At 41.1% G+C, this 72,089-nt stretch overlaps 1 protein-coding gene across 1 annotated transcript; it reads right to left on the minus strand.

Annotated features, from left to right (window-relative positions):
* Positions 1–23,973: 23,973 nt before the first annotated feature.
* On the minus strand, positions 23,974–32,759 carry atad1a (ATPase family AAA domain containing 1a; the record flags this gene model as incomplete). Its single annotated transcript, XM_080500064.1, has 9 exons — positions 23,974–27,116; positions 29,010–29,185; positions 29,412–29,462; positions 29,674–29,763; positions 29,851–29,957; positions 31,405–31,605; positions 32,167–32,287; positions 32,388–32,486; positions 32,586–32,759. 9 exons carry the CDS (start codon positions 32,757–32,759, stop codon positions 26,987–26,989), a joined length of 1,149 nt encoding a protein of 382 aa, XP_080356190.1. The 3' UTR covers positions 23,974–26,986.
* Between the last annotated feature and the right edge of the window lie 39,330 nt (positions 32,760–72,089).

The raw sequence follows: 72,089 nt of genomic DNA on the forward strand, positions 1-72,089 counted from the left end.
ATACTTCATTGTTGTGTGTCTAATGAAACAGGAATGTCAAAGTTTGTGTGGTTTGACAAACCAGATAAAGTACCTCAAATTGTCCACTTCCTAGCTTGAGCACACTGCTTTAGCATGTCCATGAAAGTGGACGTATCTGCCAGCATATAGCTGCAGAGGCTATACTGTATAGAGCAGGGGTGGCCAACCCTGGTCCTCGAGAGCCGCAGTCCTGCATGTTTTAGATGTTTCCCTGCTCAAACACACCTGTTGTCATGATGAGGCTCTGCAGAAAGCTTGACAAGGAGCCACTAATTGCTGTCAGCTGTATTGATGTGAGGAGACATCTAAAACGTGCAGGACTGCGGCTCTCGAGGACCAGGGTTGGCCACCCCTGGTATAGAGGAAGAACAAAAAAAGTTGGGAACCAGAGATCTGACGGTTCACATGGTGAAATCATTCACTTGAACAAGATAACAAATGTTATTGAAGTGATGGAGAATAAATGTCAGGTTCAGGCTCAGTGTGTGCAGGTTCCCCACTTGAAAGGGATTAGAACCATCAACCCAAAATGCATGGTCATGCAGTCATTAAATGGTATTTTAAACCAATACTACTTTTAATAGTATTAAATTGAATGTCTTCCACTGTAAATCACATCACATTCAAGCCGTTATGCTTAAATGAATAACCACTTTTTCTTTTTGTTGTTTTGAACAGTGACTAAACATCACCCTTAACTGATATGTTAATCAACAAGTTCAGAGGAGGACACTGAACACATCACAGTCGATCAGTGGCAGCTGGTGGTAAACGTCTAAGGTGGGGCTCTTCATCATTCTATTTCAGTCCATGTTAACTTAATTTAAATACAGTGAATTTATTAACTGCGTTACAATATATTTTTAGATTGAGAGAGGCCCCCGGCTATGAAAATTATTGTACTTTTAAACAGCAAGTGAATAGAGAGCACTTATTAATATGAATCCTTTTATTAACACATGTTTAATTAGTCCCTTTTTAGAAAATGAATGTGTTTTGGGCCTGGTTTACGTGAAATGACAGTCTGAGACAAAAGGTATATTTTCAAACAACACATCAATCCATCTTTCAAAGATCATCTATTAATGACTGAAATCATAATCAGCAACCTTGGGAAGATGCAGCTCACATCAGTGTTGATCACTGATGTGATGAAACAATTTAGTCATGTATGATTATTTACAATTTCCAGCTTTTTTGTGCAACTGTGCTTTGTTTTTTGTTTTGTATGTGCATAGGGCCCATAAGAAAATACGAGCATTGGTTAAGCGGGTTATCGGACAGCAGAAATGGAGATTCCATGTGTTGTACGGGTAAGTGAGGCTGTCGCCAAGTAAGGTCTGCCAAATAACATAATAATAATCACAACAATAATCGCCTGTGCAATATTTCATAACATCTGCAAGGCCAGGCAACTCTCAGAACCTCCCGAGGTTGGCGACAGTGACGATGATGAGAATGTTCAGCCACAGCGGGGGGGGGGGGGGGGGGGGGGGTGTCGTCACAGTGTCCAATTTACACAGTTGCACTCGAGCTCATTTCCAATCAGTGATTACATTGAACTAACATGTACATAAATAGTCAAATGTATTAAGATAAATGACAAGTTGCATAATGTATATGTTAGCCAATTTATTTTTCAAATGCTCAATTTTGAGCCTGTAATACCCCTCATGTAGAAGGACTTTGTATGCTGTTTGAAGATATCCATCTCTGCCTCCAATTTCTCCTGCGGGGAGGATGTTGGCGAGGAAGCGGCAGCAACAGTGGGAGGAGGAGGAGGAGGAGGAGGCGGCGGAGTCTCAGGCTGAACGTGGTCCTGTGACGTGGAAGACCCCGGTTCCTCTGACTGCTCAGAGCTGCAGAGAAGAGACTATATTCAGCCTTGGTTATCATTATTGCTGATTTGTGTTTATTTTGCTGCATTCCACATGGTTACACGATACATTAAATAAGACTTAATTTCAATTACATTAAAATGGCACCAAAATAATAAGTCATGTCACAGCGCGCATCACAAAATATTTAATTGTCCAAGGGAACCCAACAAAGCCACCTGAACATCGGCAATGCTGTGCATCCTACTGTAAATACATATTTTTCTCTTGATTTCTTCTCTGGTGAAAATCAATTTGTCCAACCTTTGACGCAGTTCTGCCGGCTGAATTAATGAGCTATCAATGTCCTCCTCCAGGCGGCTGATGCTGGTGTCAGACCTTTCCAACACACTAAATGTAGTGTCTGCCAGCTGGGACAGCTGTTTAGCTCGTGATCCACCCCCTGAAAAGTTCAGTAAATGAGCATATTAAATTCAAAAGCATCCACATATTAATATGAAAGAAAGTAATGTCAGCAGTCATAGCTTTAATGGTAAACTACTACTTTCACCTGTTCGAGAAGAACTTTGTTTGAGTGCTGCAATCTCCGCTCTCTCTTTCGACTGCAGCACTTCTCACACATCACTTGTGCTCAGGGGCTTTTCTAGAGCCCCTGGGGGCCCGGGTCAAGAAGGACTATGGGTTCTCCCGGCCCCAGAATAATGATGAATGAAGTCCAGGATGACAGATCAGTAAAGAAATACTTTATTAAATAATGAACATATAAGATAAATATATTAAACTTTACACACAATATGTAAATGCCAGAAAAAGATTTTTTTTACCACAATCAAATTGCTTTTGACCAATATAAACATTAAACCGTGCTACTAAATTTGTCTTTGTGCTTCTGAAATATTCAGCTTACTGGTAAGAGTAGAGGCCTGTGATGACAGAATCATTATGCTTTGTTTAAGACTCAAGTCATTTCGTTGTGGAGAAAGAAGGAGAAGTGTTTTTTCTGAGTCATTTGTGATGTCGTTCATTTTTGACATTTCTGGTTAAACTATTTGGGCTTTTCTCTTCAGTTCGACTCAGCTTCGTTCAGCGGTAGATGTCACTAGTTTCACTCTGATTCCAGTTTTATTCTCCGTTCATCACCTGCCAGCGGTTGTGAGATACGTACGAGCGATTCATCTTGAGACTTGATCCACTACGAGATTTTTTGCAAGGAATTACTTCGAGGCCACAACATTTATTTCCATCAATACTGTGAGTTGAATGAAAAAAGTGCCTTTGGTGAACTTAAATGACTCATGAAAGGCAACTTTTTGAGAAATAAAATAGATAATATCAATGTGTAATTACTATGAGTGCATTGCCGATTGTCTGTGAAAAATTGACAATATATTATTACAAATATTTGCTGCAGATTATAGTGACTGGAAAATGAAAAACCTGACGGTGCCACCACAGCTTCCAGAAATGGAGCCCGAAGAGGGGAAAGTCCTTAACGAAGTGGTCCAGTTTTGAATGTAAGTTGTTGTTAAATAAATCTTATGAGTCATCAGTATTTCCAGTAGAAACATGTCATTTTGGATGTAAATGAAATAAGAGAGAGATTGATGACCACAATAACATTTACTAATGTACTGTAAAAGTAAAATTGAGCAGGTCTAACGATTGACTTTACTTGTGTTTTACAGTATATTTGTGGCGCTCCCACAATTGACAGACAAACACTAGCGGCTGATGTGATGGGAGTTGCAGCGACCTATTTGAAAAACCTCAATGAACACAAAGAGAAAATCAGCTCTCTTGAAAAAGAGCAGAATGATTTGCGTGAAGAGGTGAAAAGTCATAATGCAGCCAATTTAACAGGTATGTGATTGTTGACATAACAAGTTTACAGAAGGATATCTTCTAACACACATTGATAGATAAGCAACTTTCTCTCTTTCTTTACAGATACCCAAAAGTCCTGCAAGTTTGCATTATGTGAGTTAGTAGTTTATTACAAATTGCTTCCATAATAAATGACACCATTAAATTCCAATTACATTTATGTTAAAATCTACATTGAAAAGTCAAATTATTTTGTGATACCTCAGGATGGTCAACCAGGGAAGTTGCCCTCAGTGCAAGATGACTTCATTACAGAAGTAAAGCCTTCAGCGAATGAAAAGCACTTGGAGGATTTGGATCTTGCAGAGTCTGTCAACAGGTATTTGTCTAAACTTGATCTCTCTGATGATATTGTGTCTTATAAACAAACAGACCAATACAATGGTTGCAAAGTGTGTACAAATATTCAACATCATTGTGCTTTTGCAAGCTGTTGAGTGTGATGATTGTTAACCTCCCAATGTGAAATCTTCCAGCAAACACATGGAGGAGTGCAACAGTTGCAGCTCTTATGAATATGAATATATTCAGCCACTATTTGCCAGCATCACCTGGTCCAACAGCAACCATGTGGCCAATAAAAAATGTTCATCTGACCTGAGCAAAAAGGAGCAGGCCATGCCACAAGATGTCCTACCACAACCTCCAGGCTCTGTCAACAGGTATTTGTCCAAACTTTAGTGCTCTGAGGAGTTTTTGTATTTTAAGCAAAAATACTAACTAAACTGAAACTAAGTCTTTCTTGCTTATTAAAGATCACCAAAACAAAATGAAGAGGAGAAGAAGTGCACAACTTCTGACCGCTCCTCCTCCCCAACAGAAAGAACCAATCCAACAGTAACCCAAGGAGGTACATCAACGACAAGACAAGCTGTTATTCATAATTGAAAAATGACTGGATCAGTTCTACATATAGTTAATTAGATAGCGGCACTAACCTTAGTTGAAATGCTGTTTAACCAGCATTGTTTTACACAACAAACATCATTTTGTTTTTCAGATTTGGGACAAGGAAAAAAATATGTGAGCAGAAGACAAGAGAAAAAAGCAAAAAAGCAGAAAAAGAGAAAAGCTTCTCAATGGTGAACCTGAGACAAGACCCCCCACTCCTCCCCCACCAAAGCAAAGCAAAGGAGAATATCTACAGTGGGGATCAGAAGATTGGGCACCCCGGGTCACAATGTGAATAATGAAAAAAAAAAAAAAATGTCACAAACATTCAAATACTGCTGCATGACAATGAGTCTTGTTAGAGTCCAATATGTAATAATGACCCAAAATGTGACAATGACCTGAATTGTTATAAAATATACAGTAATAAAACTGATGATACTGGTGATTGGAGGAATAGATTACAGATGATAGAGGATAGAAGACTATAAATGACTTGGGCACCAGCAATCATACAGTACATACATACCATGAACTTTATACAGATCAGTGATCTGCGGTCAGGGTTGGCAGGGCCAACTCAAGGCTGAATTGAAATAAATAAAAAATTCATTTTGATTATTTGTTTTAATTATAATATAATTAGAATTTATTTTTCAATTTCCAGTAGCTCACAGTACCTATAGGTTTGAAAGTATCAGCATTTTGTGCTTTTCATAGCACAAATGACTCAACACTGCTAATTACTGGTATGGCAGAGAGTCACTCACTCCTGCACTGTCTTACTGTGAAGGCCACACCCTCTCCTGAAGGAGGAGTGGATGTGTGAGTGAGTAAATCTAGGTTACCACGGCTTAGGTGCCTGTGAGTATATTTTAGTATTATTAGCGTGGAACAAACTATGTTTCCTTAATCAACTTAATTTATCTATATTGTTTAGTTTACTTTTCTTTTTCCATTTATTGGCTCCTTTTCACTTTGAAAAAAATTATATTTGGTTAAAATAATGTGTTACTAATTGAATCCGGGGCCCGCCCCAGTGTACTACTATACCCCCTCTAATTATTAGCTACCTGGAGCTGGGGTTACAAACGTGAAAACCATATCATCTCAAAATGTCCTTTATTTTGAAAACCGAGAGTTTGACTCTGCTCCTAGACGTTGCCGTAAAATGCACAATACGAGCAACCATAAAAATTTCGGAGTGGCACACTTCACCAAACAGAAACGAGGGACGGCTGGCTTTGACCGCAGTTTCTAGACCCCCTGGGGGCCCGAGGCAAGAAGGACTATGGGGCTTCCCGGCCCCAGAATAATGATGAATTAACGACAGATCGATAAAGAAATACTTTATTAAATAATTAACATATAAGATACATATTTCAGACTTCACACACAATATCTAAATGCCAGAAAAACAAACAACTGAAATGTGTAAAATTTTAAGTGTGATAAAAATACAACCAAGCAAAAAACAACAACAAAAAAACAAGGAATTGAAGTGGAAAGTAAGAACTGTGACACCTTGGTCTTATATCTATAGTCCAGTTGTAGTGCAATGTTTTTTCTTAAGACTGCTGCTTGCAGGCCTTGGCTTCTGCAAATGCAGCCACAATATCGTCCATAACTAAGGACCTCTGAACATCTGTCTCTATGGAAACCAGTGCTGGTCCTGTGAGCCTCTCCTGGAACAACAACAAGACTTATGGCATACTGTGCAAGCAAAGCTGGACTACTTCTTGAAATAAAGCTGTTAGAATTGGTGTAACGTGAGAATAAATATGTGCTAATATGTTCTGATGATGTCTTTGTAGTGCAAAGTAACAAAGACAGGCAGCAACGTGGTTCCACTTCCCATCCTTTCCGGCAATGCATTCACACTGTGGTCGGAGGACACCTGTGGCACCGAGCGCAATTATTGTGATGTGCACCTGCATGGGACAAATATGAGTTGCAAATAGAAGTACATGTATGTACAAGGATGTAACAAAGTTACCTTGCCTTCATGCTTGCTAGCACTTTGGCCCATATGTGATCAAATCCATCAGTGTTGTTGGATGTCACCTATTGGATGCAGTCGTGTGTGGTGGTTCCAGTCAGGGCCAGCAGAAACAAAATACAACCCCCCCCCCCCCCCCCAAAAAAAAGCATTGTTGCCAATACCGATACAGCCAATGCAGCAGCTGCACATCATGTCCTACAGTAAATATACAATCCGAATCCAACGTACCAAAGCACCTGAACTAAAAATGTTTGACACCCTTAGTTTTGGCAAAAGTATAAAAGAAATTTGTTGTTCTTCCATTAAAATCAACGTTCCTTTGTTTGTTGCTACCATCAGGCCAAAATGTAATTTTTTTTTGTTCTGTTTCAGTGGATCAATGAAGCAGCTCCAGTGTCTGGTAGTTAATTTACAGTAGATTTCACTTCATATTCAGTCGTTACCACAGGTTTCATGAGGGAGATCCAACAAACTAGAGAAAAAAGGTAAGCTGTATTGACGAGTATTTTAATTCATGTAAATCATTATTACCACTGAGAGAACAACAGTCTGTTCCATTTAGATTCATAAAGTAAAGCTAATGAAGCACAGTGCCAGATGTTGCCATTTTATCTGCAATGGCCCCAAAGCCCAACAACCCACAAAGCTAATTTGTATTTGCCTTCTGCAAATGATATACAATTACAAACAAGACTGACTCCAACGTATTTAAAGACCCATCAAAGATCCTCTTCAACTGCCAACTTGTCTCAGTGTTTACATCACACAGCTTGTCATCAGCAAACATTTGCTAATGATGAAGAATACATATTCAACCACCAGTGCCGTAAACAAGCGGAGCCACTTTTACAGCCCCGTCTTTTAAAAACGGCTTTCAAGAGCCTGTTTGAATATTCATGAGTGAGGCTTTGTAGTTGAAGTCATTTGAGAAAATCCCCCTTTTGAGTATGTAAAATATGAGATGTTGTGTGATGCGAGTTAAAAAACAATGTAGGTTATTAAAACAATCAGGAGGGTGAGCACACTGTTAAACTCAAAGCCGTACGATTCATTTAAATGTGAAATGGGATTTATTTTTAAGGCTTTGAATTTATTTTAAAACATATCTTTCCTTCCTCGACAGTGTCAACCATGTATGTATTTACTCTCAACAGAAATTGTAATGCTAATGATTGATGGGCTTAACTATAAGATGTATATTAGATGAATGTGATCCAGAACATATTGATGATAGAAGGCATGACCAGAAGGATGACAAAAGGTATGTGGACTGGTTAATTGATTTAATATCCACCAGGGATCTTCAGTAAGACAGCTGTTTTAGTAGGACATTTCTGATCAGCTACTTTTATTGTTTGGTGAGCTCCAAGGAGATGAATAGTAATAGAAAGGCTGTATTGGAGGGCAGGGAGCCTCAAAGTAATAGTGAAAGATAACAACAATTGTACCACATTTATGTGCAACAAACGGCGCACAGCTATGGAGCACAAAGACGCAACTCTCTGTGAATGTGTTCCCGCTAGGAAGAGAGTGGCTACTGCACTGTGGAACTGGCAGAAGTGACCGATTCATACAAAACCACTGTAATCTTTGGTGGGCAGAAAGCGACACGTGTATGTGTGCTTAACATGTGGTGGAAAAGTGTCAATAGCGAGTAGAGTCAGTAGCGAGTGGTACTTAAGCGGCGTGAGACTGGATTTCCTTGACTCTGGTCGGCTCCCTGCACCACGCTGGTGTCGTCACGGCCCGGTGTCCCTCTTCTCCTCTCTGCATGTTGCTCCTCCTGGTCTCCCGTTGTCTTCTGGTTCCATGTCCCCACGCTCCGTCCACCAGGCCCACAACTGAGCTGAGCCCTCTGTTCCATCACCCACCGTCCTCTCATGACTCCAGGGCCCTCGGCGAGGCATGGTTGGCCCGGGGCCTCTGTCTGACTCCTTTCTGTGACAGTGTGGCGCCTTTTAATCCACACTTTCCACTTGGTCTTCATTGCTTTTGCTCCTATTCAGGAGGAAAAGCAGTCGCGTACAAAAGAAGGTACAGTAGTTTATAAGACTAAAGGTCATCGCTTCATAACATGAAATGAAACATACAGGTAAATACAAATAAAATCATGTGTGGAGAGGAGGAGGGTTACGAGGATAAATATCACTAAAAGGTGAAACCGGAAATGAGCTTGACGACACCCCCATGGGAATTTCACCCAGGGAATTACCTTTCCTACAAAAGGCACACAGACTCGTCTACTCGAAAAGACACAAGACATTATTCCAAATTTTCAAAAGTACAATCTTTATTAAATCATTTCTAAAAACAGCAAACACACCCACACTGTGAAATCAACTCACTCCCAGGAACACTGCAGACAAGACAGGAGGATGCCGCCACAAGGTCACCGCCACCACCAGCCTTCAGCACCTGCATGAGGGAAATAAAACAGATTAGTCAGGTTGCAACAAAGACAACGTCAAAGAATCAAAACCTAACCAATTAGATTAGAAACAGATCAGACAAAAAGGCTAATGGGAGGAAACAAATACAATCACACTCAAACAATTAGTTGATTAGATACATGGGATCTGAAACCAAGCTAATGATGAATTACATGAACGGACAAAACTGACAGATTCCAACCAGACACGTACGGTCAACCCAAGAATGACAAAACAGCTCCGACCCACACACTCACAAGGAGCGTAAAAGGAGTCCAGACCCCTGGTTCGGATCGTACCTCAGTCCGCATCTTTAAGCCGAGCTGCAGTCATGCATGGAATCTTCGGACAGGGAAATACAGCATCCTTGTGGTGCCATGGAAACAAAAAGCAGCAGTCACCCCAGAAGCCAACTGCAGCAGGCACATTTTAGGACACGCACGCACGCACGCACGCACGCACGCACGCACGCACGCACGCACACACACACACACACACACACACACACACACACACACACACACACACACGCAGTTAAAAGACTTCACACAAGTGGCATCAACTTGCTGTAGATTGGAGATGCAATAAAACTGATTTGGTATCAGTGCTTGAAGCTTATTCTTATGGGCTGGACACGAGGCTTTGTTTACTAAAAGCTGCAGCTTAGCACATTGTGACTGCACTAAGCTTTTGCTCCAATTCATCACCCAGTGCACTGCCACTGAGTCAAAGACTTTCTGATATTCAAAGTCAGCCAATATTGTCATGTTTATTTTGGTTCTGTCCATTCTTGCTGTTTTACTGTTGAAGGTGTACAGAGCCTGTCAAACTGTCAGTTGCCAGGATACCAGTTTGGAAGCAAGTAAAAAACAAAAGAAAAAAAATGAAAAAGGTAATTACAGTACTGAACAATACAAAAATAAAGGGAAAGCTTTATACTCGGGGTAAGGGACATAACTCTATGTGTTATTCCCATTTCATTGCAGCGAAATGTGCAGATATTTTCTCCACACATTATGGTTTTAGCAATAAAAAGAATGGAGTCCTAAAATTACGAGTAAAGAGAAAGTACTGATGTAAAACCCATGAAAAAGTTATGAGTCTGAAAATACAAATTTGTAATATGTTAATGAAAGTTACAGTTTACCGTCTCTAAAACATACTTTATGCCAACCCCGTACAGTGATGCAGATTAATTTATGACATTATTTTATGTTTAGTATTCATAGTACCGGTATGTTTAAAAAAAAAAAAGTCAAGCACTCTATTATGTATGTTGAATAGGAATGTGTATGATCGTCTTTCTCTCTGTTTGTCCCATATTGACCTTGTGACCTGACCAGGGTGGGTCAACCCTTCATTGCTTCAGTGTTCCCCGGCTCTGATTTGCGAAATTAAAACAAAACCAAAAAAAAAAGACCATTAGGAAGATCTATAATTATACATGTCTTTCAAAACGTTTCAATGCGGTGTAGAAGGAACATGAAATATTATAGTTTCTAGCTCTCAACCTTTATTCCTTGAAGCCCCCCACCCACCCACTCAACACTGAATATAAGACAGAGAAACCAAAAACATCCATCCCTCTCTTATACAGCTTTATTCTGTTCAGGGTCACAGGAGTTGGAGCCCATCCCAGCTCACGATGGAGGCTATACAACAGCCATACACACTCACATCCACACCTACAGGGAATTTAGGGTAATTTTTAATCTCACGCGCATGTCTTTGGATGACGGGAGGATCACCCCATCTATCACCTTTGGTGCCCATCCAAGGGGATCCAGGTTCCGCAGGTTGTGGGTCTCTGGTATAAAGGTTAGCGCTCTTCATGATGAGTCCAGGATCTAACAGGCACCTTCAAAGATATTCTTGTTAGGTCAACTGGTGACTTTAAATTGACCGTAGGTGTAAGTGTGTGAGCATGTGATTATCTTTCTGCATTAACCCTGTGATGGAGTGGAAACGTGTTCAGACTGCGCGAGGCCTTCTGCTCTGTGTCGGCTCCCTGTGCTCCGAATCAAAAGTAATGAAGAGAAAGTAGTTACAGAAAGTGGATGGATATTTTAGTATTCCGCTCAGAGAGGAAGTGTGTATGATTTGCGCTTAGGAGTATGTAACATACTTAAACTCAATATTCTTTTTCCTTTTTAAACCCTTCACATGTAAACAAATTACATTTCTAAACAAAACAATTTTTTACCCCAATGAACTGGACTAAATCAGACTAATTATGTTGAAAAATAATGGTTTTAATAGAGGTCAATAACCAATTCTTCACCAAAATGGATAGCATAACAATTTGTCATTACTTACACCTGGTTTCATTTACTAATTTTAAACATAAATCTTGGCAGATATAAAGTGCAAAATGTGAACATTTAAATTCAGCCAGATACTAAAAGCATTATAGCTTAGTATGATATCATGATATTAAGTTGTTTTATACCCTATATGGTGTGGCCATGCCTTAAGCGTTACGGAAAACAAAGATTTCCCTCAATCTCACAAGGATATGCATGCTTTTTTTTTTTTCTTGAACCAACAATAAATGACAATTGCCACAGTTCATATATATTTATTAACAGTGGAATCATAGAAGCAACGGGTTGGTTGCTTCAGCTTATATTTGATATAAATATAATACAGTTTCATATATACATGTGAAATAATAAATGAGTGGCCTTGTATTTTTGTCCCCAGAGCAGTTCACACGTTTGCATGGCCGGCTGGGACTAATGAAAGACGTCTTGCCGAGACGCCCGTGTGCCGCTGCATTCAGCCGCCTCCTGTGTGAATCCTTCAGCGGGAAGTGAGTCATTCCCTCCTGCTCTTGTGTCGACAGTGAAGAGATGAGCCGCGTGACCCAAGTGCATGATTAATTAGCGATCATTGTCTCATCTCCGCTCATCTCAGCGGGAGCTGTGCCTTTGTGCTCGCCTCTATTAGCATAGCTAGCTGCGCTCCTCTCGACACCGCTGTGGAAACATGGGACCGTGGTTTGTGTCGCAGAGGTCTGGCAGAGGATCTCCAGGATTCTCATCATGTCTTGGTGGTTAACATATTAGTTCTGAGAGGAGGCTGAAGAGGGAAAAACAAAGGGAAGGAAGGAAATGCGGAATGGGTTACAGTGTCATTAGAGCTCTTTCAGCGAGGCGTGAGCACGAGTGCATTGTACACCAGTTAAAAATTAGCTGATTCATGGAGGAACGCAAAGAACAAAAGTTTGACAAGAATGCTCATTAATTGAGCAAACCATATGCCTGTTTTTACACAGTGACGGCACATTTCATTGCTTCTGATAATGATGTGACCTCTTCTGCACAAGGCGATTAGAGCTTCCGATGAGTCACCGAAGCCTCCAAACATACACTCACCCACTTCTGATCCAGACCTCCAATATTAAACTAAGATTGTGATGATTACTTCACCCATTCTACTTCTTTTGAGTACAAGATAAACGGTTAATGACATTTCGGTGTGATTCGAATCGATCAGCTGGCCTGCATGATGCTTTTTATAGTCCATTTTCAGAAACTTGTACTTCTTTTCCCACCACAGCAGACGTCACTAAGTTGTGCCGCGGTCGCATTATTATGATGTCACTCAGTAAAAGTGTGATCCGACTGCCACACCAGCACTACTTTAAGAAGCCTTCTAACACCTTTCCTTAACCCCGTGACATCATCCAGGAGGTTCAGGTAAAGTCCATAGATAAGGAGGAAGGAGGGACTTTTCGGACATATCCCAAAACTGTTTATGAGGAGGAACGTCTGTCAACAAGATAACAGAGGTGCCCCCAATATTTTGACACACAATTCTTTGCAGTGAAACCCTTTCACATGGAGCCTGAAAGAAAATGTCCCTTTATGGGCAGAGAGGTAATTAGCCTCTGACGAGAGTCAGGTGCGCTGCATCACCTCTCTGCCGCAGACGTATGTCTTTATTTCCTTCTTCATCCTGTTCCTCTCAGTTTCTTGATGTATCAGAATTCAAATCTTTTTTCTTTTTCCTGCAGGTTAAATGTTGCATTTGTTTGACTGAACTGTATTACATGAACAAAAGCACCTCCTCATTCCAGAGCCAGGCATGAAAAGGAGGTCAAATACACTAAGAATCCACACAGGTATATAGACTTTTTACAACTTCCACATGATTGCCTTGTGAATTATGAATAAATATTCTGTAATGAATACATATTCTGTGTTTAGCATTTCCTTTTTGACCATCAAGCTTCCAGGAAGCAAGCATTGGACGAGGCAATCATAAATCTAGTCGTCAAGGCCTGCCAACCCCTCGGCATTGTTGAGAATGAGGCGTTCAGGGAACTGATTGAGGTCCTTCTTTTCTACAGAAAGTGTCTTGAGTAGTAGTTGAAAAATCTATTTCATTTAGTATTTAATTGAATGTATTGACTTGCTTTTGTTTTAATTTTCACACTCTCAAAGAAATGGTGGCCCAATAAATATGAGGAGGAATGAGACCGAGTGAAAAAGGAAGCAGAGCAAGCTGTGGCAGTGAGTATAACAGCCGACATGTGGACATCTGTGAACATGAAGGCTTACTTGGCTCTGACCTGTCACTACAGTAATGAGAACATGCAGCTGTGTACATCTGTGTTGGGTGTGATATACTTTCCACAAAGTCACACTGCTGACAATTTGGCCCAAGTCCAGAGGAGAATGATGGATGACTGGGACAAAACCAATAAAGTGGCTTGTAAACGACGCAGCATCAAACATCACTTCTTCTGTTCAAAGTCTCCAAATTTGGCATTGAATTTGCATTGCACATACTTAAAATTGTATTATGAAGAAATCCTGTGATCAAATTCCTGCACTTTTATGAATGAGGCAAACATCTGGGCAAACTGTCACATGCTTTCGATCAAGCGTCACTGGCAAAGAGAAGCAACAAAGCGCTCAGCAGGCTGAAATCTAAATGTAATTGGTGTTGCTGTAATTGGACGCACATCAACGGGGCCTCGGCCTGGACCGTCTTCACAATCGTTATCGGCACCCACTTCAGCCATGTTTTTCTTATTTTATCAGCTTATCTTTTTTTGCATTGATTTGCTTGCAAACCATGTACTTATTTGCAATTGATGGCTAAATCTAAAATGTCAATTTGTTGTTTTCAGATGACCTGTGGCAGCAGCTGGAAGTTAGCATGCAAACCACCAACGCCTCAGTTGATGCCAGCGTCAAGTCCAGAAATACCTGGGGGAGTCCAACATCCCGAGATCCCAGGATCCTTTGAAATATTGGGACCGCCACAAAAAGACCTATCCAAATCTCTTCCGCCTGGCCCAACGACTTCTTTGTACACCGGCCTCATCGGTGCTATGCGAGCAGGTCTTCTCAAAAGCTGGTGAAATTGCTTCAAAACAATGGAACCGGCTGAAGGCAAAGACCCTATTAAAACTATTTTTTTAATACAAATTTGTGACAATTTTTTAAAACTAAACAATCTTCTTCCCTCAAAGACACGTACTTAAGTAACGCCACATTCACAACACTCTCACTTTGATTTTCACGTTATAACACACATTCACATTATTGACTACAAATTTTAAATATATACACATTTTAACCTTAGATTAAGATATAAAATAATACAATAATAAATACAATCACTCAATGTTATTGAATCAGTATGCCAGTCTTTCTATGAGGTTGCTTGTAATTATGTTTAAGATCCAGCAGGTGTCAGTATTGAGCCACACAGTGACAGTACCAACACAGTACCGATAGGGTTTTGGTAAAGTGCTGCAACACTTCGTGAGGTGTCATTGACCCATCCCTGAAAATGAGGGATAATTTCCTCAAATACAAATAAAATGAAAGCTGCAAGCTTTCATTTAGTCCCGTCAGCGTCGGCCCAATCATGGCCTCCAGCCCATTCATGACCCTGTTCCATGCAGGCGGCACTTTGCCCATTCATTGTAACAGTCTTACGCTGACGTGCATGCAAACATTAACGTGTGTGCTAATTCACACATATCTTAATCAACGCAAATGCTAACACTAACTTGCACGTATGTTAACGTTCCCACGAAGAGTGCATGCTTGAATAACCATGAAGTTGTGCAGAAGTGTCTCCTCTGTCATTCAATTGTGTTTTGAAGCCGATACAATGGTCGCCCTAAGAGGAGATAGCGTTTGTGCCAGGGCAAATTTTATTTTAGGGCAAAAAGCTTACTTTGAAAGCAAATTGTGGACTTCCAGTTGGATTTAGGTCAGGGGTGTGAGCGTGTGTTTTTTGTCTAGATGAGATGAACAAGTGAGTTTCGGTTCGATCTCTCTACGACATTCCTTCTGGTGGTCATCGGTCATCGGTCATCGGTCATAGGTCATTTTAGTGATTGTAGGTGGCGCTAGAGAGCACAGTTTTTCCATTTGGGAATTCCTGATGAGCGTGCCAAATTTGTTGAGTTTTATTTATTCATATACACTGCAAGTAAAAAGCTTAACAATAAATCCAGTTTTTCAGTTTTTTTTATTGACAATTTAAACATATACAAATACATAATTTAAATTTATAAAAGGAATTAATATACAAACCAAAATTTATTCTAAACTTTTGACCTGAAAATAGGGACTTTGGCAGATATAACAGCTGAACACACTTGTGGCATTCTTTCTACAATGGAAATCAAATATTCTTTTAAGTGTTGCAGAAGTTCCCATAAATGTGCATTTTGACTCTTCTGTCCAGTTCATCCAAAACGACTTGATTGTTTTTAAGTCTGGAGACTGTGTCGGTCACTCCATGTATTCAAGCTTTCAAGTTCTTTTCCTCATGCAGTGCCGGGACAGGGACATGTGTTTTGGATCATTACTGTCGGATGAACTCCTGACCAGGCTCATAGCAGCGGATGTGGCTGTTTTGGTTCAAGAGGCCTCTCAATTAGCCCAGATCACCACACTCTCTCCTCCAATGATATAGAAAAAATCTCCACCGACTAACTAAAGATTTGCATAATGCATTGACATACAGTGATATTGTTGTGTTAAAATACACACGTAACTTTCTTAACACCTCCACTCCTGGAAAAGTTGAGTTGTTCCTCTGATTTTTACGGTACTCTCCGTAATAGGAGCTCGAAGCCCCGGGAGCTGACCCTCCATCTTAACACCTGCTCTCACACCTTCCGATTACCTTTCATCTCCTGCGCTGTGGCCATCAGACACTCCAATTACATGTGCCAATGGAGCAGCCTCCTCCCCATCCTGGTCTTCCATGCGATTAGGTGCAAGGCAGCAAATGAGAAAGGTGAGAACTGAGGAGTGGAGTTGTCGTTGTTGCCGTTTGCCTACATTCCTGACCTATTAACAGGGAAGGTCTTTATTAGTGGCATTGAGTCCAGGACAAACGGTCAAATAAAGCAGAAGGTATGACAAGGAACCCAGACAGGAGCTCAAACAGATGGATGATGCAGAGTTTAGCCTGATCTCGGGCCAAATGGAGAGAAGACTGCAAACAGCAAGACAAAAAAGGCCGACACACAAAGACCACAGACAGGCTGATACTGTCACACCAGGAGGTCGAAACAATCGATGTGAGCACTCAGAGATGACGCATAAAAAGTGGAGGCACAAGAAAGTATGTGAGAGATGGCGAAGCATCTCACCCTGAACATGGACACTGGCCATAACATGAGACACGATAAATAAAATGTGACGCGCAGAAGCAATGCATGACATGGGCAGACGTGTGAAAAATAAATCTGATTGCATGCCATGGCTCAAGGGAACATGAAAAGGCACTATAACACTGATGCAAAGGGAAACGTGGACATGATACAAGCCAACATGAAAACATAACTGTGAAAACCCTAATGACATGACGAGACACATCATCATCCACAAAAACAACATTATCCCGAAGCATGACAAGACTGAACTTCATGAACCAAGACTGAAATAAACATAAAGGGAACACATTGTGAAAACACACCATAAAGGCATAACATAAGACGAAACAACAGGGCAGTCACCATCTCACTGGAATCAATGCTTTTTTTTTTCCACATTATTCCCTCTTGAGCTGGACTTTTATTTAGAACAATAGCTTTGCCTGCAACACTTCATGACATCCACTTTTATTGATCTTTACAAGTTAAACACAGAGTTTTCCACAACAGACTCTGACTGCCAGATAGTTTAACATAACCTAAATCTGGATTTCAAAGACATTGTGAATCAATATCTGAGTCACATTTTTGATTCCTGTTTCTGTGGAAAACACTTTAAAGTGGAGGAGGCCTCCTTCAAAATGTTCATTTTGCTGTCCACTAAAGGCAAATACATTCCTCTATTCTCTTCTTTAAACACATTATTTAAATCCAATGCATTTCTTGGGGATCTTTTTTTTCCTTTTTACCAGCCAATAAAACGGCATCCCTAAATTTAAACCCTAATATCCAATGTAACCTGACATCTGAAAAACTTACGATGTCTTCCTCCTCCTGTCTGGTAGTTGAGCGCTGATGTTGATAGGTGTTACAACATCGGCTCCTTGTCTTCAATATAAGATGAGTTGAGCAACACCGCTGGCCTACATGTGTTTTTTAATAGGAGTGGAGCCTGTTCCCATCAAAAGGCTGATTAAAGCAGAAGTGGTAAAAAAAATCTTTCTCACTCGAGGATTTAACACACTTTGCCAGATTGTGGTCTTTTTTTTTTTTTTTTAACCAAAAGCTAAGGTTGCAAAAGGCCAAACAGTTCGCTGTGGCGGCAGGCAGCAACACTTGCAGCAGGAACCAAATTCAGGTTGTTAACCTTTATATCTAAGTTGCACTTGCTGACAAACTAGATCACAACTGGAGACTTGACGTAGCGTCTCTGCAGGTGAAGATGAGATGAGCTGAGAGGAGGGGAGTTGGGGTTGCATTAGCTGGAAGTGGATCTCATTGCCTTCATCATGCATCATGATGGCCGGGAGCCCGCAGCCTGAGCAAACCTCGACTTCAGGCGGCTGTATCAGGATCAATATGCACTCTCGAGCTGCAATAAAATGACTGTTACATTTTGCAGAAGTCATCGCGGAGTCGGTATAAACATTTATTTTATATATTATACTCTTTTCCAGACTCAAGTTCAGTAACAATGTGAATTTTCCGTGTTTTGTGATCCTTGATGTAGATTTTACTGCACCACAAAACTACTTTTGTACACCCCCCCCCCCCCCCACACACACACACACACACGCACACACACACACACACACACACACACACACACACACACACACACACACACACACACACACACACACACACACACACAAACCTGAAGCGTACGATGATTACAGAAATCATAGGTATGATTTAACGCTTCACCAGGTATGAATCACAGTGTTTGTATGCCACTGGTTCACAGAAAGCCTGGTTAAGGTTCAAATAGATGATCTCAGCAGCTTCTACAGGACACTGCAGGAGCGCTCACATATAATGAAACACAAGCATCATCATTGTGTTCTTTCCAGCTTCGACTCCTGCAGAGATTTCTGTGGGAGGTTAATGTAGGGCAAAACATCCTTCTCCTGCAGGGGAAGATGACAGGCGGAGCAGGAGGACCAGAACAGCTCAGCATGTTGTAAAAGTGCAGCAACTCCGCATGTGGGTGGGAAACGATTCTCGGATGCAACCGCGGTTGGCCCACTGGTGAAATTGAATACGGAAATTTGGAGGAAAAGTTTTTTTGTTTTTTTTTACCCCGGTTTATTTCTTAGTCAGAAATACGTTGAACACTGCAAAGAAAACATGCTGAAACATAAGGTAATGTTACACTTTTCCATACCTCCCAACACAGTGGGTTGCATAATAACAATAAAAATAGACACACACACACACACACACACGCACGCACGCACGCACGCACGCACGCACGCACGCACGCACGCACGCACGCACGCACACACACACACACACACACACACACACCGCTTGTCTTGACCATGTTGAGTAAGATAAAGCAGTTACTAGAGAGAAAGGATGAAAACATTGTTAAAAAGACACTTTAACAGAAAAGGAACTGTGGGATCTATAAAATGTGATATGAGTCAACATCTGTAACGCGCATTTGATAAACAACACAGCTTTGGTGTAATTTATGCAACAAAGTTGTAATGTTTGTTGCACAGTGTTGAAGTGGTTGGCAATCTCAACTCACAGCAAGAGAGAAGTTTCATCCCGGGCCGTTTTGAGTGGAAAGATTAACATTAGAACGAGTTTTCCTTCACATCTTTTCCTTCTACGAAATATAATTTTACACAACAAAAGTATTCTGGACAATCATTGGTTACAATTAACGAGCTCATCAATTTTCTAAGAAGTAGTAAACCTACTTCAGTAGTTTCTCATATAAAAATTACTTAAAGCAGTTTCTAGAAAAAGTACCTATGCATGGATTTTAGTGTTCTTGATATATATGTGCACACAGCTTTATATCGTTAAGAATTGTTTCACTTGTTGCTCAGTTCGAGTCAGGAGCCTTTCTGTGTGGAGTCTGCATGTTCTTTCTTTGCATGTGTGCATTTCATTTTGCTGATCGGTGATTTATAGTTTTGGTTCTGCTCTTGTGGTCCAGCCCGATCTATGCTGCGAGCCTATTTATGCACATACATTGAATACAATTGCAACAGAGAGGTGAAGTTGTTTATAAACTTTTCATGGCGAGCAATAGGTTGTTTTAGTGTATTTGTTGTAAGTCCCATGCTAATGTAACGTCAGAATCTTTGGCGTTTTTCCTGAAACTTATGCCCCACCGCATCAATCCAACAGAAATGAGCAGCGCCGGCTCACTCAGCCTCCCCCTTCAATCCCTGGTATCCTGTTTGCTCCAGTCGAGCTGCTCTCCATGTGCTTATGCAATTTGACTTTGTGAATTATCTACTTTGGCTATAAAGCCCCACGCATCAGCAGGCAACAGGATATCCTGCGAAGGAGTGCGGGAGATATAACAGCTGCTTGTGATTTCTCTGGACTTGTTCCATCATGTCTGATGGCGGTGAAGCTTTCAGCGCTGTCACAGAGCAGAGGAGGCCATTATACACTCTCCACCACTCCTATCTGATGGTGGGGGGGGCTTGAGACCATCAGACCAGCACTGTGAGCAGCTGCACTGACAAACTGTGACAAAAGTGGATCTATCGGGGTCTGCGCTCTCCTCTCTGTGGGAAGTCTTTGACATCTGCAGCCAGCTGTGCTGCGAGGGAGAGCTTCTTCCATCGTGTTTATCGACTCCTCTCATTTAAACGAGCTGTAAGAGACTTCCACTTCGACTCCCTCGTCATGAATAACTCATCGATCGCTTTATGCATAGCTAATCAATGATGGCGAGTCAAGGATCAGACATGCATTTTGTAGAACGTAGTTGGAGGGAAAACACTCCAGACTTTGCCTCATTATGGACCAAAAGTGCAAATAGTCCCTCAGTCCCTCCTTGCATAGTAAGGATGAACGTTACTGTATTTGACTTAAAACAAACTGGACTGTGTGCAAGATTCCTTAAGCAGAGCAGAGCTTGAAGATGAAGACGATCTGGCGGTTTGGAAAGACCTTGTCCTGAACTCGGCTTCGTCATCAGCCCTTCATCAGCGAGCATGCGAGCCAGATGATGTGCAAAGCAGGCAAAGGTCAATCCAGCTTTCAGTCGTGCGTCATTTTCACAAAAGTGGATCGTTTGTTGGAATCACAAGGCTGCTTCATCCACCACAAACGCCCATTGACTGCATGACATTCCGTACACACACAACTGGACAGGCTGTTTTACGATGATCTTTTTTTTTTTTTACAGAACCATCATTTTACATCGGTTTTCTTTATCCTGTAATACTATGTATGTTAAGCATGGATGGAGCCACAAATCAGGAGTCCAATATATGAATCCCTTCCAACACATTCTAAAGCTTGAAAAGATGCGTACGCACCTTAAACAGTGCAAATCTTGTTTGCGTGGATGTCAAAGCTCCGGCTGGTATGTATCAGCTCCTCTGTTTTAAAGACTAACGGAAGAAAACTACAACTCATCTGCAATCTCAATCAGGATTAAGGATCGAAAGGGGATCAGTGAAATATGCTTTCTATTTTTATTTTTAATCATTCTGCCTTAGAGATGTGAGTCACATCCATTATTTTTAGATGAAAATCCAGCAGAATTAATGAATAAAGGGCACATGGTGGTGGTTTGTGCTCTCCACTTACAGCAAGAACATCCTCTGTTCACACCCGAGGTCAGGTTTAGGGTCCTTCCTGTGCATGTCTAGATTTGCTCTGGTAATCCAGTTTCCTCTCAGTTGAAAAAAAACATCGCTGTGAATGTGGCTGTCATAGTTTGCTGGCATCACTTCTTCCTTTATACGACTTTTATAAGTGTTATAGAAGAAGGATGGACAGTATTGATGAGCTCAGTCACATTTGTGGGAATTCAATTTTTATTTATTCCATAATCCAAACAATCAGCACTATCACAATGTTAGAGTTATTTAATTTAGCATCCAACAATGAAGACATTTTCCAGAGCAGATAACAAGGTTCATCCTCCCATTGTCCAAGAACAAAATACCTCTTGGTGGCAGAACAGAAGAAAAGTCAGGGTTAAAGGCTAAGTTTCCTCGAGAGACCACGCCTGCCTGCAAAAATGCAAAAGCATCCAGACTCCAAAAAAGTTATTTAAGTGTGGACCACTCAACAAAGTGCAATCAGCAAAGTCACACCGCTGGAAAATATCAGCTTGTTGACCTATCAAACAATTATTCATTGACACACACACACAACACTGAAATGTGTCACTGTCGTCCAGCTTGACATGAAACTAACAAATGCAGCTGAGCGAGCAGAATTATTTCACTTTACCACACATGAGTTAATTATCATACTCGAATAATTGTTGTCCTGATAAAGAATGTTGAACTTATTGAGCTGCAAATTTCATAACCTGAAGAGCTCAGGCATCCATCAAAATCACTGCAATCCAGCAAACGGCCAGACAAGAGGTGAAAAATGGACCGATTAGAGATGCAAAGCTTTCTGTAACAAAGCAGCAAGTGGCAATCGAGTGGCGAAGCAATAAAGAGCTTGATTATGGCCAACAATAACAATGGTTTATTAATGCACACAGGCTGCAGCACAGCAACACTTCATGATGATTCAGAGCCAATGAAGCGGCTTTATTCATTAATATAAAATAATTTCGCTTGTATCTTGACGTCAAACCAGCCCACCACTGCAGTGAGTGATGGTTCGGTTTGCCACATTCCCCCGGAGAGTTCCCCATGGTCACCCACATCAGGATGACACATCACTGTTAAATCAGATGGTCAACAAGTGAAAAGGTAGATATGCCGATATGCTCAGTGATTCGTTCACAAAGGATGGACAAGCCTGCACGGGTCAGGGTCAGGTCTTCGAGCTGATGTGACTGATCATCAGAGCACATGATGCATTCAGTGATTCCACCATTAAGTAACAGGAACACTGATATGTATCAAAACATATTATTTAAAAAACCCCGAAACTGTAAGTAAACAGCTTCTTGCTCTGTTGACATTGTGGGTCTGAAGCCCTATTGGTTGAATTGGGTTAGTGGGATTAGTGTGAATGCACCATGTCTATAATTCGTAAAGTAAAAGTTCCACCACAAATTACCTACCATATTTCATCAAACACGAATCAACATCTCGATGATTGAGGGTATTTTACATGTTTACATGAATAAAGAGGTCACTTATCTCGCGTGAATGCACTGCAAGAAACACAGACGTGGAGGGGCAATTAAAAAATGACCATTGGTCCCTAGGTAATACTGATCCCGTGCAAATAGGGCAGAACTTTATACAGTCATGTATTTCTCATTTCCCCACGAATTTTCAAAAACCCCAGGTTTCCTAAAAAAAATTAATCTATCTTTTCTGGACATTACGTTGAACATTATATGCTCATATGTGGACTAGCAATAGGGGCTCGTTGACAGAGGACAAGTCACCAGTCCATCACAGGACAAACCCAGAGATAGACAACCACACACACTTACATTCACAACCTCGGGACAATTTAGAATTAAACCGGAGAATGATAGTGCAATCCCTCCGGAGATTCATATTTTTTCCCACAACATTAGAACACATGGCATCAGTGTCGCTGCTTCCTTCCCAGATCTCAACCACTGTCGCTGGTTTTAATTTGTCCAGGGAGTCCTGTCCATTTGATAAATTGAGATTGTGCTCCTCGTACACAGGTGCGCCTAGAAAAGATCAATCAATGGCGATTTTTTTGTTACCTTTATCATTTTGCCAGCATAATCTCAGACCCTCCAATTGTATCATCTCTAGGAACTCCATTAAACATGGATGCCACCCTCGCGTCCTTTGCCTTGAAGATCCTCAACTTTGTTTGGAGTGTCCACACGTCATCAGTCTTATCAATATCAATATACTGTAAACAAAAACAAGTCCAATTTAAAACACAATCTTAGGTGAAAAATGGTAAGAAGTCAAGCATTTTTTCCTTATTTATACGATGCATGCATGATCATTGCATGATTTATTGTTTATGCTGCTGTTACAATTTCCTGCACATGATGAATAAAGTATATCAACTATTCACCTAAAATAAATAAAATAAATCGAGTCAACATGGGACAAAGTGTGTGAGAGGGTGGGCGTAATGCAGTTGGAGCTCAGCGAGGAAGACGGCAGGATTCATCCCGACAGGATTTAATGAATCCTCCAACTTGATTCCTTTCAGGTTTGGATGGCTTTTGTTTGAGATCTTCACATTAATGAGGTGGATTACATTTATCACAGTGAACGAAAGCGACACAGACAATCAGCTGGTTGGACAAAATCAGATTTTTTTTCATGGCAATTTAATAAATGCACACTTTACAGTACATGTAACATTTTTCACATTCAGCAGGTACACGTGTTGGACTTTAGAAATAAAAGAAATGCGCGGGCACCGTGTATTGAAAGAAGGGGAATAATAAAAATGGAGCCAGACAGATGATATTGCACTGAGGGGAAAAAAGCGTTTTGTTGGTACCTTTTGCCAAGAAATGACCTGCAAAGCAACAGAGACACAATTATTGGTTCACATGGCAACGTTTTGACCTTTAACTATCACCTGAGGTGTTCTAATGAAGAGGAACAGACGTCTACATATCACTGGATAAACCAATAAGGGGGAGCCAGTATGCAGGTTTCTGGGTTTCATTGTCTCACCATTATGTTATAAAGGCGCTCTAAATGAAATCAGTCAGTGACACGTGCCTGAGCAACAGGACAGTGAGGCTGCAGCGCCACCACGTGGTCACGGCTGAGTTCAGACTGTGTGGGATCTGTGACTGCACGCTCCGACTGCAGGTACACAATGTGGCTTTTTAGAAACTCAAAATACAGCAGGGGCGGGAGTAAAGCTTGTCAAGCGACTGACGGCTGGCTGGATGCGTTCAAAGCCGTGCAATCAGAGCAAAACACAAAGTAGCTGACTGACACAGAAAGTTCTGATGTGTTGCAACGCCTGTCAGCTTTTGATTGATGCGCAGAAAAAAAGACATAAAAAGTTCCTTATAAAAAAAACTCCAGATAATAATAACAGCATGATAAATATGACATTAAATATTGTTCAGGAAGAATCTCCCATTGTTTAGCAGGATGGTGAACTGAAGCTGCAGTCAACTTTTTGCTTACAGTCCACGTGCAAAACCACAAACAGTGAAGTGAGTGAGCAGAAATGCCATTTCTGCTTTCTTTTCTTTTAAACAGCAGCATCATCATCATCATCATCATCATCATCATCAATGCAGTAATAGTATGTGTTATTGCAGCTCCGGGCTCATTCCACCACACGTGTATCTTCATTTGAATTAGGCTCAAGTGGAAAACTTCTTTACTGACAACTGAATTATTATTATTTGCATTGAGACATATTACTGACCTCTTAAACTCAATGCCAAGTTATACTGTGATAATTTGTGTAATATGATGTCCAACCCTTTACACAATCTCGTCAAAAATCACAACAGTTTCAGACATTTCCATCTGAATAACATTTCTTCTGATATTGGCAAACAAAACCAAAGGTCGTAGCGGAGTCACTCTGCTTGTCAGGCGCATTCAGAGGCTTTGCTTTGACGTTTGTGAACATGAACATTTGATGTTATGTTATTTCAAAAGAAACATTGTGAATTAATGCTCCCTAGGAGGCAAACTCATCCTCTGCCTTTTCTACAAAAGCAAAGACACAAATAAATAATAATGAGTGTATTAAAAAAAACAAAAAACAAAAACAACACAGTCCAAACAGAATGAATACGTCAAACATAAGAAAAACAAATGCCACTTCAATCCAAGCAGGTTGGAGGGAAGAAAGCAAAGTGTGTGAAGTGGAAGTCGAGGTGATTTGTAACATTCAAATTTGACATTTAAACAGAACAATACATACACAGTAACCAATTTGTATATTGTATAATTAAACCCCGAATCTGAAGCGGCGACTCTTTGCTGCAGAATTGTTTAAACGAGATGTCATGGAGTCATTTGCAAAACAACATTTGCTGTAAACCTGCCGTGTGACTTGCAGAATACTGAAAAGCACCTGTGCTGTTTTTCTACCGTTCTCTTTTGCAGCACAGATGATTCAGTGTCTCCTTCTCGTCATTCCACACAACTACACCGACCCAAGGATGAGATGTGTGGAAGCCTTGGGGAGGTGAAATGAAACACCCAAACCGCCTCCAGTGCAGGACTTCAAGGTGCAACCCTGAGCACTCAGGGTCAAGAGAAATACCCCGGTTTGGCCCCGGGGGGGCGACATTGGCACGAGTTTGGATCAAGAATCCTTCAGGATTAGATTAAAAAAAACAAAACACCAACAACCAAGATTTTGATCTTGACAGATTGATTGAAATGTTTGATTTTTGAGATCCCAATAAACATAAATGTAACTTTGCTTGTCTGCTCAACAATCCACCATGAATAAACTGATGTCAGTCAAATGACAGAGGAAACAAAACGGCTAAAACCGACAGACAAAAGGCCAAACGATCAACCAGGGCATGGAGATGATCTACAGCACGGGGTGTCAAACACATTTTAGCTGAGGGGCTGCATGCAGCCTGATATCACACCGAGAGGCCCGGACCAGCCAAATAGTTCCATCATAACCTTTAAATTGTTTGTTTTTTTTAAGTTTTATATTGTAGTGTAACGTATGTGTGATGAAAACATAAATATTTTAGCAAAACCAAACAATTCCGACTGAAAATGACTACAATTTCAACATAAATCCATTATAATGAAAACCTTCTGGTGTAACAATCAAGTGAACACCCCCCTGGGCGGATTGCAGCCTCTGGCAGGCAGGTTTTGGGCCACGGGCCTGATGTTTGACACCCCTGATCGACAATGTCGTCCAGGAATGACCAGAGGAAACGATGCGGATAAAGATTACACCGGAGGACCTGAAGGACGGCAAAGAGGAGGTTGAAAACAAGCGACTGACCAGAACATGAAGAGGTAAAAACAAAGAATCTCCACGGCTCCACTTAGGTTTTTTTTTTTTTGCTGAAGTGGAATACGAAGAGCTTATTGGAAATTTTAAATGTTCAGGATAATTACTCTCTACATCCATCCGCACAAACTTACAGTGCCCTTTATTAAAACCTCTCCAGTGTCCAGAGAACAGAACATATTTCAATACAGTGGAAGTGTGCACACGAGGTGGAGCTGTGTCGAATGTGAGCATGCAAAGAAAAAAAACAAAAAACAAAAAAAACCAAACAACTCCCACCTGGATAAATAAAGTTCAAAATGACTGCGGCTTCTCCAACTGCACGACGCCAAAGTCTGTGCTTGGTGAGCTGGAACAACATTGTGGATAAACAGAAAGAAAGAAAGAAACGCTCGGTGCCTGGTGTTCAGTCCAGAGGGACCTCGGCGACGCCGGGCGCCATGAAGACCGTGGCTCGCTTCGACTCCTTCATCTTGTCCAGACCGAAGAGGAGGTCCAGCTGGGTGACGGGCCGCAGCCGCTCTTCATCCACCGGGCTGCAGGCAAAAGACACAGCAGGTCAGGAGTGGAGGGACTTCAACCTGCGTTGATTTATACATATTATACAACAAAAACCCAAATGCTGTACTCACGGGTAAAGACACAATGTTTAATATTAATTTGTATTAATATCAAATAATTGTATAAATATGGTGCCTGTGTAAAATAATATTTTGTAATGTCATTAAAAGACATTCATACAGAAGCTGAAGGTGTCTGTGATACAGTCTGTTCACTTTACCACAGTCTGATTCTTAACAAGGTCAGGAGAGCTGGAAAAATCCAGAGGGGAAATTTTAATCCGATTATTCCTGCAGCTTGAAGGCAGACACAAGGAGGAAGTGCTGGAAAATCTCTCAGTACATGTTGTGTAGATTAGAGGCCTTCTAAAACGACAAATACCAACCAAGGACATAACAACCCTGAAATATCACTCATTATATTATTATCATCAAGTACATTTTATTAAAGGAGCCTGCATTTAACACTTTCTGCTCTTTCCACACCAAAGTATCTTTAAAATAAAAGGCACTTTGACCAAAGCACAAAGGTGAACGTGACACCTGCACTCATTTGGGTTTGGCAGGTCTACATTTACAAAAACTGTTAAAACGCCTCCAACTTCTTCAATTAACTTTGCAAGACAATCTTCAAGGTTGCACCGTCACTCCTACACTCTTTTTAAAAATCGGCTTCTTTACTTCACGCTCCTTGTCCACGATCGCAGCCGTGTAGATGAAACACAGATATACTGGATATTCATACAGCAGTGATTTACCCAAAACCTTATATACACTCTATATACTTAAAAGACTTGTACGTAACACAATATGTCCACTGCAGTATCAAAGTGATTTCCATAATCAGTCCTATTGAGCCACAAAGCTTAAATTGCACATATTTCATCACTTTCTCAGCCCTTTTCCAAGTACTTTCATGTGTTCATGTCCACGTGGAGGATGGCTGCCATGAAAGGTGCTCACACACCGTTGAGATAAAATGGGGGCGGGAACATGGGCAGAGTCTTGCTGAGCACTTTGGAATCAAACTCTGCCTCAGAGTGGCCGTGCTCAGGATTGGGATTACAGGTCGACCTGCTCTGCTCCTCCACCGCAGCCAGAAAACATTACGGCACATGTGCTATGAATTAATCTCCCTATTATGTATTCAAATCGATTTAGTTTAATTTAAATATTTATGACTTTATGACTCCCGATACACACACACACACACATGGTGTTCACGCTTGTGTTTATTTCAGTCATCCCTCTCATTTGTGGAAAGACTCATTACATTGATTACCGAGAGCTAATCTCAGGCTGCGTGTCTGTGGAGAGCCTTCAGCGATCGCTTCTCCCTCCTAAACACTCATTTTAAACGCTCAACTGCAGCGCTGTATCACGAATGAGCTATTTTCACTAAAGAGTTCTGAAAGTAAAAACTACTTCTTCATCTTCTTTCGGCGATGCAGCCTTGCTGCAACGGGGATTGCAATAGTCGCTTAGCAACAGCCCAAGAATGGGTCAGATATTTTTATAAAACCTTTTTTATGAGCCTTTCATACCTGTTTATTCATGTTTGTTTGTTTTTTTTTTAAATCAACAATCCTGCATTTTGTATTGTGCCTAAAGTTTAATGTTGAGAATTACCTTCAAAATGATTTGATTAGTATCGTGACTGGTGTTCCTATTCACGTGCTCATTTCTATTGCCGTCATTAAAGACACAGCTGAGTGAAACGCGACGTATCGACACACACACGTTTTTCCAAATCGACGGCGTTTTTAAAACGCCCGCCGGCGTCGGATCACGAGCAGCAGTGGAACAAACCAGAGCCCGGGTCGACACGAGGACTCTCAGATCTGGTGGGTGTTTGCATGTGAGTCATACTTCTCCTCCTCCTCCGGGTCGTCCCGGAGCTGCTGAGCGATCTGCCTCATCTGCTCCTTGCGGACGTAGTCGCGGACCCGGTACATGGCCGCGTCACGGCAGAGCTCCCGGAGGTCACTCCCGGAGTAGCCCTCCGTCTTCTCGGCAATCTCCTTTAGATTGATGGCGTTGCTCAGCTGTGTGGAAGAGCCGGACAAGCGACGTGAGCCGATTTGATAGAATTATGCCCGTCACAAGTCTTTAAGCCGCATTGGATGCCGCCAGTCGAGCGCCAAGCGTTCAGGGGCGATCGCACTTGTTTCAACGTGATTTGGCAGAGAAAACACCGGAGTGACATATTTAGAGAACAAATGAACACAATAATTAATTTAAAGGGTGAAGAAGAAGAAAAGGCACTCTTACGTTTTCACTGGCTAAAATCAGCCTCAAGATATCTTGTCTTTGCCGTGTGCTCTGCAAAGCAAAAGAAAAGTAGGATCAAACGTCTCATTATGAAGGCGACAAGTAAATAACCCTCAACACTTCACCTGCCAATTATTATTGAAGAGTAGTGAATTATTGTATTTTCAACAGAATCAAATTTCTTCATATGTTTAGAAAATGGAAATAGAAGTGAAGATTCCTCAGATACACGATGCTCTGTGAATCTTCAGGAGAGTCTTACTGGCAGGCCAACATGAAAAGTGGTGGGCATCCTGCGCAGAATGGCTGGATCCACGTCCTGCGGCCTGTTGGTAGCTCCCATCACCATCACCTGCAATCAACAGCATCGACATGGAAACACAATATTGCAACATGCATTGATGCGCCACAGGCTGAGGCGGAGCTCTGGTTCGGTCACCTGGGTGGTGGAGGAGGTGTCCAGGCCGTCCCACAGACTCATGAACTGGGCCTTCATCATGGCTGTGGCCTCGTGGTCCAGACTGGAGCGATTCCTCAGGAATGAATCTGACACATGTGAGACGAACACGCATGAAGACAACACGACGCTTCGACTCACCCAGACAGACGGATACCTCACGACCCACAAACAAGAATTTGAGTCTAAATGGTGTCTGGAAATTCTCAGCAGGTGTGAATGTGAGAGTGTGTGACGGTCTGTCTCTTTGTGTCGGCCCTGTGATGGATCGGTGACCTTTCCAGGGTGGACTCTGCCTTTGTCTATTGTTAGTTGGGTTTGGCTTCACACACCCCCCCCCACCCCCCTTGAAGCTGATGCTTGACAAGACTATATCCAAGAGCGTAATTCACTTCACCTATAACTTGTCATAAAGTCTGATTAGCATATGGAGACTGATCGATCCCGAGAGAAATTGGAGAAAAACAGACGATCCTTACGCTTGAAAACGGCTCTGAGGTTCATCACATTGAGTATTAAAGACATGCAGTGCCTGATTTCAAACAGCTGGCATTACTGTCCGATCACCGAGTGAGTAAAACCAAGTATGAACTAGTTCATCATCAACACTGTGGACAAAAAAATGTCAATCTCAATGTATCTAGTTGTGGAAGAAAAACTATAAAGCGTTAAAGGAACATGGTTGAATGACCAAATGAAACGATGTCAGGTTAAAGTAAGATTCTATATATTCAAGTCGAGGATCGTGTTCCATATTTGAATGTCAATCTTAGCAGAACATGCAAGTATTAAGCACTCAGATGGTTTAAGGAAAAATCTCTGGAGCAGCAGAGACCCTCTGATGAAGTGATGATGACAGCAGCATCATTTCATTTCACACACATTTCTCCTTTAAATCCATTATTATCTCATGAAATTCACTCTTTTACTGATGATTGCCATATTTCCGATATTTTATGGAATTTATATTTCGTATATTTTCTTATTTTAGTTTTTCAAAATTGAGCGCCACCCTGACTCCATGACATGGACTATTCTCACTATTTAACGGTTAATGCTTTTTTTAAGAATCACATTTAATGGTGGACAATAAAGACCAATTCTTTCCTTTGCAATGTAAATTATATCCAACATATTTTCAAACACGGCTGCTCTTTGGTTGATTTTATTCAAAAATGAGGAAACATTGCAAACAAAATACCAAAGTATGGTTTACACTTCCTACTCTGATTTCATTCATTAAATGTTGGCAGTTTCTTCTTTTAAAAATACATCAGCCAAAGCAGTCAAAAGCATGAAATTCAAAATTTACATGAACATGAAACAAGCACATTTAATAGTGTTCACTCCAATTATTTTATTTGTTATTTGGTGCAGATAAAAGTTTAGTCCATTAACAGAAGGTCAGAACTTGGTGAATGCGTTTTTCATTTCATGGGGATCTCCATACTTGAGCGAAAGCACATGAGAAACACAATATCGAAGAAACATTTTGAGAAGAAGCACTTTTCATGTGTCCGGGTTGCAAAAACTCACCGATCTCGTCGATGAAGATGATGCAGGGCTGGAGTTTGACTGCGAGTGAGAAGACCGCCGCCGTCAGCTTCTGTGACTCTCCGTACCACATGTCTGTCAGCGTGGAGGCCTGGAGGTTGATGAACTTGCACCCCGAGGCTTTGGCTGTTGCCTTGGCGATCAGGGTCTTCCCACATCCCGGAGGGCCAAACAACAAAACTCCTGCAGGGACAGAAGAATGTGACTCACTGATTCTTTCAATACACTTCGGATCCTTAATAACACTTTTCTTGTTTTGGAGCCTTTGTGATTCATAAGCAACTCACTCTGAACCAATTACATCCCAGAGGTATAATTTTTAAAGGATGCACGGTAGAAATAAAGCATTAAGTCGCAAAAACCAAAGCAGCTTGTTTAGAGGATAAATCATCTTGAAGCTTTTAATGAAGCTTTGTGCCAAAAAGTAAGAGAGAGAAAAAAAACCTTCCTTTAACGACAGCGTTTCTTTAAGTGCTCGTCCATTGTCACGCTGCCAAATGGATAAATCTCGTCAGACAGACTTTTTGGAACATTACTCAATGGACTAAATGGTTTTTGAACAATATTCATGAATAGAATGACTAAACGGAAATACAGCCAGAGCTGTAGCTTTTGATAGCTGTAATTTGTCACTCATTAGTCTTCAAATCTGCGTTTTGATATCTACTCATTTGTCATCAAACTATGGGCCGGCGCTACTCATTATTCAACTTAACATTCCTCCATCTTCTGTGACTGCGTTACCTTTAGGAGGCTGAAAAAGCTTGGATCCAGCCAACAGGTGTCTTTTCTGAAAAGGCAGGATGACTGTGTCTTGAAGCTCATTAATAACCTCGTCCAGACCTGCTATATCTCTCCAGGTTACCTATGAAACAAATAAAAAAAAAAAAAAAAAATTAGAGACACGATAGAAGACACACAAAGATATTGATCATTTCAGTGCCATATAATGAAGTTGCTGTTACCTTCATGGTTTTTGGATCAACTAAATGAGATGCGATGTTCATCTCATATTCTGTTAGTTTGACGCCCTCAACACCAATCCTCTTCATCAGCAGCTCTGCCTGAAGTGTGAAGAACAGGCGAGAATGACGTGTAAAAAATGCTGTCTGATGAGCACTGGCAGCAGAGAAACTCCCCCAACAGGCTGATGTTCAGCGTACTCTTTTCTTGGCTTGGCTTTTCTGTTTGGAGGTAGGGTCCATTGCGTCCACCACCCATTTGATGCTGTAGTAGGTGGCTGCACCGAATATGGTCAACCTCACCAACATGCCGACCACCTCGTTCCTGGATAACGGCCGTAACAGGGCCTCTCTGGGAAGATCTTTGAGCAACATCTCTGCTGGTTGGTGTCAGTCCATTGGCTGGTTGAGGAGGGAATGAAACTGAGGCAAGAAGAAAGTTTGTTATAACTCAGACTGGAGGTCTCTGTGTTGTGATTGCTTAATGCAACAACCCGAATTAGCTGGGATTGGCTCCAGTGCCCCGATGACCCAACAGGATGAAGCCCTATAGAAGATGGATGGACAATCTGAGGTTACTTTGCACTTTGTAATGCTTTTTGTCCAGTGACAGAGAATAAAAATCTGAAGCAACAAATGTATGATTACAGCAATTGATCAGAGATTTGTGCCATTATACACAATAATTATGGAAGGTTGAACACTTAATTTTAATTTAATGAATTTCTCTAATTAATAAGTAATTTATTACTCCCTTATGATGTAGGTGAAGGAGAAAAGGAAAACAGGAGCTCAAAATAGGTGAAAGAAGAAAGAAGAACAGCTAATCGGTGGAAGAACAAACACTAAAGATGCTGATCGGGATCATTTGAAATGTTATTTCCACAAATACGAGATTAAATCAGGTCCAGCCTCTGGCTTCAACACAAACACTACGTTGCTGAATCAGAAAGAGCTGTAATTTGTTCAAATGGCCAGAAACTACATCTGATAAATTCGCAGCTTAGCATTACAGACTAGCCTCAAGCTAACCCACATCCGACAGAAAAGCATCAAATTGTCGCTACAACGTCGCACACTTTTAGTATCACACACGTAAGGCCGTTTAAACTGTATTCCATGCGGCGGCGGACTGGGATATATGACAGTTTAAAGAGGAAAAGGACAGAAATTTAGCGACACTTACTGATACAGATGCATCAAAATGCATACAGGGAGTGCAGCGTACAAAGTTACTCGAGTGGAAACAAAGAACACTGGACAACCGTTCCGGGGAGAGATGTTCCGGTTTGCAGTCTGCCACTGGATGGCAGAGCTTCCACACAAATAATAAACTCATCAGCACCATGGACAGAACCTGCACATCAACAGTCAGGCCTAAACATCATCCATCCATCCATCCATCCATCCATCCATCCATCCATCCATCCATCCATCCACCCATGCATCCATCGTTGTAGGAAACCAGAGTATCTGGAGGAAACTCGTACACACTCAGGGAGAACATGCAAACTGTCCACTATTAATCTTTCACGAATGCATCGAGTCTGACATGGACTTGTCACATCTGTAACATATCATTTAAAATAAGTTACCATTTGTATGATTTACAAGTGAATACAACTAGTCAAGTAAAAAGAAAGGGACATTAATTTAAGTTCACTAAAGAAAGACTGAATGAAGTAAAACATATAAAACAGTGGTGTAATACACACAGACTGGCTGAAGGAACGACCTGGCCTTTCGTAAAAAAAAAAAAAAAAGGGAGAAAAAGATGCTACTCAGAAGACACTGAAACAGACATCAGTGCAATAGTTCAGTACAAAGCTCCCTTCCAGAAGCAGTAGGGAGGCCTGACTACCTTATTGTAAACAAAATGTCATCAAGGTTATACAATGCGAGTGAGTTTGCTTCTGCCAACAACCATTAGTCTGCCGTGAAACACATCGGCAGAAAAGGCTTCAAATTACACTTCTTTACATTTTGTTTTCAAGAAATGTCAGGTTGTCAATATTTTCAGACATAAATGCATTAAAATCCTAAAAAAAACAACAACATAGTTGTCATTGACTATATGCTTTTATCCCCAAACTTCAAAGGTTTTCATGTATTTACTGCTCCATCTCCACTGAGATGAACGTGGGCTGTATGCATTCCCTGAGCCTGGATGAGCTCGACACAGCTGATGTAAAGAGATCTTGATCTGCCTTCTTAATGCTGTGTAAAGTTTTTCAGCACTTATCTAACCCTTTTATTATTCAACGCCCACAGTGAGGCTTCAGATTGGGTTCGTATTTATTTTGCGGCTTGACAATGACCTCAAACATACAGTTAATGCCACTGTGTTCGTCTCCGAGCTCTTTTCAGTGTGAAGAAGAGCAGAGAGTCCGGGAAGTGATTGCATGACCTCAGCAGAGCTTCTTTCACCATCAAATCAGTCTGGAATTACATGAAGAGACAGAAGGAAATGAGCCTCCCTCCATCCTCCGAAGATCTGTGGTTATTTTTTCCCAAGAAATTTGAAACAACCTCCCTATCAAGTTTGTTCAAAAAAGAAGTGTGCACGCGTCGAGTGCGCCTTGAATTGTTCGTGTTGTTTTGACGACGAAGGGTGGCCGCACCATATATTGATTTTTCTTTTTGTACTTTGCACTTTGGCAACTGACAAAAACAAACACCAAACACTTCTTTTCATTGCAGCTTTGCAATAGTTTCTCACCTTACTTAAAACACTTTCCTGCGTCTGTAATTACATTTGCATCTTAAGGGAATCCAGTTGTTGTAAGAAATGTGCAAGAAATGGCAACTAGTACTGCAAAGAAAGGCAAGAATTAAGATTGTTGAATATTTATCAAATTTAAAACAAATATACAAGCAGCTTGTTGACAAAAATCCCTTTATTTTGAATTGCAGCCTTCATATTTTTAAGGCTTCATTTAGATCAAAAACATGTAGAGCAATAAAAAAAATGATGTAAATTCCTCTCGTTGATCTGTTAAATGAAAGAAAGAAATACAATTTTTACATCTTTTGGAGCTGAACTCTCTGGAAGAGCTGTATGTGAAATTGTCAAAAATACTCTGACGAGACACCAAACCGGTAAGCATGTCCTGGGGTAGACAACATGCAAATGTATTCCAGTCTTGAGATATAACTCAAATCTGAAGCCATAATCTGTGTTTGGTTCCCACTCCTTTCCAGCGCTGTCTGATAATGGATAATTCGGTCTTCTTATAACTGCAGACTCAGAGATAAGGCTGTAACAAATGGCTTCTCCCACAAGCAATTCATCACACGAGGGCCAAAGGAATCGCTAATTGTCACAGATTGTGAGCTAAATCTGAAGATGTTGCTTTCAGTCGGATCTGCCTTGGTCTTTGTCTGAGGTTTGCACCAATGTGGCGAGCATGACAAGTGAGGCGAGCGTGAAACAACTACGCCTGTTCTCCATCACGTTATGATTTAATGAGTACCTGGGCACTCCTGTTTCTATTTCCCTCTGAGGTCAAAGTAAACGGCTGACGTTTTGAGTGTAACATTCCCCTTCCAGTCCATAGAAAACCAAATACCATCCGGCCCAGTTCACCTCACTTCTCTGTGAGCACAATTAACTTGATTTATCAACGTTGCACTTGAAGATAAGAGTCCCTTCTTCACAGTTTTATATTTATTTTTCTTCTGTGCCCATGTGTTGCATGAAAAACCTCCACAGTCCACTCCTCAAAACCACCTCCCCCCTTTGTTATCCAATTAGTTGTCCAAACTGGATACGGGACTTTGTCCTGCACATTTACGGCAAGAAGCAGCCACTGAAGTTAAGTCCACTCTTGTTGTGGAAAATGGCACACGGGCCGCAGTAGCACACACCTTTTGGCTGTGAAAATACATCATAAAAAGCTTTAATCCCCCTGTACTGCAGCAGAGAGTCCCAGGAGATAGCAGCCTGACGGGGCCATTTTGATGGGTCTGGGCATGAAAGCACAGGCTTGTGTATCTGTAAAGTGCAGGCGGGGCTCCACATTCCCACAGCGCCTCGCACCTTGCCCATACAACCACTCTCGTCTGGGTGGGAGCACAAAAAAAAAAAAAAACCCTACACATCCAGCTTACTGTCAACCTCTACTATTCTAAAGCTGCAATAAAACTCTTTGCTTCCACACGCCAAAGCTGGACTCTCGTGAGAAAGCTGGCTGGCAACTGATTGTATTTCCAGCAACGAATGAAAATCCTTGTTAAATGCTCCAGTTTTGTCATTATGCTTTTTTCATACTATGGGTTATAATTTGGCTTTTGTGTGTGTAATTACTGGACAATGGCAACGGGAGATCTACCTTTTAACTGCACAAGCTAAAACTGTTTAACACTTAAGTAAATGCTGTTCACAAATAACAGTTAATTACCCTTTCAGTCTCCAAGGAAGAGATATTACCTCTCGCAGGACAGGATAAAGAATCATGTGGGGGTGGATTATTTATATGCCTGTTTTCCAGAAGAAGCAGAGGCATTTAGCTTTGAAAACACCAAGTGCAGAGACTAAAGCTGCTCACCTCAGGATACTCACCCGTTTCTCTAGTATTTCTCTCTTTTGACACTTTAAAAAACACACAGCTCTTGTGTTTTCATGCCTTCTGGGGACAGTCCATTGGCTCGCACACTGATTTTGCACTGCTTATTTATTGGGTCAAGGTAAGAGCATATTTACTTTGATATGCTTTTATTATTGCTGCTTATAAGGGCCGGGCGTCTTGTATCCTCAAGCTGGTGCATGCACAGAATGGATTGTAATGTCGGTGTGAGGTAAGTGTGTGGAGCACGCCCATCCATCCATCCATCCATCCATCCATCCTTGACATAGCTCCATTTGGACGATGAAGTAAAGAATACTTGGGAAAAAAAATACAGCTCGAACAGACTACAACTCCCTGCAGCACTGAAACATTTTAATACAGTGCGACTTCATAATATATATCATAAATATTTGTGTAAAAGTTCTCGATCAAATCAATAAAGGAAAAAAAGCATGAAAACGATTCTCAGTTAATAGAGGCATCCAACCGTCGTAGTTTCCCTTCAGCTGGTGTTGAGCTGGCTCTTGGTGTGCTCCTTTTGGCTCGGTTTAGCTGCCAACTGTTCAGGGATGTTGCATAAATGATTCATGTCTGTTATATGACAAATAAGCCTATCATTGTCTCTTGGCCCAGATGAAAAGACAGAGGGATGAGCAGACAAGAGATCCGTGAACAAACTAATGTCTGGGTGAGACTCAACTCAATACTGCTCAACAAAGGGATTTCACATGATGCCGAGGCTTCCTCAGGCATCCGGCATGCCTTTGTTCACGCTGCCAAGGTAAGTCGCGCACGTCGACAACACACCAACGCTGCCAGGGAAAGATGATTACAGCTGTAGCGCCATATTGACAACTTTCTTCATTTTCCTCAATTCTGCAGGTTGGAGCGTGGTTGTTGAGGCCCAGATGACATGGTAAAAAAAAAAAAAAGGAAAAAAAGGTGATAAAACAAAGCTTGATAATTTGTTTTCTCCTTCTCTTCCATCACCCGTGACAGGTGAAAAGACGATGCACGGTTCCCAACGGCAAATCAGCCATTGCATATAGATTAGAGTTCACAGTTCTTGAAGAGGAATCGCTTTGTTTGGGTGGGAATTTATCGTGAATCAGACATGATCTGCCCTGAAAATATTCTACACACATAAGTATTTTTCTCCTGTTTGCTTTGTAGGTTTTGACAGCCGGCTGATAATGATGGCAGCTCGAGATCGGCAGTATTTTGCGTCAGCAGTCAGCATCTGTGAGGTCGACAGTGGGAACCCAATTATCGACTGAAACTAAAGATTACACTGTTAACTATAATAACTGTGACAAGTGGAAGAACACAATTCATGACTGACTTGCATAATAAAACATATCATTATATTAACAGAAGTGAAAGAATCAAGCATAATGTCCCACAAGAGACGGCTCTGGCTTCCCGGTGACAGTGTCGCAACTATGAGCTGCTGCTTTGGTGAGGCAAGGTTTATTTAAATATCACTATTCACAAGGCAATACAAGGCATTTAATGAGAACTTAGAAATGCTAGAAAATCAAATGTTAATTGAACATTAATGCTGCTTCCTACATCATAAAAAGCAAAAGTTAGAAGTGAATTAAAGTGTTATAAGTTTTTGAGAATAGATGTTTGGATTTCCATACATTGATCGAAGATCTGTCCATCTGTCTGTCTGTGTGTGTGTCTGTCTGTCCGTCTGTCTGTCTGTGTGTCTGTATAATAGTTATTAAAAGATCAGTTCATCCATAATTAGTTATTTAAACCCATTTGAAGTAGTGATCATTGTGTGTTGATGGATTCAACGGCTAATTTACACTCAACTAGAATCTGACAATTGTGATAAATGTGTGTTATTGATCTTTTACACAGTGTGACCTTGGATGCAACTGAGGATATTAAATGCCATACAAAGGATGAATCCATCAATGTATCTTTTATACCTGCTTTATTCCAACTATACAGTGACTGGAACATATTCTAGCTGACATCCACCTCAGGCCATGAAATTAACATATGGGCAATTCAGGATCATCAATTAATTTAGAGACCTGTATTTTAACATTGACTTGACTGTGAACTAATGGATATGACATAATTAAGATTTACTTCAAAGGCACTTGAAATTAAAAGTGTTTTTTCCCTTTGACCAGGATATCTCTGATTCTGTGGCTTCTGTCTCTGTAGACAAGGCCAACAGACTCAGCCGCTCCCAGATCTCAGGCCTCCAGCTTCACACATCCACCGCGGTTGTGTCTTCATCACTTGCATGAAAAGTTGGATCTGATGCCGTAATGTCCATCTGGCACGGAGCATCCTGAACCGAGGGGACGAAGTTGAAGCGAGCAGCTCCAGTTCCTGCAGGTAGATTCTAATAAGAGTAGCCGCAGGGATGTCAGAATGGGGAGGGGGGGGTGGGGGTGTTGTTCTCAGCGCGAGCATGCGTGAGAAAGACGGCGGGCTAAAGAGCACCGGAATGGCAGAGCCACTCTGACAAGGAGGACGTTTAAGTTCAGAGCGTGTGAGACTTGTCCCATCGAGTGAAAACAATTGGCCGGCACCAGCTCCAATTCATCATAGTGACAGTACTTGGCCACATGGAAATGAATGAATAAATAAAGGAGAATGCATTCAGTGTGCAGATAAAGAGAGGCCTGCTGGGCAGATGCTGTCAGACAGGACTGTCAGTATGTATACTATTCAGCCCTTGTTCACAAAATGACGTCCCCGAAGACTGAAGCTCTCTCTTTTTCCCACACGATACATTACATACAAATGATGTGCGGTGGTAAAAACAAAATTATATCTCCACAGTCCCACCCTTTCCCCTCCCTTCGACTGAAAGCGTTGCCCCGTTCTGGCTGCTGTCGTGACTGTTGGCCGTCTTCAGCAGACGAAAAACGGCTGACCTCGGAAAACCCAACCATCCGTATCCTTTTCCTGACTTTGACTGTGAAAAGTATTGGTATGCACCCCATGTGGATACAGCAAAGTATGCTTCACCCCTCACTACCCTGCTGTTGAGCTATGACCTGCCACATATTCATTATTGATCATCGCTTTCTGTTGCAGCCCAGTTGCTGTGGTTACCGGTAGGCTTGTGTGCTGCCATGTGCAATTCACAAGAAATAAGAAGGTCTTTGACAATGAAGCAGTGGGGCTAAGGTTGGACTGTAGACACTTTGGGGTCGTCTCACGGGAATCTGCATCTCCTTTATATTCAGGATGAAGAAAGTTGAGGAACGCACGGGGGATAATTTCTGTGATCCAACCACGCTTCATATGGCAAATGGACTGTGATTTCACTTTTAATTCATAATGAGAAGAAGGGAACCACAATGGGATTATGGTTGGCTATCTTGTGTCACAACAAAAAGACTTTCTGTACAGTTTGCATGTTCTCCATGTACCTTCACTGGCCTCTCCAACCTATCTATAAATGTGTTTGTTATTGTCTCTATATTAACTGCTCTGCTAATTTTAGCTCAGACTGACTCAACCTCCTGCAGCTCCTCGATAAAGTGGGTTTGGATGATAAATGGATGGAGCGTAAGAAAAAGAAAAAAGCAGAGAAAGTCACACTGAAAGGCAAAAGTGGGGTGAATATGAGGCGACCAATTTAGCTTTGCAGAGTCAGTGTTAAGGACACAGTAAGAACCAAGATCACTTGAGCATATTGTGATCTCTAATGTCCTTTTATAAACACCGTCCATGAAGTCTGTGTTAAACATACTCAATAAATTTGTGTTTACTTCTGCAGCATAAAACTAAAGCACGTACTAAAGTTTATCACTGTGTTCTTACAAACCCTGATTTAAACCTGAATCTTTCTGGTGTCAGTATAGATTTAAAGACCTCAGTTGAATTTCTTACTATGCAGGAATTATTTACTACAGCTGTGGTGTGCATGCACAAAGCCATTTTCAAAAAAGTTATATTTTCAGTGACTTTGAGCGCCACTGTAAACAGTCTCCCTAAAGCAGGGGTGTTCAACCTCGGTCCAAGGTTTAGCTCCTCCCAGTTGCAACACACCTGGTTGCATTGAAGGGCTTTTTATTGGGCTTTTTCACAACCTTAGCGATGACATCATCATTAGATTCAGGTCTGCAGGGGGAGAACTAAAACATGCAGGACAGCGGCCCTCCAGGACTGAGTTTGGACACCCCTGCCCCTCCGTGTTAACGGAGCCTCACACTAGCACTCTTTCAGAGATCTGTAGGGATCTCTTAACATTTACTATATCAACTATTTCGGATTTTTATTTAATTATTATATATAATAATGAAAAGGATTGAGTCACCCTGGCTCTTCTACAAACATATCCAGTAGGTTAGGGGCTTGCATTGTTCTGTCCAAAAGCAAAGGACACATATTCCCATAAGTTCCAGAATTCTGTAAATAAAAGTCATAATGAGGTTCTCCAACAATGTCAAAGTATCTATTAAAATCCAAGCTGTGGGTGCAAGAGACCTGAAAACATCCATCCTCACTCAAAGCCACTTGAAATTCATGACTTACTTCGACGTTTTTACGGGAGATCTCAAATCAATCCATCATCACATGGACGCAACACCACTGAACATCAACTTCTTTTTTTCCAGTGTGTGGACAAAAGGCTGTTATTTTCCTTATGAGCTGGGATCCCTCATCCATGGCATATCGTTCCGAGAGTGACACCTTCATCATAAATTACATATAGGGAAGCGGGCTGGCACCCATCTTCAGCCCGAGGTGAGCAGTGGGTGGCGCAGGGCTCTCACTTTGCTTTGATGCACAGGGGGACCTTATTGATTAACAGCCATGTTCCTTTTGAATCAGTCTCCATCACCCAGCGGCCATTTTCTCCGTCGTAATTCGTTTGGGAAGACGGATGTGCGGCGATAGCTGGCCGCATGGAGAGAGCCTATCTGTGGCTCTGCAGAGGCTCCATCAGGAGATGGAGCATTGTTTCCATCAACACCAGGATTGGCTAATGGGAGGAGGCAGATCACTGTCACTGTCTGCAGCCCCCCCTCCACCCGCCCCACCCCTTCATCGTCATCCGTCCTCAGTGCACCCCTCCTGGGAATCCAGGGACAACATTTACTTTGGCTGATTAAAGCTCTTGTCAAACGGGGCCCGGTCCAGGCTTGACAGCTCCAGCGACAGGTGATATGTGGTTTTGTTTACATCTGTAACAAATAACCAAATATTGTAGGCATACGTATTTGTAGAAAACCTTTTCAAGCCCGATTTTCCCGTTCTCGTGCAGCATAAAGGAAATGCCAGGTACTGGTGGTTCAATGTCCATTTTTGAATCATTGCATCAAGTGTTCCAAGGCAGAGCTGAAATAATAGAACATCCGTGTGTCAGTCAAAGTCTAAAGATAATGAATATCTTTCCATACATCTTCATCTTTGTTTTGACAGGATATTACCTGTGAAAGCCATATTTGCACTCTTTCCCAAACCTCCTTCAAGACTTGGTATATTTATCCTCAAATACAATCTAAGTTGTGATTGTTCCTGGATAAACCGGAGTTTCTGGACGGAGGCTGTGTGTTGAGCGGATCTCACTCAGCTGGTGTCAGCCAGATTTATTTTTCCTCCCAGCGCTGGAGCTCGGTCAGCGCTCGACTCCGCCTGAACCCCCCGGCGCTCTCGCCAATCTATCAAGTCCATCGGTGTTTCATGCAGCCTGGGGGACAGTGGTTGGCAGCCAGATTGAGCTCACTCTTCCTCTTCCTCGTCTTCCTCTTGCCAGCGCGCCGTCTCCCTATGTGAGCCGCAGAGACCTGCAGGGTCTTGCCGGCTGTCTGGATTTTTTCCTCTTCGGCTGGATTGCAGGATGTTGTTTTTGCAGAAATGTTCAACACTCTTAAATCTCTCTGGGAGAGTACGAGCCAAACTACACTGCCTGCAATGCTGTCAAAATTTAAAGAAGGGCTGTGGAGGGTGAAGGGTGGTGAAAACAATTATAGTATGGTGTACCTGCTGAGTATCTGACATCCTGATGTAACAGATGAGCTGTTTGAGCATATTAAAGTTTGCGTCTTTGCTTATTTCAGCAATAACACAACAATGAAACGGTTGATCAAGTAGACAGCCGTATAGCCTGTAGTAATACTTTGAGTGTCCAGAGGGTGTCAACTTAAAATATAAAGCAATCTGAGTTTTTGTTGAGGTACAATAAAAAAAATCAGCTGTTGTGCAAAGTTTAGGATGACATTTGAGCCATAATTTGCTCTCTTAAAAACAACGTCTCAGGCAAGGATTTACAGCGGCAGCCATTTATATATCACCCTTTAAAGAAGCCTATAACCAACAGTAACTGATGCACTTTATAGGGCCATAAAGGCGCCTATGAATGCTGTGATATACAACTGTAGCCTCTTGCCTTAAAGAATGTTATTGCTAAAATCAGGGAAGAGCCAACTACATCTGTAATATAGAATGTGTATTTTGTTCAGGTTTTTTTTATTCATTTATTCCTTCTCCCACTGTCAAAAAAATACATGTGAGTTTAATTGGTGGCCTTAAATAGTGGGTAGTTATTTTCTATTAGTTTTTTTTTGTTTGTTTTGTTTTTTCAACACTTCAGTGGTCAGCAAAATGTTCCAAGCCTGCAAGTTCACAGCCTGCTCGGCCTGAAAAGATAAAAAATCTCTGTCATATCGTATCCCTGCAGAAATAAAGCGGGCCGGCCATCACTTGCAAACCTCCATCCTATAAAACATTATTTAGCTCGATATACAATAAAAGGATTTAATAATGAAATATGTGGCAGCAGATATATTCTTTTAAAAAGCGTCAACCCTACTTTTTATTAGGCGGTTCTCAAAAGAGACGTCTGCATGAGGGCTGAGGTCATGTTTCCCTTGCAGGGTGGAGAAAAAACCCTTCCACTGCTTGTGATCCTTGGCCGACTCTGGAGCTTTAAAGAAACACATTTACACAGACTGTGATTACACTCTCAAAAGGTCACCACAGTGAAAAGTGCTTATAATTATCTACCAAGTTTAAAATCAGTAAGAGGTGGATTAAGGCTGTTTTATGAGGTCCCGGCTCTCTCGCTCTTCTTTTCTTGTTGCCTAGTGACTGAGTTATTGAGGTAACACTGACCTTTTCCACTGTCATGCCAAAACATGTTTTCCTGACTCCTCGGAGTAATTTAAGAAATTTCTATATTTGCACAGGAATCCAAGAATCGCATTGCTTGGAGTTGTTTCACATGCAGTTTTAAGCTTATTTGCTCTGTTGCTACAATGAAGATTAATGCAGACGATTCAGTTTGTTAATCACCATAAACCACACATGCTTATCAGTCCATAAGGAAGCCTCCAAAAAAAAACCTGAAGATACAAGACTAACAAGTTTCACGTTGCAAAGTAGCGAAGGAGCACATCGAAAAAAGAAAAAAAGAAAAACAGAATTAATGAACTCAAGCAGTCGAGCAGCTGAATAAATTCACACAGATGCTATTTGGGAGCAGCATTTGAATTACAAGGTTGCCCAAGGCTACTTCACTAGACTTACCTTCGCTGGCCTGGGGCACATGTTCAAGCCGAGACCCCCAGGGAACCTATTAAACAATCTTTTAATTTAAGCAAAATATTACAGAAATGCTGAGATTTTACACACTACTTGCGTTATTATACAGCATATATAGCATATTGCATGAATAGTATTTATTTTAAATAATGGTGCTTTCTCCTGCTAACATTGTTAATACGACCTTATCACTTCTTTTCATCTTGAGGAGGACGATTCAAGAGTTGCATTTAAAGTATAAAAGCAGCTGTCCAGTGATAAACAGTGAAGCTGCAATACCTGAATCAATAATCAATCAATAATTGTTACTGCGAAGATGTCCTTCAATAAGCAAATATTTCAATGGAAATAAAGTCCAACAAATGCATTACCTCCCCACCAATCCCACAATGCTTTCTATTTGAGTGGGATTTTCTAGATGTAATTAATGGTCTTGAAGTTATAGATATGAAAAGTCTGCATACCAAATCCGGTCAGTGGCAACAGGTTTTGAGTTGAAGAGATTTCTGATAATTTCACCATGCATCATTTATTCATTCATTGACAGACTTCACCTAGGCCACTGCTGGATGTAGGCCTTCTCTAAGATTCCCCATGTTTTTCTGTCTTGACCTGTCCTTCCCCAGGTGGTACCCATCACAGCATTTAGTTCAGTTTCCACTTCTGCTGTTTGATGCACACTGTGATGTCTTTCATGTTGATTTGCTCTCTGATCCACTGCTTGGTGTTTCAGTCTTTCCAGGTTTTGCCAAGCAGGATTCTTTCCATGGTCCGACGTGTTTTCTGCAGTTTCTGATGTAAGGCTTTTGTTTGGTTCCAGGTTTCACAGCCATAGATTATCGTGGGTGTAATACAAGCATCAAGAGCTTTTCTTTTGAGACTTTTCTTTTGTCACTCACAAGTATGACGTAGATGTCTAAAGTATTCTCCAGCTATGACAATTCTATTGCTGTCCCAGTCTAAGTTCCTGAATATGCCTTCCAAACATGCTTCTTTCTCTTTGATATGATGCTCTTTGAACCAAATTGCAAAAAAAAAATGGTTTACACACATATACTACTTGTTTACACCAGACAAGGGGTTGCTGCACTGCATCCAGTGAAACCTTCAGGAACCCCGTATTTTCAAGTTCCCTTCCTTTTTATTTGTTACACTTCATTTTAGGTCCGAACAAGGAAAACCTAAGAGGGTTTCCCACTGCCTTTTAGTTCTTGTGGCAAGGTTAGATGAAGTCTTTGGTGCTTGTAGCTTCATATGAAATATACTCACACACAGTCACTTTCATGTTCACTCTGATAAAGTAAAGCTGCGGTGTTCTTCAAAATTATAATAACACTAATGGATCAGTGCATCATTACATTCATTCCATTATAAGAGGCATTAAAGCTGCATAAGTATAGACCTAAATGGTTCTCTCCCGGAGTTATTTGTGATAAGCTCCCATCCTTCCTTTGGCTAAAAGTAAATAACGGCATTCATCCTTCATAAGTACCTAAAGAAACAACTGCAACAAGTTCAGTGCTCTGCCTGCACAACTGTAGCAAGACGTTGTTGTGCGTTACAGTCTTTTCCTGAGCGGAAGCAGAATGACTTGAAAATATAGAAAAGTACAAGTAAACATGGAATTCATAATGGAATTCATGTCACAAATACAGGATATTATTGTCTCAGATTGTAGAAAACATTACGGTCTGAATATGATTGTAAGAAGGTAATTTCATTTCTGGATCACTTAGTTTGTTAGTTAGTTGTTGGCTAGCTATATTCATGCACTGTAGTTTATTAGTTATTGTACATACATATAACATTTAATTTGTTTCAGTCCATTAATAGCAGGTAGTGTGCAGAATGAATTGGGAGTTATTCTGTAAAGGTAATATTTGAGATAAATGCTGGAAGTTATGTTTTGGAACTGAAACTTCAAGTAACTATAAAATAATTATAGTAAAGCAAATTGTTTGACATGCTATAATACGAAACCATGTTTTGTGAGAGCTGCAATATGTGCAGGATGTCTTTAAAGATTTACCATGATTTTTAGAATCCTAAACAAATACTGTTCACCGTCAATATATCCTGACTGCAGTCAAGAGGTCCATCGCTAAATGTGAAACTCCAGCCTTTTACAAAAGAAAATGAATACTTGAACATTGGCTTGGTTCTGATACATAGGAGTTTGCAGCTTAGCTTCACTCAGAAGAAATTCCTTTATGTCTTTTGTCTGGTCTGTTGGTGTTGTGGCATCGCAAAGAATAGGGGATAGATTTCACCCTCTCTCCCGATTAAAAAAAAAAAAAGGTAAAATCTTCCTGTAGCTGCTAGGCTATCCTGTTCCTCTTGAGATTACCACTCCACTTTTCACTGTAGCTGCAATCTGTAAATATCTGGAGGTATGATGCACGTCAGAAAAGCACTGTTGTGCATCCGAGGCTGTACATTCACGCTCCTATCACCAGAGTCAGGCGCTGATCTCGGTTTAATGGATCAGAGAGCTCAGATGGGACACAAGCTGAAAATGGCACAAGCGTTTCTCTCCTTGCCAAGTTATTTTCTAAACAGCGTCTTTCTCTCTCTCCTTTTATATATTCTCTTCATCCATCAAGGTTTTCCTTTTAGAGGCAAACACAGACTGGCAGAAGTGGACTTACAAATCTCCACAATTCAGTCTATCGCGAGGTAGCCTACTGCTCATGGACCGTACATGAGGACATTCAGAATAACAGAAAAAAGTTGGATTGTCACAGCGAAAGGCAGCTAATTATCCTAATAATGTTTAACCGCTCTGCTAAAAGCTTCCCTGCCAATTTAAGATAACAAACAATCACCGCATGCTGCATCGACTGGAACAACTCGATAGTGAAACTCCATTTTCAACTATTTCTGAGTCAGACTCCTGTTTCCTCTGCTCACAGGACTGAAAAACACAAAGTACTGCATGTGGGTTTCACTCTCCCTCACTATGGCTGGCTTTTTTTTTCTTTTTTAATTACATCAACATTTACATATAGCTCTGGGTATTTCTATCAATAATTATATGAAGCAATGCCGACAAAAGCTAAATGTTTAATTACTGTTTTTTAAATTTTAAGCCCTATGTGTTGTATTTTGCTGTTTTCCCAGACTACTCTAAACACTTTAAGACTTTTCTAAAGTTGCATTTAATGACACATTTTTATGGTAGCTCTGTTGCCTTTGTGATCGCTTTTTTCTTTCTTTTTAATTATACCAACCTATTTGTTGGAATGAACCATCTAATTGTATTGGTTAAAGCATTAAAGTGTATATGCCTGGGTGTATGCCTTAGCAATCTTTATTTCAAAAGTGTTTTATCCAAACTGTAATTAGCTGATTTCTTTGCATTAAATTTGCTACAGCTGAAATAAAACCTTTGTTTACCCCGATGAGTGTGACTTTTTTTTCATGTCTGAATGAAAAACAGAACAGTCTTTTTCAGCAAATTCACACAAAAACAAAACTTCAACCACGAGTAATTTACTTTATCTAAAGTGTTGTGTATCAGTCTCTGTTGTAACAAAAGAAACCAAGTAAATCATATTAAGAAATTTGAAAAAGCATGCAGCCCTGGCTTCTCTTATTTTATGGCAGATTTTTCCAATCTGTTCATCTCGTGTTTTATTTGCGTCACTCATGTTTATTTTAATTGGTTCCAATCAACACAATTCTTCAATCAACACTTCTCACCTCTGAATAATTGTGAGTACACAATCAACACTGATAAACACTGATGAATTAACACATAGTCACAATGTCACAGATTATTTTGCATCAAAATAATCTGGAGCCAGTTCTGCCTGATTTATTCTTTTTTTTTTTTCCTTGACTAAGGACCATTCCAGCGTTTTCAGTCTCACAAGACTAACCTGATGAGCTCATCTCGTCTCTGCGCTAATTAAACAGTGAGTGGGCTCTTTCCCTTCTCTGGCACTGACGATGCTTCATTCACGCCAACTGTATTTGACCTGCGACATGGAGTCAGAGAAAGAGGACAAACTGTGCAATGCTCTTTAATGACTGCTCTCTTTTCAACACCACCCAACGTCGCTTTCCTCCTCTCCTCTGTTCTTTCTTTCATCACCATTCAAGAGGCTGTTTGCTTTCAGCGTCTCAGTTGCTGCAGCTTACTGACAGATTATTGACTCCCTCTCATCAGCAGCACAATTAATGAATGTGTCTTTGCATATTTTATACACATATTCAAGCACAGTGAAAAAGAAGTTGGTGTTTTTGTTCCACAGCCAGAAGGTTCTTGGTTCAGGGGACTCTGGTTTCCTCACACACACACAAGAACGAGAATTTAAGACTAATTAGTGACTCTAAATTACTAGCAGGTGTAGCTGTAGGTGTGTTTTATTCTGATGGACTGTGACCTGTCCAAGGTCCATCTTCTATTTGTCCATCATTAACTGAGATCAACTCCACTGAGCTGTTACCTTCAGTTGGGTTATCAATATATAAATGGACGGAGAGACATTAAAACATCCATATTGCCTTCTTTTATATAAATGTTGGGATTATCATTTTTCCTACAAGCTGCTAAATATGTAATTTACCCTGAAGAATGACCGTATACAGTATATTTAATGACACATCTCTCATTTATAATGACATTTTGAGCTAGATTCTATTTAAATATGTATTCTGATATATGTTCTTCACAGAAAATGAGCCAAAGTCAGTGAGTCTCAGTTTGAAAAATTAATTAATTTTATAATTTTTCTTTTAATTAAAAATGAAAACGGGTCCCACAGACCCGAACACCACACAAGGGTTAAATCAGATTCTGAACATTAGGTTTGATCCATCTATCGACATCCAAGATGCAAAATATTTGGAGGGACCCTCAAGTGCTTGGCCATTTCACAAAAGATCTGAGCTCAAAGGAAATCCCCCCCCCCCCACAGGGGAGCAGTGTCTGGCGACTGGAGAAAGAAAAGAGACATTCATTTACAAGAACAGAAAATAAAGAATTGATGTGATGCTCCAACACAAGTAAACCAGTGAGAAAGATAATCTGTTGGATCTGTGAATACTCCTAAGCTTATAGGGTGCAACACTATTGTTGTTGTTGTTATTAGAGGGAGTCATGGCAGAGGTCAAAGGGCAGGTACAGCATCATCATCCCTACTGAAGACTGGATACCAGCCAATCTAAACCTTAATACAAGACCATGGTCTCTGGTCTGAGAGTGGAAATCATCACCATGCTGGACAAAACTCCAGATGATATCTACACACCTGCAGGGCCACTGAGCATCCCACAGTAACGAAAAGACAAACTCCAGGAGAATCCAGATACAATGTTCTTCATACATATTAAAAGAAAGGAGGTTAGCAAGCCATTAAACAGGCTAAAGATGCTAAACGTAGGAGTTGTACCGGTAACAGTGATTGCATCAGCATCACCATATGTCACGGTTTAAGTTTCATCTCGTGTCATCTTGAAATTCCAATTCCATTTCTTCTTTCAGGCTTGTTGCCTTCCCCTCCTCGTGTCTGATTGCTGCTCATTGCCCTGATGTCTTTCACTTGTGTGTGATTGTCTTCACCTGGTGGCTTTGGCATATATTGGATGTCTTCTATGTGTTCTGGTTGTCTGTCCAACTGTTTCTGTGTGGATAGAGTCTCTTCCTGTTTCCCCTGTGTTTTTGTGGACTTTATTTTTGGCCTATTTGATTTTCCTGTGTGGAATAAACATGAGCGCCTGTGACTTAACCTAGGATTGTCTGGCATGTTGAGTCCTCTCCTGAGCATAACCTATTGCCATAGCTGCGAGCACTTAACAACAGGGAGCAAAAAGCTTGATATTTGAAAATGGAATGACCCTTTGAATAACTTTGAGGGAGAAAAAGAAGCATTGGTGTGACTAAAAATTGCCAAAAGAAATTGTGTGTCCATTACAAAATGTGACACTGAAGGAGCAAGAAAGTGGCAAAAGAAAATGCATTGTCTTGTAAAGAAACTGAAGATGGATGCAATTGAAAATAAGGGAAGCACGTGGATGGCTTTCACACACTCACATTCACTCCTTTGGGCAAGTTTTAGAGTTGCTCGTCAATCTCAAATTCATGCATAGTGAAGAACAGGAGCTCCCGGAAAGAAAAATTACAGAGTGGCATGGACTACGTCATCATGTGGTCAAAAAGTCATTCCTTTATTATTTTAAATATAACTGGCCTCACTGGAACTGGAAGTCTTGAATGCATTTTGTCATCCTCTCCTAATCAAAAGATCATGTATCAGGTCGATGTGGATCAACGATGTGGAACTACAATTTAGATCTTATAGCTATAATTTAGTTGCTCAATTGGTAGAGCAGGTCATCCTACAATCCAAAAAGTGGCAGTTTAAGTCTCCATCTTGCCCAGTGCATGTTTCAAAGTGCCCTTGGGCAAGACATTGGGAGATTCCCAATGGTGGGCGAGCAGCTTGTGTGACAGCTGCCACCATTCATGTGTGAGCAAATGGTTGAAAGCGACATGTCCTACAAAGTGTACTGAGACTGCTGCAGCTGTGAAATGTCTTGTATGAGTATAGTCTATTTACCGTTCTTGACTGAAAACGGCTATTGGTTTATGCTTGTTTATACGTTACCTCTTATTCACATCTGGTCATATTGCCATTTACGTGGTCCCAAAAGTAAAAAGTGAGGTGCAAAAAGTGGAGGATGTGACAGGCGAGTTAACCTCAGAAAACTCAGGACTACCTTATTCTCTTCAGGGACTGGTGGACTGTCCAGTCCAACAATTGCATGAGAAGCAGCACAACAGAGTTCTTGGTCTTGTCTGGAATAATTACGATGAATTGGGGCCACTTGGGAAGCCCAGTGAAATAGTCTCCTTCCTCCTTGACAACACACACTGCCCTGTGCATTGTGTTTATCTGCCTGCCGACGTCTGGGGAATGTTGGGCCGGCATCGAAAGGGGAAAACGCCGGGCTCACGTCTGAGAGCTGCGGCCGATGTTCGCTCCCTCGGGCTCTGCAGCTCTGTCGCTGCTATCAAAGCCCGGGGCTCTGGCTTCTTCTGCAGGAGCCTACAGATCAAACATCCTGCAGAGGCCTGTCAAAATCCATCTCGTCATGGAGAAGAGAGCAGGCTGAGCGGCTGTGATAAAGTTTACTGGTGAGAAAGGGAGACAGAAAGTACTTTGCTTTGACTTTTTAGTACCTGCGCGTTCAGTCAGCAGTTTCTTGAGTCTCACTTGCATCGCGCTATGTTTATGAATGTGTCCTACTTACTGACCATACATAGACCGCACCGGGTGCCCAGGGAGGCTCGCTACAGATGAACATACTCTGCGTTGCTATGTGCTTCCAGTGGTATGGAGAGCTTGTCCCGTATGTGTTTACTTGAAATCAAAGAGCAAAAACACCACAAGGAGGGAAGGAAAACAATGTGTAGGTTTGTAGGACCGACACAGAGGAAAAACAAAACATGGCCTCAGGCACCAGGCAGCATCTTGCGAAGATTAATGAGTGTTCCCAAGGACCCTACAGGAAAATAGCATCACTTTACATATCTTCGTGACAGGAGATAATTAATTACTGGCACGTATACAATTGTTTTCAGAAACACTGTTGCTAATATACATGCACAAATGCCATGGCTTCCATTAATGATATTCCCTGCTTCACTAATATATTCCTTCATTGGTGGGGCGCCAGCAGGTCAAGGAAGCACAATTTGGCATGTACAGAAGTGCTGGCTCACTTACCCGGTCCTCAAACTGGAACGTGGAATCCAGGACTTGCAATCACATTTTTTTTATCAATTTTTTTCTATATTGCAATGCAGAATCACACTTTCAGGGATGAGAAAATACTCTCAAGAATGCAACAAAGACGGCGCAGCTATTTAAGTCGCAGGGACGTATGGAACAGCACAGTTTCCAAAGAGCAACCTGAATAAATTATAAAGTGTCTCGCAAGAGATGCAGCTTGCTAACAGACTGAATAAAGTGTTCTTGTTTCACCTCGTCATCAATCAGGCATGGAAAGCAATCTAAAGGCTGTCGATACAGGATGGTGAATAACATTGAGAGGACTTTGGTAAATGCGGGACGGGGGCGTATGTAGGCCTATAGCCAAAATGTAGGCAGACATCAAGGCAGTGCTGGATTTTCACTGCTTGACGTCATTGAGAATCTTGTTTCCTATTTTTGAATTTTCTGTAGCATCTAAGGGGAGCCAGTAGGGCTGCCCATGGAAGAAACACTCCTGTTTATAGAGGCTCTCATATTGAAAGCACTGTGGAAGTTCCTATAAAGTTTAGGCTTTAGCCAAATGTTAGTTTTCACAAGAAAAATGAAGTTTTGCCTCATTGCGTTTCGCGTGTTATTTAAGTGTTACGACATTAGCATTCAGTTGAACACAGTCGAGGTGACTCAGAGGGGATTTGTTCAAACTGATTAGCGGCTTTTGTTGTGCTTCTTATATTCAACAAGAAGCTGCCGTGTTCATCGTCGGAAATTATATCAGCAGATCAGCCTTGAATCTATTTTGTTTACAAAAGGACAAAAGTGTAAATGCTGGGTTTCAGTGATCTCAGGGAAAAAGGTATTCATTTATTTTTTCTTTACCGTATTTGCCCAACAAAACTTGAAAAGACGGCTACTCTTTTGTTGTATGTTGTGTTTTATATGGAGGCGGCAATATTTTTGTCACCATTTTATTACGTCCACCTTGATTATGTAGGTATGTTTTCTATAGAATCAAGCATGTTGAGAAAACTTTGAAAGTCTCTCTGCATTTCAGTCTTTAGTTATTGAGAGATATATTATTTCAGAACAGAATTCTCTATCAATACAGCATACTTTAGATCTTAATGATCATTTAAGACCCCATTTACAAGACAACATTTTAATATCTAAACGGAAAACCTTTGCTGCGTTCCGGGTGTCTGTTTACATTACAATGGTGCTCGGAGCCACTGAAAACCCAACTTTTAGAAAACGGCTTCCAAGGGGGATGTTTTTTGAAATTGCTCTCTCCCCTTGGAAACAGGGGAAAAGCCTCACTTTTTAAAAATACTTTGGCTTAATCACCTTGTAAACAGAGGAAAACTCTTCTGAAATGCTGCTATTGCATCGGCACACTATGACTGTCGTCAATCGTTTTCCAGCACATGCGTAAGGAGATTGACATTAACATCAATGGGGGACTCATTGGCAACTTGGTAGTTTTATAGTTGAGTCAACCTTACAAGCATCCAACTTGGTTGACATTTGTCAGGATGCAAGACCAAGATCTGCCCAATGCCACATTACAGACTGAATTTTGCTCATAGGTCAACTCATAGGTCAAAGTTGACCTATGAGCATGATAATGAGTCTATACTTGATGCCTACCATGTTTTAAAAAGTTCCACACCACAACCCAAACTTTAGTTTTTTGTGTTTAATTGCTTGAGATGTCTCACTAATCCCCTCTATGGACATTTCTAAATGTCATTGCAACACTGAGTGCTACGTTCTCTTGCCGGTGGTTCTGCAAAGATTCTGACCTTGATTTAAAATAATGGCAAAAATAAATAAGGTGAAGAACAGAATGCTTTGCTTGACAACTATCTGACCTCAGTTGAAAATCTGCTCACGTTTTGTGAATGTGGAGATAACTCCCATAAATGTTCCTCTGTGTGAATCCAATAGTGCCGCAGCTTTGGGGATCAGTGCATTTGAAGTGTGCTCCCATCGGTGTGTAAAGTGAAAGAATGTCAGCCAAACCAAAGTGCTCTCAGGGTAAAACGGTAAAACGGTGCTCTCTTCAGAAAGTGCTGTACTTCTCTCTTCATGTGATGCAGGGACGGTCAACATGTGTTGCTTTGCAGTGCGCCGCCCATCACTTCTCTTTGTGTTGAATTTCAATACCGGCCATTTGGCACATTATTGGTGTTTGTTAGGTTTGTGCTGCTTTTTTGCGAATGGCTGCACCCTGCTGGACAGTTGTAATCCCTCAAGCAGCTCAAGTCCTAAATGGTGTCGTACACATAAACAAGGGGACTTTTGCTCCAGAAAAATGATTTTGCACACACCGTTGTTGCTGTAATTGCTTCTATTTTTTTTTTTTTTTTTTTTACCCACAAGCTTTTTTCATTCCATTTTTGTCTGAAGATCATAAGGCTGAAAAGCAATTGATCTTTGAGGTTGAGCAAGTGCATTTTCCAAAGCAGATACAGAAGAGAATCAATTTGAGGCAAGAGCACCCGGCGCCACAATTGTTTGTGGGTATCAAAGGCTACCCTTTTCTGTCTCATGAAACAAACAAACCATAAATCACTGCTGATTGGACAGCGTGGCCGACGCTGGCTTCACCACAGCCGGTACACGAGAAACCACAGTCTCCATCTGTGAGGTAAATTTAAAGGTAGATAAAGGTGAGGAAATGTAAATACAGGACTTTAAGCAGCTTTCCTGTGTTCAGCCATTAGGTGATAATCTGAAAGATTAAAAATGTAATCATATGGAGGATCAACTTTTCTTTTAATTAGCACGAATAAACCTTTTCTTGATGAAGCAAACTGAGTGTGATTCCAGATATACTGAGCTCTGAGTCTCACTGAGGTTCTAAACATTTCCTTTCTTCTCACCGTTAAATTAAACTAATCCGCCATGGGCTGGGGGATTAAAATGATAAAATATAAACTGTACTCTCAAAACAGTCTGTGTAACAACAATAGCAACGAAAACCAAATAGATATTTTAAATTAAATGCCTTTAGTAGCACAGAAGGCATTTTATTGCCTATGGATATTAAAACCCACTAACATAAATATCTGTATCTATAATTCAATTATGTTTTCAAATTAAACTAATACAGTAGCAAAGATGAGGAATTCTGATACGTAACAGTCTCACTCTCATGCCAAGAGAGATTAGAAGGTGCAATGTATTTTAAACTGTGTTATGATGGGGTCACTTATACATTAAATAATTCATCTGTACAATGAATTTGCTATAAATTATACTAACCTAACTTAATTTTGTGTCACTATCTGTATTAGTTTCTAGGTTGCTATTTGACATTAAAAATATTATTAAATCTTTGAATTTTGTGTTGCATTTATCCACTTATTGTAACTTATGGAAGTACAGTTGAGTTGAGGCTAATTGAATCTACAGCTCACACCACAGTAACGCATTTGAACTTTCTGGTTAAAAATAAGCAAAGTTTAATTTTCTCTACAGTTGTGTCTGAAAATACTGAATGTCTCACAAATAAATGACACAGTCCACTCTGTGGTTACCAACTGTTAGGATAGATTTTCTTTAATGGAGTAAGCAGAAGCTTGATTAGACAATTAAGACAATTTACTTAATGTCTGTTACACTCCTTATTGAGTCCAGGAAAAGTGGCAAGGAAGAGAAAAATAAAACCTCGGGGAGGAAGACGGTTAATGTGAAATAGTACATATAAGTCTGAGTTTCATTGTTTTCCATGAATAAATGAAGACAACTCATTGAACAAGTTTAGGTTACAGTTTATTGAGAACTGTAAGAGAATTATTTCTGAATGGTGCAGAGATCATTAAGCAAATCAATAACCTCCTTTGGGAAAAAATAAAGCTGCAATTATCCTAATATAGATCCTCCACAAAGGGAAATATTTACCAGCTCTCATTGGAAAGCTCACAAATGCTCTCACGTTCTGCCTCTAGATCTCATTTATAGAGCGTTTACATGAAAACAGAAGATCTTAGTTGGATTGTGGGTGTCAGTTTACACTACGATTGTGCTTGGAGCCACGGAAAATTCGGCTTTTTGAACACGCTTCCAACCTGAAATGCCCGTGTTCTCACCATTGCTGATGTTTATAGCGTATTCTTCTCTGTACGTGTGTGTGTGTGTGTGTGTGTGTGTGTGTGTGTGTGTGTGTGTGTGTGTGTGTGTGTGTGTGTGTGTGTGTGTGTGTGTGTGTGTGTGTGTGTGTGTGTGTGTGTGTGTGTGTGTGTGTGTGAGTGAGGTTTGGTCATAAAGATAACCAATGCCTATAATGTTCTGCATTTCTGGTGCTTCTGTGGAAACAGACATCATTTTCAAAAGGACAAGTAAACGCAAAATGAAGAGACAAAAACCAAGCGTTTTTAATTGAAATGTTGTGCATCAGTTATATTGATTTCCAATGATTTCCTGCAGACTTACTCTAAACTCATTCATAACTTCTGCATAGCTACTTGCAGAACCCAGAACACATTGTGATGACAAAGACTTGGCTCCAACCAGGTAGTTCATTGTCCTGCCATCATTCAGATTTAACCATAAATGATCTAATCTTAATTTTGTTGTTGTTCTTGAACTAAAATTATTCAGAGCTCAAGAAGAAAAAGAAATATTAACACTCCAAGACTAGGTAAAAATGTCACATCTTTTAATTACCCTTAGAAATATCAGAGCAGAATAATTAGTAATCTTTGGAAATAATGATAAAAAAAAAAAAAGAAAACACAGGAAAACATGGACAAACACATTTCTCACTGCTGGGTTTGAACCTACTTTACCAACATATATTTCTTTAGAAGAAGAAATGTATTTTTCCTCTGCTTTTAACCGCTGGTCCATGATTCCATCTCCAGTGTCAGGATTGTTCCTTGAGCGCCAAGGCCAAATACACCAAATAATTTCATTTGATAATGCATTTATACTGAATAAATTGTTCAAATGTGTCCTTTCATCAAGCATTAGGTACAGACAAACTCAGTACTTCCTGAAACAGGCATATTTTTCCCCATGTGGGCACAGATAAATAAATAAAAAGGTTACTTTTAAGCCTAAGCTCAGTTTTTTGCCGATTTGCCTCCCACTGATGATAATCATCAGTAGCAGAGCCCCGCTCCGGTGATTAATTGTTGATTTTCCATCAGAGGGGTGGCAAATGATGTCTTTTACCCCACTGTTCACGATTATAATGATTTACCGGCTGATTGCAAAGGTTATCGAGAAGAAAGATAAAAGCCCTCCTCTCTTCTGAGAACAACCTTGGACAGATTGCCCCTCGATTTGCAAGGCTGCTCTTTCAACATTCTCTTGCAAGTCTGAAAAGGGAGTTTGTTTTCTGGACTTTAGATTTAATGTCCTTCTTGGCAGAGGTAAGGGCCAGTGTTGTCACGCATGTTTGTTGTGCAAATGTCCTCTTTAGGAACTACATCAAGGGCATCAGCAGTTGCCTGCGATTGAACGGACGCATCTGATTATTTGAACAGATAAAAAGAGGACGCTCATTTGTATTCAGAGACGAGTGGAAAGGGAGAAGTGAATACATGACGCCCGGGCAGGACTGATACTTGCAAATGGAAGCAACCCACAGGTCAAATCAATACTCTGCAATAATACTGTAAAGTGGCACACCGAGGCAATTTATATCTTTAATAACACTTACCACTTCACCAATCCAGCGTAGGACCACAATGGAAAACTTAGGAGGGCCCCACAAACGTATGTGCAACAAACAGACACTCATCTATCCGAGACTGTCCTTCGCGGGGAAAACAACAATTCAAAAGGGAACCTGAATGAATATCTGAATAAACAGTATTAAATTCTCTTCCGAGATGAGGCACATCTGTTGAGAATTGTGCGGGAAGCTTTCATTTCCATTTTTTCTCCTCAGCCAATCTCTGATTGGCATTTAAACAAAGCTTCTGGCGTCCTGGGGAGGATTGACATTTACGTTGTTCTGCTTTCTCATTGCCGCTTTGCATATTTGGGATGCTCAACCATTCCTGGAGATCTTTGTTTCTCTCATTTCTTTCAGATGAAAGGCAAATACCTGGATTCAGCGGCCATCAATTTTCAGCTTCAGTATCACTGTGTATGTAATCATGGCATTTGGTTGATAATGTTGGTTCTTTTGATTACATGTGCCGAGTTAACCAGGTTGATTAGTTTCATTGGTGTATTATCTAATCATGTAAAAGAAAAGGAAATTGTACCATGAATGTCAGTTTTTTTTTTATCTTACAGAATACAGAAAGTAAAGGATGAGAAAATAATCATGATCAACAGTCTTAAGTGAAACTGTTGGTCTCAGAAACTAGTTGTCCCCCTTTTTGGTAGAAATGCTTTGGTTCAAAAACATCCCATAATAAATCCATTGGATGTTTGATTCTGACTTGCTGAAACATTTCCAGGTAAATAATTAGAGGGTTTTGTGAGCGTGTGTGTGTGTGTGTGTGTGTGTGTGTGTCTGCTTCAACATTCCAGTGGGATTAATATTTTGGCTTCAACAAAGCCGTTCGTCAATCCACCACTTTCTCCCTATCGAACCATTACTTGGTGGATTTCCAAGTGAACTGAGATTCCTTATCCTGTTAAGAGGTCCATTTCCACAGAGGCCATGCTAATCTTCTCTTTATCATATTTCATTTATTACATGTGCCAGCAGAGTAGCCCTTGGTCCATTTCCAGTTCATATTAAGCTTGTGGAGTGGTCACCTCACATTAGCTTCAAGCTCTCTTTAATATCATGCATGACGCAGACTTCATAGTGTTTTTATGTTTTCCCAGTGTGTGGGTGGGTTTTTCCTCGTGCAAGGTCAATTGATGATTCTAATATAGTTTGACTGTGTAGGGTTGTTCGTCCCTCAGGCTTTCTCCTGTGATGGATAAAGTGGTATAGAAGATGGATGAATGGATCTCATAAGGCCAGTTGTTCAAAGGTTATCGGATTGGATCAAATCTTGAAAATGGGTTGTTCAAAGGGGAAAGAAGGATTCTGAAATCGGATTAGCTCATGTAATCCAATCCAAGTTTTAATCTGGATCAAACCTTCAGTTTGTGTTGCTCAAACATTTTCAGTAGGATCTGGATAACTTTGATCCAAAAAATGAGAGTATCATGATCCCAACAGGGGGTAGGATTTCAAGTAAGTAAAATAAACGTGTATAATTTTGTGTATATACTTTTATTTATACTTTGCACTTAATTTGTTCAACTGTTACAGTGATGAAGTAGATAAAGTAGACATAGGCTACCAATTAAACCTTTCAGTATAGTAAAGTGAAAACGACCTTGTCCCCATGAAATAAACCCCCAAACAAATTTGAATAACAAACAAAAATGACACATTCAATATTTCTGTCATTCATCACTGTATATTCATTAAAAAACAAACAAACAATCGTCAGAGATGAACCTCTCAAAAATAATTTCGAACAATTGCATCCCTTACTACACGTCCAGTCAGTCCCTCATCCTCACAGAACGCCACAGGCTGGTCTGGTTCTTCAACAGGTTCAGGTTCATCATAAACATCACCACAGAGAGGGACATTGCGCCTGGTAGCCAAGTTGTGCAGGACAATAGACGCAAGCAGTATGTTATATGCTCCCTGTGGTTCCACTTGCAATAAGTTCAAACATGCAAAGAGTCTCTTCAGGACTCCATTTAAACGCTCAATTGCACATCTTTTTTTGCAATGAGCTGTGTTGCAGCGTGCCTGCGCAGGTGTGGTTGCTGCAAGAAAAGGAGTAATCAGCCATAGTAGGAGTGGATCGACACGGTCTCCTAATGTTATGCCATCCGGTGGGTTGGCTTGGAGGTCTCAGTATAAAGCACTCTCCCTCAGGATACGTGGATCATGAACAGACCCAGGACACTTCACGACACAGTTTGTGATGATGAGGTCACCGTCGCCCACAAGTTAGATGTTGATGCTGCGCCTCACCTTTCGGTTGACCAATCCCTCTCATGAGGTGCTTGGATAGGGGAATAGGGGATTGACTCCAGTTGCTGGCTGGAAGTGGGCGGGGCAAACGGAGCTGCTGTGCAAAAAAACAGAGCCATCATACACGGAGAGCTACGAACCAAAACATAAACACAGGAGTACACAAATAGAACCGAAACATACGGCCAGGGCCGTAACACATTGCAAAATCAGTGACCAGTTGCTCCGTCAATAAAACTGATGATTTTCTCCACAAGATAAAATTTGTTAGTTTGCAGAACTTCGTCGGTAAAACAACTTTATCTGTGGTGTTTAGCTTTTAATCATCTCAACCATCCAGTGTAGGAGTATTTTTAAAGTTTCATGAGAACCTTGATATGTCTTGTGTTAAGCGCTCTGCATTAATCTGGCAAGATACAGCCCCTGGCAAAAATGATGGCATCACCAGTCCTGGAGATTGTTCATTCAGTGGGTGTAGGTGTATTTGGCCGAAGAGCTCAATCCAAAAGCTGCAAAGAGGCAGCCCTGGTGTCTGTGGAGGGGTGGGAGCTTCAGTCTTACTGGGAACTCTCATTTGTGGTCTTTCTCCCCTCCCAAAAAACAGAAAATATTCTAATAACTAAGTTGATTTAAAAAACAAAAAAAACAAATCCTTTTAGCAGTTTCAGGGAGGTCTTGGGAACATGTATGAGTTTTAGGTGAGGAGAGAGTTCATACATAGTTAGAAGTGGTCAACCAGCCTGGGTGTTTCTCCTCGTGGAGCCGTGTCTCTGCTCTCGCTTGCTCATAATAATCCTGCTGCCCATGTGTTAAGAATGACTTCCACTGTGGAGTGATGACAACACATTGTCAGCACACACACACACACACACACACACACACACACACACACACACACACACACACACACACACACACACACACACACACACACACACACACACACACACACACACACACACACACACACACACACAAGACAAGCCAGATTCTAAACAGGAGTAATGAATTTGTATCACCAACATGTAGAAGTGGACAACTTACCGTCTTTCCCACCTCCACAACCGCAGCAGCACTCCCTTTGACGCCGAGCTCAGCCGCTCCCACCGGCCTCTGCTCCGTCAGGAAGAGCGTGAAGGCGTGAGGCGGCTTTTTAAAGTAGGGCCGGTCGTCATCGTGCTGGTTGGGACGCTTTTGTTTTCTGCAGGCGCCAAAAACAAACATTAAGAGCAAGCATTCAGGAAGACTTCAAACATACATTGACATGTAATAGGATGTATGGTGTTACACCCAAGCATGTGATACACCCTCAGGCCTCACTGAGCTCAGAGCTTGAAGTAAAGCTCTGGTAATGATGTTCATGTAGGTACAAACAGCCACAAGCGAATTTAGAGCCAGAAGTGAACTCACCTTCAACTGCAGGTGACAGGAGAAGCAGCAGGGTGGACAGGAATCAGATTCTGGGAGAGAGATTCCCACAACACATTGAAGAAGTGTTAAATGCACAAGTTCCACAAGTTGAGAGTTAAGATCAACACCTGGAGACACAAGTTCACTTTGATTGATTATGAGGCAACACACACGTAGTGAGGTGGTATTTAAAGGCTAATTGCAGGAGGAAAGGTTAGGTTTTTTGTTGACTGATTAATAGGGTTGAGCCAGATACTAGTTTCAGACGAGTATACGGTACGGATAGAGCATTTTTGACGATTACAAGCATGAAACGAGTAAAACTCGTCAATATCCGTGCTCGTGCTGAAGGAAAATCCTCATTTGGTAACTGACTGTCTTCACGGTCTGTGATTGGCCAGTGACACACAGCGCCCACCCCTCCCTACACAGACACATCTCTACAGCCAGAGCTGTGTCCAAGAGATGGGATGTATGGCTCTTCGAAGGGAGCCAGACCTTTGGGATCTGTTCATTTCAAAGAGCCATTCAAAAAACTGGCTCATTTTTATATTTATTCACTTTTAAGAAGCCAGCCTGGGTTTAATTAATTCTATCCTGGAAATAATCCCAGGGAGGAATGATGGGCTGATTTGGATCAGAATAATATCGAACTAAAACTACTTTGACTTACATTATACATGCAACAGCTAAACACTTATACACAACAAAACACAATAAAAAAAAACAAAGCAGGCTACAATGAAGTTCCATGCAAAAGCTTTTAGTGCAAAATTTCCACACAAGAACATTTTTAACAATACAGAAAAACTCAAGCTCGTGTTGTTCTCTGCACACACGTCTGTGTGGTAGCGTATTGATTTCTGCACGCATTCCACTAGTAGCTCGGAATGAAAATTAAATTGCTTTCCGCATTTCTGCCATTTCTGGACTGGTGCCACTAATTTTAAGAGAATTGCAATATTTTTTCACAAGTTGTGCACAAGACTACTTACATAGCAGGTTGTCACCAAATACAACAACAAAATAGGGTGGGAGGATGGACGGACAGCTGTCTGCTCGCCCAGAATGAGCTGGTAAACCTAGAAACCATTAACCATTAACACCGCATGTTCTGATCACTTTGACGACGTGTTTATTGAACAGTGGGGTCAAGATGCTGGATCGGTGGTGCAGGTCTGCATCTATCTATCTATCTATCTATCTATCTATCTATCTATCTGTCTATCTATCTATCTATCTATCTATGGGCGTGGCAGGGTGGTGGTGGTGATGGGGGCTGGGTGGTGGTGGGGGGCTGGGTGTGGCAGGGTGGTGGTGGTGGTGGGTGGCGGTGTTGTCAGTCTGCGGGGCAGAGGCAGGGGATGGAGCTAGTGAATCCATGCAGCTCCTCCAGAAGAGTCCAGTGGTGACTGGTTGTTGCTGTAAAGTCTCTTGTTAATGAGGGAACTGGTTGTAGCAGAGATAATCACAAGGTGATGGAACGATGCATCTCTCCCTCCTTCCTTGTGTCTCCTTCCTACATCCTTCCTCCTCTCTTTCTCCTACCATTCCCTCTTCTCTTCCTTCTGCCTGTCCCTCCTTTCTCTCCTGCCTCTCTCCCTCCCTCCCACTCGTGTCTTTCCTCTTCCCTCCTCTCCGTCCCTCACTTCTCTCTTCCCTCCTCTCCGTCCCTCACTTCTCTCCTGCCTCTCTCGCTCTCCCTCCCTCCCTCCCCTCCCTCCTGCCTCTCTCCCTCCCTCCCTCTCGTGTCTTTCCTCTTCCCTCCTCGCTCTCCTGTCTCTCTTTCTCCCTCCTCTCTCCCCTGCCTCTCTCCCTCTCGTGTCTTTCCTCTTCCCTCCTCGCTCTCCTACCTATCTCTCTCCCTCCTCTCTCCCCTGCCTCTCTCCCTCTCGTGGCTTTCGTCCTCCCTCCTTGCTTTCCTGCCTCTCTCTCTCCCTCCCGCGTCTTCCACCACTCCCGTATCTCCCGTGTCACCCTCGCCTCTCTCTCTAGCCTCAAACTCCTCCCTTGTTCTTGCCTCTCCCTCCTCTTCCTTCTATCTCCCCCCTTTTCCCATCAACTCCCTCACCTGCCTCGTTAGTACCTCATGTGTCTCCCTACTCTGTCTCTCCCTTTTTCCCCTCCACACTCTTTCAACCCACTCTCTCGCCTGCTTCTTTAGTCTCTCCTCCTTCATCTTTTTCTCTCGCAGCAGCACCTCTCTCCACTCCCGTGTCTCCTGCATCTTCCTCCTCTCTCTCTCTTGAATGGCCGCTCTCTCCTGGCTCTTTCTCAAGTCCTCGCGGTTTTCCGTGGTCTCAGATTTGGAAACGCTGGCAAAGTTCATCAAGACCTTTTGAGTTCAAGAAATATGTTAAGATGTTGTACCAGTGTACCGGTTCTTATGGAAACTACTGCAATAGTTAGGTATGTGATAAAATATTGTTAAGTGCTTTGAAAAAGTTTTGGATCGGTACAACATGATACAGCATGGAAAAAGCAACACAATGACACCAAGATTTTTTTTTAAATCGGTTGAGAAACAAAATAGTTACGGCAATTTTACACAGTAAAATCAGCAGTGTGGATTTAACACTGAAATAAATCATTTTAACACTAATTCAGTGAACATATGGTCCTAATCTACAGAGTAAAAGTTACACTCAACTTAGTGTTGAGATTCCAGAGTCAATCTAACTCTCGTACTAGTACTAATATCTTACAATATTTGACACTACACACTGAAAAGTGTTGATCAAGTTTAACACTGTAAGAAAAATAACACCAGCAGTGTTACTTACAGCTGACTTCTAAAGCTTTTTTTTTTTTAATGTTAATCAGAATTGACTATTTTCAATTTAGTCTTCATGAGTGTTAAAATGATGTCACACTGTAGAGAAAGTATGAGCAGCTAACACTGTACAGTGTTAGTATAACTTGACAATATTTCTGTAAGTATTTCTCAATTAGTGACAACTCAAGACAAGAGATGCCCAGCCTTGTCACATGAAAATTAACTTTTGCCTTTATGCAAACTACGGTCAACAGAGGCTTTTGTTTTGACACCTTAAAACAGGAACAACATGGCACTCCTGGTTACCAATTTACAAATATTAAACTAAACTAAACTTGATCAGCTGACTAACTAACTACACAAACTAAGCAACAAAAACACAACACAATCATTACCAACACTAACAAGCCTAATATAACCCCAAATAAAGGCATTTGAAACACTACCAACCCAACTCCCATGATGCATTGCTGTGATCAGCTCCGTGACGCTACATTATGTTTCTGCTGGCAAGTGTTAATCTAACAAAATCAAGATGGTAAAACACCATTAAAAAGAAACTTAAACAAACTTAAACAATTCAGCTTTCGGTAGGCACTGCCTCCACATCACTGCTCTCAATGATGTTATTTTTACACTTAATTTACACTTTTGCAGTGTCAAATGAACTCTCTTCAGAATACTTTTAATACTGCCTCATTTAACTCCTGAAATTGACGCCAACACTGTGGGGCGTTTTACTCAAGCTGGTGTTGTAATAACTGCATTATGACACTGCATATTTAACACTGGGGAATTTACTGTGAACCATTGCTTTCCATGGGGATTATTTTCCAATCTTTTTCTTTGAAAACTGTGATCGCAGGTCAAATGATAGAAAATGTATGATCACGTCTTTGTTTCTCAAGATAGTCAAGTGAAAATTTCAGAATATTGAGAATATAGTACCATACTATCAAAACTAACTGAAAATAAGAATTATCTGAGCTAAGTAGGTTAACTAATTAGTATAACAAGCATCAATCCGTTACTCAGTGATATGTGATCATATGCACCCCAGCAGCAGTGAGATTGTTGACAAAACACCGTTGAAAAATGCTCAGTTATTATCGGCCGACCGGTGAAAAGTTTTACGAGGAATACCTCATTTATAACATCTTAAAATGTCCCCAGGTAATATAAAAGTTTTTCTAATTATCAGATCTCAATGAAACTTCATCAGTTTTAAGTTGGAACATAGTAAACCATCTCATTGTACCTTGAAACGTTCTCACTTACACCAGGAGGGAGTGTACAGCAATTGAATTGCACATAAATGTTCCATTGCGTCAATCAATCTGAAAAACCAGCCGATTTGAAGAATCTGAAATCTATGCAGCAGCTGGAGAGTCACTCTACGACGTCATAGCAATAATTCCCACAGAATTACCAATGTAAACAATCAAACCGGAGCTTTTCCCGGCATGCCCTCTGCCCAACACAAATACACCAGCAGCAGCCGGCTGCCGAGAAAATTACCGCGCCAAATGCACGTTTTGTCACATACCTAGAATAGTGCTTAACTTTTTGAAATTGTACAGGTGAACTTATAGCAATATTGTCCAGTGTTGTTCTGCTCATTTGTAGCTCGTCTCGGTACCGTGTGGCAGCCTGGAAGGATTTCCACTGATTGAGCAACTTCATAAGATGCAACATGGTCTGAAGATGCCCTGGTAACGGGTACCATGGCAACCGCTAGGGATGGTAATCGTAAACCAGTTCTGACTTAGAACCGGTTTCAATTGAGCAATTCCATCGGAATTGCACACCTTAAATGTGATCGATTCTTCTTAAGGATTAATTTCCCAGCACAATGTCACGGTGGTCCGTTGCATTACGTCACACACTGCGACGTGTGTATAAAGTGGGAGACGACAAACAACAAAATAATACGATACCTTAATACAGGTTCCACTCACCACACCATGAGTCCACAAAGTCCACAACCAGAAAGTCCCAGTTGAAAAAATGTCGCTCCTGACAGGAGCCTTTCAGTGTGGAGTTGTCATGTTCTCCCATAGCCAAAACAATCGCTACACCCCCGGCCTCCATCACCTCCCCAGAGCGCTGCTGTGTGGCTGCTCAAGACGCTCCATTTGGTGAAGAAATTTCCCATTGGAGGACTAGTGAAGGACTTTTAATAAATTAACTCTGCCGCCAATATGTCCCAATATGTCCCCATATGTCCGCTCCAACGAGGCGACAGCCTAGACATATGCTCGGAGATTGTTCACAATATGTGTGAGCCTCTGGTTTTCACACCATATAGTAAACGTTCTTCTCGAATGTGTCTACTGTGTAGACATGCACAATCTAGTAGAGGCCTAATACTGTATGTCTATATGTATTAGATAACTGTGTGTTGAAAATCCACTCAAAAAGCACCAACACAATATGAAAACACAGCATTCACTGCGGACAAAAGAACTCATTCCTCTTTGTCTGTCACTTCCACTTTCCTCTCCAGTCTCCGACCTCCAGGGGAGAGTTCGCTTGTCAACAGCGCAAAATTCAAAAAAGTATCAATTCCCAGGGGCATCCAATGAGGGCAATTGACAGTTTTTGTTTAAGCGAAAAATTATGATTCAAGTTTCATGTTTGGAAAAAAATGTAATAGTTCCTTTTGGTGGAGAACACTGTGTAAAACTACTTTTTTCACCCTGAAAAAAAGAAATACTCAGGAATCGAGAATTGATAAGGAATTGGATTGAAAAGCAGAACTGACAATGGCATTGATATTAATTAAATCTTATCAATTCCCACCCCTATTATCTACCTGTTTATTCTCCTTTTTTCCCACACAAATAAAATCGATAAGAGAATCGATAAAGACTTGATTTGTTAGAAAGAATCAAAAATGGAATCAGAATCGGAAATATCATTATCAATTCCCATCCCGAGAAATAAACTGGAGGTATATATATATATATATATATATATATATATATATATATATATACATATATATATATATGCAGCAGGCTGGTGTTTCGAATTAACTGGTGTCCATGTTAACTAGAAATCGGTACCTGGCTTGGCCAGTGCCGTTTAACCGCATTTAAAATAAAGTTTCGAAGTGAGTTGTTTGAGTCATTTGAGTTATTTGATTCAGTTGTGTATGCACACCATTTCCACCCAATCCAGGACCTGGAGGCTCAGCTGAATTGCGTTACAGACCTTTGGAGAGCATCATGTATTCAGAGTAAAATGCTGAAACACTTCTGAGGAAAATAAAAAAGTACACACTAGTGCTCATGCTTGTAATTTTGAATGTGGGTGTCATATTTGCTTTAGTGGTATTAGCTTTGGTTTCATCAGACCTTAATTACCTTAAATCAGTGTCCTGTGCTTCAATCTACAGTGAATTTATATCGGGTGTAAAATAAAATAGGAGAAAATCCTGACACGCTACACTAAATCACATTTTTCTTTTTCTTTGATACATTGTGAACATGTAACTAAGTTACTATGTGAGGAAAATACTACGCTGAAAGAAAAGTATGTGCTCAGCAAAAGGCTTCTTTTGGCAAATAATTATCTAAGGCTTCAAATGTCATAACTATGCTTGAAAAGTTGCACTTGAAACTCCTGCACTCCTCCTCTTTGTACTCCACTGGTGCATTGCACAATGGGAATGTCATCAGAGAGCATCTGGAGGTGGTGTGACCCTGAGGTGAATCAGGTAGCTTTCACTGCTTTGAGCCTTCCATGGAGATTGGGCTGTGCACCATTGAAAAGCAGAGGAGTAAGGAAACATGATTTTCCCAGGGTTTCCATCTGTGCCTCCTGATGGACGGAAACCCCGTGGATAGGTACAGTAGGGTGTATGATTACATCAGCTTTGCCTGTGTGGGCTGATGTGTTGACAGGATCTGGAGAGGCCTTAGCTAAAGATTCACAAAGTAGAGATTTTAACAGGAGACGCCAGTATTACACACACACACACACACACACACACACACACACACACACACACACACACACACACACACACACACACACACACACACACACACACACACACACACACACACACACGCACACACACACACACACACATATATATAGAGAGCGAGATAGTTTGACTCTAGTTGCAATACACAGATTGGACGGATCACTTGGTCACTTGCCATCAGCTCCTCTTTGAACTCTATCCAGCCCAGCGCACACCCACATGTACAAATGTCTGAACGTCCCATTACTGCTTCGCTGTATGGTGGGATTGATTCCATTCATCCATGTTATTAGAGGCCTGGAGGCCAGCCAATGAAGGGGCAGCCCAGTATGGCCCAGCAGAGCGCTAGTGACAATTCAATTAGCTTCCTCCATCTTTACACCACCTCCACATGACCTGCATCAGTGGGTTTTGCTGACGATCAACCTATGTAAAAATGACCGCATCCTCTGGTTTTTCTGTGAATCCAACACACATGCTGATTGGCTGAAAGGAGTGCAGGTTAATGGGATGGGTGGAGGGGGGCTCTTCCTGCTATTTTCAGCTCAGAGATTGGTTTCAGCATAATAGCTGTAGAAAATCGGCGGCGGTTCCATTTCAGAAAACACAAAAGCGTATTCAAATTACCGCTCTCTCCGCTATTCTCTCATGAAGCAGCCCATGTGCCACCAATGAATATATTCATTTATCTTGCAGCTGCAGTGCTTCACTTATAACCTGTAATTTTATTTCTGTGTTTTGTGTGCTACAAGGTTTAGTGACTATCTTGCTTCTGCTGTGCTCAGAGAACCAGCTGTACTCTTCTTTGGTTTTCCTGACTGACCATGGCTCAGCGTTGCATTTGGACTAACCTACATTTCCTCACCACTTCCTGTTTGACAATTTTTATGGAAAACCACATAAAGCATTGGAATTGTCTTACTTCTTGTTGATTCCTTATGCAACTACTTTGATTTCTAGAAATCAACCTTCAACTACAAATTATTAATGGGAATCTGTCTATAATATATACAAAAAAGGCAAAATCTTGAGTGGAATATTTTTGTAAGTGATACAGGATTAAGTTTTGGCTATTAGAAGCAAAATAAAAAGGAAAATAAATTAAATAGGTAATGGAAGAATGGACCCGAGGGAACCTAGACAGTTGGTTGGATCAGAGTGGTTGATGGAAATATTGGAGCGGCTCCCACAACTCGCTCTGTGAGCAGTTTAAGATGGGAAGGAGGAGAGTCGCAATTTGTCAAAGACCATTTCACAACAATGTTTAAAAAGCAGGAAGGGAAGATTAAGGCTGAGGTAAAGATAATTAAAGGACTGGTGTATAAAATAAACAGCAGGGGATTCTGACTGTGAGGTAAGACAGAAGTGATGAAGAAATTAAAGCAGCTGAAAAGTTTCTTATGGTGAAATGACTTTGTCTGTCCTTCACAATAAACTTTCCTGTATTGTAGGATGATTGTGTTAATATCCTGTAGCTTGTAAATGTCTCCAATGCAAACCATGTATCAGAACGAGTAAATGCAAAACAAACACTGTATTAAATAGATTAAAAAAGAACTGTGAGACATAGTTTCACAAATCATCATCCCCAATATATAAAAATGTTCTTATTCAAGCCACAAATCTGGACTAATTGTTAAGAATCCTCTTGCTGATTCTTTTTTTTCTTCTAAATTCTGTAATGGAAATGAAAACCACTGATACAAGGTTTTACTGAAAATACAGGGGGTTATGCGGAAGCAGAAATAACTTAAGCTAAGATGTCAGCACTGACTTATTTTGGGACCAAACTTGGAGTTAGTTTTGGATTGTTTGCAGACAGCAGAGACCTGCTGATGGATGGATCCCTGCTCTCCACTGGTAATATGAGGCTCTTTGCCAGAGTGTGAACTGGCTATTGGTTCATAAATACATTCAGCATAATGGCAACAATGCAACTCTGTAGAGTGAATCTCAAGTCTGATATTGAGGGAGGCATTGTGTGTCATGCAGTATGTCACTGCTTGGTTGTAAACAAAGCAAAAATAGTGTTTCCTCCTTTCTTGCCCTGATTAAAAAACATTCAAACACATAAAAACTCTAGCCCACTACCATACATTTTCCGAGGATGTTTTATTTTGGCTTCATTTGAACACAAATATTTGCACTTGACACTCAAATGATTCAAACTTGTTAGTTATCTAAGAGTTCAAGTCAGGGTTGCCGTGAAATAATCAAAGGAGTTGACAGAGGCAGGTTTCCATGTTTACATTTTCAAATGAAAATGCATTGTTTTTATATTTTCAGAACAGCTTTCCGTTTATACTGTAATGTCTTTAAAACAATGTCAGGCCACATGTTGTTTGTTGTCTGCTTTGGCAATGAAGTCACACACCTGTGCACAGAGAACAAAATGCTTTAAACATTAATAATGGGAGCAATCGGACATTTGCATGGACAAACGGCCAAGTTGGATTTTTATTACAGTGACTGTCAAAATAAAATCATCAAGTCCCAGGAGGATGTGGGCTGGGAGTCACGACACTCTGGAGGCAAATATTGTTGTTACTGGCCTTATATTCACGATTTGGCAGAAGAACAATTTACTACAGCCATGGTGGCAAGCGCAGTTGCATTTTGTCCCATTTGTAAATTGACGGAAAGTTTTGACAAAGCTATGTTTCCCCCCAATTTCAAAAAGTTCCACCTTGGGAGCTGTTCTCAAAAAGTTGCATTTTCTTTGGCTCTGAGCAGCTTGAAAACACAGCGACAGTTTCCTGTTTTCACTTGGAAACATTGGTGTGCAAAACGAGGCCTAAAGCCGCAGAAGATGACAAATTTATAAGTTATGAAGTTGTATTAATAATGATAGAATGCCAAGGCTTTTTGTTTCTGTTTCAAAAATAATTAGTGTCCAGGCCTTTGGTTATTTATTTGTATTTAGAAAAATAATCTGTAACATGGAATATATATATATATATATATATATATACACACATACTAGTGCGAATATGTTGGCATTTGCACTTTTTCTGCTTAAGGGATTTATATCAAAGTCAGTTTGGGCAACATCCAGCGGATCATTGCTAAGCCTTTGAACTGGATCTGTTGGAGTGTACATTCGATGCTAAAATCTCAGAAACAGTACTGAAGCTCTCTGCCTCACACCAAGTGCCTTTGACAGTGGGTCTTTAGAGGCAAGTAATATACACCCCAATCCCAGTAATCCTCAACAGCAAAATTGGACTGATCATGTCTGACTCTTGCTGTGCTTCTCCTCCCACATCAATGTGTGGTTCAGAGCAGAAATCCAGCACTCAACGGGGATTTATCTCCCAGCATGCGACTGGAAACTGTCCGGAACTCGTCTTATTCACAAGCTGAATTACAGCTTTCATCACTTTGCGGCCAAGAGTAGCCATGAAGAACTCACTTGCTGATTTTAAGAAAACACTTGGCTATTTTTTATTTCCATGAGCTCTTTCTTTGTTGTGCTGTGCCAGCATATGGCCATGTAGATGATGTCAGAAACCATAACAAAACCTCTCTATGAGACAACTCTGGTGGAATAACGCTGCAGAAAGAGTTAAGGGGAGGAGGAAACCTCGCTGTGGCAAATTGCTATGGGTAATGTACCACCCCCCCCCCCCCCCCCCCCCCGGAAGTCATTGCGCTGTTTTGGGAAATAGTGCCATTATAGTCATCACTGTCTCCAATGTGGAGAGAACGGGGATAAGAGAGCAGTGAACAAGACTGACTGACCTTGATGGGGC

The sequence above is a fragment of the Blennius ocellaris genome, assembly GCF_963422515.1.
Source record: "Blennius ocellaris genome assembly, chromosome: 7".
NCBI classification, from domain to species: domain Eukaryota; kingdom Metazoa; phylum Chordata; class Actinopteri; order Blenniiformes; family Blenniidae; genus Blennius; species Blennius ocellaris.